Source organism: Sceloporus undulatus, chromosome 3, assembly GCF_019175285.1.
Source record: "Sceloporus undulatus isolate JIND9_A2432 ecotype Alabama chromosome 3, SceUnd_v1.1, whole genome shotgun sequence".
NCBI classification, from domain to species: domain Eukaryota; kingdom Metazoa; phylum Chordata; class Lepidosauria; order Squamata; family Phrynosomatidae; genus Sceloporus; species Sceloporus undulatus.
In genome coordinates this window covers 41,825,034-41,897,122 of record NC_056524.1, presented here as the reverse complement: position 1 = coordinate 41,897,122, position 72,089 = coordinate 41,825,034, and the positions used below count along the sequence as shown (strand labels likewise).

Sequence of the window (72,089 nt, the reverse complement as noted above, 5' to 3'; positions counted from 1 at the left end):
TTTTATTGTAAAGGTAAAGAGGCCAGAGGGAACTGGAAAAATTGAAAGAATCTGATGTAAAAGAGAGAGTTTCAGGATGTGCTAAAGAAAATTACATTTCTCAAATTGGAAATGTCAAGGTTTGTTTTGTTTTGTTTTTAATTTCTCTTTTCTCTGGAAACATTTGTATGGTCTTCTTCAGGGGCTGTTAAAAGGAGTGGGGACAATAAACAAACAACAGCAGCAGTAGATTGCAGAATTATATATGTATATCTTGTATCATGTTTATATAAAATGAATCAATTCAGAAACAGCATTTCAAACTCAATAAAATTGTATTCATATACTTATCAAACTATTCAATTTTTTTTAATTGCTTCTAAAGCTTATATCTGGCATTTTTCAGTGTGTAAGAACAGAATTACAAAGCTGTGCATACTGCAGTTCAAGTGAAAAACTCTTGTAGTTGCATCATTATTCAATAGGAGTTACCATGGTTTTTAAAGCCTGCAGTTTTGCTTTATTTTTACTATCAGTCAGTCAGGAGGAGTAAGTGAATGACTGTGAGTGTATAAGTGTTAACTTGTAAAAATAATATGTGTGGTGCAGTGGGTGGAGGGACAGGAATAGAGGCAACATCAAATGACCTCAGGATCCCAGATCACAAGTGAAACCAAGGAACTTATCACACACACATTTAACCCGACTGCACCTTAATGGGATGCAGCTGGTACATGGGATGCAGGTGGGAATTACCACATTTAATTCACCACCGGTTCCACTGGTCAAGTGCAGCCCAGCTCCCAAGCGCACTCCAAAAGCTAGGAAGGAACTTTCTGACTTGGAAACATGGCTTCTGAAATGTGCCTGGGACCTGAGATACAGACAGGCTTCACTCACTTGGCAGAATCGGTGCATACTGTTAGGATGCAGTCAGGTTAAATGTGCATGTGATAAGCTCCCAAATTAGAAGGAGCAGACAATATTCCAGAATTCAAAATGATCTTAACAGATGAGAAAGCAACTAACAGAATGGATTTCAACAATAAAAAATAAAATAAATAATAAAACTTTTATTTATATCCTGCTTTTTGTTAAAACAATCAAAGCAGTGTACAATGTTAAAATAATACATCACTATATACATAATATCCCCCCTTAAAAAGATTAAACAGTTTAAGATTAAAATTAAAAAACATTTAGAAACAAAGAGCAATATACAATAACAAGGAGAAATGTAAGACACCCCACATGGGCAATAAAAATGAAATGCACAGATACAGGATGGGTGACCCCTGGATTGACAGTAGTACATGCAAAAGTGATCTAGGAATCTTAGTGGAACACAAGCTGAACACCAGTCAGCAGTGTGATATAGCAGCTAGAAAAGCTAATGAGATTCTATGCTGCATCAATAGGCTCAATAGTGTCTAGACTGTGCCACTTTATTATGATTTGGTCAGACTTCACCAGGAATTTTCTGGTCTATGACTGTAATAAAGATAAACTGAACTGAACAACTAGAATATGGGGTCCAGTTCTGGAAACCACAATTCAAGAATGATGTTGATAAGCTGGAGCATGTCCAAAGCAGGGCAATCACCATGCGCTCTGAGGAATGGCTTAGGGAGCTGGTTATGTTTAGCTTGTAGAAGAGATGTTTAAGAGGTGACATGATAGCCATGTTTAAATATTTGAAAGGGCGTCATATGGAAGAAGAAGCAAGCTTGTTTTCTGCTGCTCCAGACACTAGTACATAGAGCAGTGGATTCACATTACAAGAAAGGAGATTCCACCTAAACTTTAGGAAGATGTTCCTGACAGTAAGAGCTGTTCAGCAGTGGAATACTCTGCCTCAGAGAGCGGTGGAGCCTCCTTCTCTGGAGGTTTTTAAAGGGCCATGCTGTCCAACCCCCTGCTTTGCAGGAATACACAATCAAAGCATTCCTAACAGATGGCCATCCAGCCTCTGATTAAAAACTTCCAACGAAGAAGATTCCACCACACTCTGAGACAGCATTCCAAATATTATTTAAACTGTTGTTGCAAACCCCCACTACTTTCATAGATATGATGAACTGACTTCCTTGCTGAAACCCTTTATTTTGGCCACCAGTTTCTTCTGTACTAATATGGTGAACTCTGATCCCCTCTTCCATTTTTGGATGGGATCTAAAGTAGACTATGGCTAGGGAGAAGCCAGGCCATTTGGCCCATGTGGACAATCCCCAAGTTACGAAAGTAAAATAACATCCAATAACAACAAATCTACATGATACTTTTATTAGACCAACCAAAATGCACAATATACATGTTGCAAGCTTTGGAAGTGTAGTCCAAAAAATAATTTTCCCAATCATTATTCATTTCCAATATGCATTGGTATTATCACCCTTATCTTGCAGTGTGGCTTAAATATGATTATTGAAATGTTATCTGAAATGCTTTGCACATTGCTATGTATTTGACAAATGCTCTGTTTTTATTATTTTATTGCTTTCCACTTTAATATTTCTCCAAATAACACGTAATCAAGGTATGCCAGTGTAGTATAGTAGGTTGAGTATTGGACTAGGATTCCAGAACACCAGGGTCTGACTCCTCAATCAGCCACAGAAACCCATCGGTTAAACTTGGCCAAGTTGCACTCCTTTGGCTTCAGAAGAAAAAACATGGCAAACCTCTTTTGCATACATCTTGCCAAGAAAACCCCATGGATAAGGTTGCTATAAATCAGAGCTGACTTGAAGGTATGTGTCAACAGCATAATACATAATCAAATATTTTAAAACTGTATTTTAAATATTCTGGAATCCACCCTTTGACAATACCACCCTTAGTTGGGTTGCCATAATTGTCCACTTTTACCAGGGACAAAATGTGGAACAAATTCGAGACCAAACTGTAGGACAACTGCAGGACAAAACTCAGCCCAAAATGTAGGACATTGAAGAAAAATGGTGGAACTTAAATGTCCTACTTTTTCATTTACTATTTTGTAAACATAATTTTTAGATAATTAATAAGCCTAGGAGAAGCCTATAATTATATACTGGTCCTATAATTATATACTGGCCTGCATCTTTCTGTGTCATAGAGTGAGCATCTTAGCTAGTACAGCCACCAAGCTTTTATCCCAGGACGACTACATGCCCTGGCTGGTTTTTCTGCTTGCGTATTCCAAACCTCCTGATCCCTGCCTCTATTTACTTGTATCAGATCCAAGAAGTGCAGCATAATTTTTCAGAAATAAAAGCTGGCACTATGGACTTCTTGAAGCACATGATTTAACTGGACAGAATGGGAGTGCAATAATGGTTTTGTTGTTGTTGTTATTTTTTTCTTTTTTTTTTTTTTTCCTCCCCCCCCCCCCCCCTTTTTAAAAACTTTCCTTATGCTAAATCTGCATAATTTTCCTGGAAAGGATATTCACTCTTCTACTTCCATGCTGAATTACAAAGATAGTGCAAGGGAACACTGGTAAAAACAGCTGGCTTATGTATTTTGATGACATTGGCTAGCAGAGGGGTAGTTAGAGAGGCCTGAGTGTTGAGAGAGCATTAATTAAATTTTATTTATTGCTGTTGGGTTCTTTTATTGCGATATTTTAAAAGCAGTTGATGCACTATGATGGATAACCATTTTGCTACTACTCTGGTAATTGCCTGCTTGCTCAGCCTTATCTCCACCATCTTCTTGACAGCCTCAATTGGCACAGACGTCTGGTTTGAGTACTGCAACCCATCATCCCCTGAAAATATCAGTAAGGTCACTTGCAATGAAGTCTTTGGTGAAAATACAGGTGAAGACTCTTATACGGAAGCTCTTTTTCAATGGAATGGCACCATTGGACTGTGGCAAAGATGTATCACTATACCTGAAAACTCCTACTGGTGCAACTCAACAGGTAAGCTACTTCTAAAGAGTTTATTTAAATATATTTCCCTGTGTACTGTACTCTGTTAGGCTATTTCTGACCTTTCTGTGATCAATTTCCTTCTTTTTGTTTAAACACAAAAGCAGCTGGGGAGAGGGGATTGGAAACTTTTTAACTTAACATTATTTCCAGCTCAGTTCTTCTCCATCAGTTGCACTGGAAAGAAAATACAGGAACTTATATTGTTCCTCCTTCCCCCTGCCTCTCCAGTGGGGATTCCAATACTTTTTTAAACAATAAAAACATTGGGATATTCATGTTTGAATGTGCAGCATGATATCTAATTTGGTTCTGGGAGGTCAGCTGAAGCCAAAGCACTGGCGAATAAAACAAGCAGATGAATTATTCCCATACCCACAGTCATAATAGGCCAGACAATAACACCCATGTTTTTAAATCAGGGGTGAATATTGTGCAGCCTGGATCTAAATACTCAAAGGAACTAGATACCATCTGATCTTGGAAGTTAAACAGGGTCAGGCCTGGCTGAACTTGAATGGGGGGCTGCCAAGGATTACCAAGTGCTGCAGGTTATCAGTGTTGCCAGTTTCTGGGGAATTCCCCGGAATCCAGGGAATTTAATTAATTTCTTTCTGGGGATTTTGACTGAATAATAATAATAAATAATGGATAATTCCAGGGATTTTGGTAAAACATTCTGTGGAATATCTTCGAGACTTGGCAACACTGCAGGTTATATTTCAGAGAAAGAAAATAGCAACCGCTGAAAGTATTATGAGATTCATGGGAATTGGCATAAATTGACAAGTGACTTGTAGGCAAATACACAGAGTACTTTCCATGGACCTTAAGTAGCCCTAGTGCTCTTTTGTAGTCTGAGAGGCCCCCAGGGTTCCCCATGTTGACTTTTTCCCCCAGAAAGAAAAGAAAGTAACAAAAAGGTAATGAAAACTGCAGAAAGTAACACACTGAGGTTTTTTTAAACAAAAACAACAGCAACATTGTAATGCATAGCAACAATGAACTCTAACAGGTATTGAGAAGGAATTATTTGTGAAAAGTAACTGTACAAGCTGCTTTCGCAAGCACCCTTCACTACTAGCAATCTTTTTTTGTAAAATTATAAATCCAAATTCATCTTGAACTTATATGCATTCAAGCTATTCCTAAAGCAAGAGAATACATTAATTTTAAAGAGATGTGAATGTCAACCACTCTAGAAACGCTTTTGGGACTGAAGTCTATGACAGAAATGTTCCAGATCAATAGTTTTGCAGCAGCTTAAAGGGTATAAACATGAAGCAATACATTTCATTCTCAATGGACTATAAAGGCTCTTTTCTGTGCAGATGGGGATAGAGGTCCATACATAAATCCTAGTTAATTTGTATGCACATGCCTCTGTGTGAAGACCAACAATAAAGCAAATTAAGCCCTAATAAATGTTATTTTGCTTTTCTGCTCTCGAGGTGAGATGGTCACAAAGTGTATCAGTTTTTCTCTTTCGGATCAATTTATGGAAAAATATAAAGAACCTGGAAATCTAAAAGTGGCAGTGATCTGAAACGGACCTGTAAGTATTTTCATTTGGTGGTGTGGTATTTTGTTTAGTGAATCTAAAATAGTGATGGCTGTTACGCTATACTCACTTACCTGCAAATAAGTTTAGTTGAACACAGTGGGACTTACTTTTGGAATAGAAATGCATGTTTTTGTTGTTAGAAATGGAAACAAGCCATTTTTACAACAGAACACATATACCAAAAGTGGTTGAATGGCTAACTTACCAAAGATTATCAAGCCGGCGTCTGTATTTGTATGGGCCCCTTGAGCTTCCTATTTCTACCTAAAGCATAAATGGGCAAAGTGCAGATCAGTGGTTACATGTGGCCCTTGAAGCCCCCAAAGAATGACCCCCCAAACCCCCAAAACTCCCAGACACCAAGCCTACCCTCAAATCTCAAAAACATGCATCCCCTACTGCTTAAAGCATCCCCCAAAATCCAAAACGGTGAGAGAGAGAAAAGAAAATCAGTCAAAACTGAAGCCAAAAGTAACAAGGCATCATTTCTGGTTATGCTGATTTCACCAATATGGGTTAACAGGTAAAAATTGACCCCTGGTCTCTCTGCAGTTGCTCATTCCTAACTTCATTATTTGTTACACTACTGAGTGCCTTTAAGTCATTTCTGACTTATGGCAAACTTATCACAGGGTTTTCTGGAACTGAGAGTGTTTCCTTAAGTCCAAGTGGTAAATCCCATTGGGTTTCCTTAAGTCCAAGTGGTAAATTAAACCTTGGTCCAACACCCATACCACTACACCACACAGGCTCAGTATAGTTTTTTATTTAGGAATTACATTCTACAAAAATTTGTGTTATTTTATTTAATAGTATCCTTCTAGATACAAGGACTCCCTGAAACAACATCTCAGGCTCGGCCAAATTGATCACCAACAATGGTCCACCCTGGCCTTGCATTGGGAGGCATGGAGATGCACTATTCACAATGCTGCGGCCTTTTTTGAAAGCTCATGCCGAACGAGTCTTGAAGAGAAATCACATCGCAGAAAGAACCACAACCCGGAAACATCACCCAAGGAGACTTTCTGCTATGCTTTCTGCAACCGGACTTGTTTGTGTCAGATTGGCCTTTTTAGTGCTTGTAGAAACCGTGGGATGTGTCCTTCCTGAATCTTCGTTTGCATAGAAAAGCCGGAGAGAGATCTTCTAGAATGCGTGACACAAACATAGATTTTTTGAGTTCTGACACAAATAAAAGCTAGAATTGGAACTGAGCCCCTTTCCATTGTCCCATAGGCAGTTTGTTTTACCAGTAATTTAAACAATGAAGTTGCAAGCTGGAATGACCTAATTTTGTTCATGTGTATATTTCCATTAGATCTGTGGCGCCTGCAGTTCCTTCTGCTATTTATCAGCCTTGGATTCATGTGTTTTGGAGCTGTTATTGGTGTCTGTATTTGTGCCTGTTGTAAGCTCTACCCTACTATTACCACAGGAGTCCTCCATGTCCTTGCAGGTGAGTGATCTTAGCAAACATCCAGCTGCTCTGTGTAGAAACATTGATATCTCAGTCATATGAGTTAAGAATTCAGTTCTGTGACCTGTTGTTGTTGTTGTTGTTGTGTGCCTTCAAGTCATTTCCAACTTATGGTGACCCTAAGGTAAATCTATCATGGGGTTTTCTTGGCAAGAGTTGTTCAGAGGCGGTTTACCATTACTTTCCCTGAGGCTGAGAAATTGTGATTCTCCCAAGGTCATCCAATGGGTTTTATGAATCCTGGTCACCAGTCATAGTCCAACACTCAAACCACTATGCCATGCTGACTTGACCATAATATTATGTTTCTCCAGGTCTGTGTACACTGGGTGCAGTTAGCTGCTATGGAGCTGGAATCGAGTTGCTCCACAAGAAGCTCCAGAACACTTCTGTGCAAGGGCAATTTGGCTGGTCCTTCTGTCTGGCTTGTGTCTCAGCACCTTTGCAGTTTATGGCAGCTGCCCTTTTCATTTGGGCTGCACATGCCAACAGGAGAGAATTCATACTCTTGAAAACATACCATGTGGCATAATGGAACTATCTCTTCCCAAGTCTTTTGCTGAGATTTAAAAAAAAATTCTATTAGCCTCTTTATTTTTCATGTTTATCATTTATTTCTTCTTTGCCAGTTCCATAGAATGCATGCTGTCAGCATAATTCCCTGGGAGTGAGATGAAACCATGAATTGGCCCATATTGGATCCCCTTATCTAACAGCTGGGCTGCAAGGATTGTCAGGTGGCAGGCAGTCAATTACCACTCAGTCTTTGTCTTATATTACATCAAAGACCTATTTAAGTTGCAGGTATGCAAAGGCTCTCAATGACTGGCAAAATATGCTGGCATGAGGGCACAGTGGGGGCATGGTGACTGCCTACCCCCCCACACCAGCGTCATGTTGGTGTCACACCAACCAACCAACCACACAGCAGACATCGTCACGCCACGTCTTTGGCACAGCGTGTAGACACACTGTGCCAAAGAGCTGTAGAAAAGTCGCAGCGGTGACTGGCACCATTTCCACGGTGCATAAAGAAGCCACTTTTCATGGCTTCTTTTTGTGCTGCGGACCTGCCAGTTTGGCATGGTGTGCAGTTGCTGCATTCTTAACTCAGTGCTTCCAGGGGCAGCGCAGCGGCACCTCTTAATGGCGATCTGCCAAGCCCCAAAGTTAACAAAGTAAATGTGTACCTGGGCATGACTTATTTAATGGAAATTTTGGTACCAGATTTAGGAAGAATAAGAACAGGAAGGTGCTTGGAGATCTCCCCCTAACCTCTCTTATGGAGATTTTCCTCTTTGGAGGAGCAAATAAACCTGTCAGCTTACCTATAGAAATAGTTCTGGCCCAATGTACACAATTCCATACATGCTAAAGAAAACATGCAATGACAATGAAAAGGAGCAAAAACATACAATTGCTATACAGTAGGTGAAAACATGCTGTACAGTTGTGAAATGGTATGTATTCTTGGATTTTTTGTTCACTTCTAAAGATCAGGTCTCTCGCCCACTATCACTCCTGTCAATGAAGGGATTATGCAGATTTTGATCTTGATTGATCTATCCTGATTAAGTGACCTGGTTTATCCCATGCTGAGCCATCAGGATCTCCAAATATGGTCATAGACATTTACTGTATGGGAGCAGGCTCTTGGCTTCATGCTTCAAACATCCCTTTTGATATCACCTTGGTATTGAAAAAGAGGAGGGGTGGAGAGGGCCAGTGTGGCACAGTGGTTTGAGTGATGGACTATGACTCTGGAGACCAGGGTTCGATTTCTAGCTCAGCCATAAAACCCACTGGGTGACCTTAGGCAAGTCACATGCTCTCAGCCTCAAGGGAAGTCAATGCCAAATCCCCCTCTGAAGAAACTTCCCAATAAAAGTCTATGATAGGTTCGCCTTAGGGTTGCCACAAGTTGTAAATGACTTGAAAGCACACAACAAGAACAAGCAGAAGACCAGACCTGGGGGAGCAGACAGCTCTATCATGCAGTCTCAAGCAACAATCGCACCAGCATTTTCCAATCAGTGTTTATGAGGCAGGATTATATTACATAAGCAGTTATCTCTTCCTTTCACAATGTCATGCCCAGCCTGGAAGATGGCTTGGAGGACTCAGAGGATGAGCTAGAGCCTCTGGGATCTGAACCTATAATGGAGGAGCCAGAGCCCCAGGGGCTTGAACCTGTAATGGAGGAGCCAGAGGCTGGCCCTAGTTCTGCTGGAGCAGAGTCTATGGCCCCTCCAGAGGTTCAGCAGTCAAGTTTGCCTGGTGCCGAGGCTGTGGACATGGAGGAGGATCTGGGCAGCGTGCCTACCTTCAATGAGCGTCGAGCAGAAAGAGAGGGCCTTCGAAGATCTCGGAGACTTTATCAGAAGCGTCTTCGTAATCAGGCACAGCTGAAGGCCAGCTCCTTGCCTTCTTAAGCACCTGGAGCATGTGTGGTTCTTTGCCAGTGGATATCTGACTCTTTTAGAGGAAAGACTCTGTCTCTGGCTCCTTGTCTTGACTACCCGGAAACTTGACCTTGGACTGCTTTATCTACCTGCCTATCTGTTACCCTGAACCTCGGACCGTCTGACAATTCTTCTGGTAAACCCTTTTGGCAAAGCTACTGCAACTCTCCAGGACTGTGTAGCTTACATTGACTTTGCGGTGCTGGGAGGGGGTTGTTTGTTTGATAACTAGCTGCTTTATCAGCCCTTTGGCTGCTTTCCCGGACACACCTCTCTGTTCTGCAGCAGATTATGAAAGAGCTATGAAAGTAGATGTATTGCTGTTGTTTGTCATCTAAGTTTGTTTCACTGAGTCTTTTAGTTTTCTTTTTTTCTGAATAACCTTATTTTAATCTTCTGCTAGCTGCTGTTCTTGTTAATTAGTCTATTTATAGGATCACTGTATGTTTTAGCTAATAAAACGTGCTCTCCTATCCTTCCCCCAATGGTATTAGTTATTGCTGTTGTTACTTAGATGGAAGCCAAGCAGTCTGAGTCACCATAGAAATCTAGAATATTATATGGCAGTGCTTCTTAGTGCATAGTCTGATGTGTTGTTTTTCAATGTGCCAGGGACTGGCACTAAACTTGTGCCCAGTGAGTACTATTGTTTTTCTCTTTCCCATAGCCTTCCCAGGGACTTGGAAGCTAAGCAGGGTCAGTCCTGGTTAGTACTTGGATGGGAAATCAACAAATACTTTGTGCTGTAGGCTATATTCCAGAGGAAGGACCTGGCAAAACCATGTCTGAGTATTCCTTGCCTTACAAACCCCATGAAATTAATGGGATTGTTATAGGTCAACAGGTGATTTACAGGTCCCAAACACTGTGCAGAAATAATCCAGTTTGAGACCGCTTGAACTGCTCTGCCTCAGTGCTAGGGAATGGTACATAATTGTGGCACCAGAGGTCTCTGACAGATGTCTCAGAAAACTACAGTTCCCAGAATTCCCTAGCATTGCACCAGGGCCGTTAAAATGGTCCTAGATTGTATTATTTCTGCAGTGTGTTTTGGATAATAAACACATAAACCAGGTTATTACAGCACCAGTCTGCTCTAACACCTTAAGATGAAGAACCATGCATTCTTGCTCAGGATAGAGGCAGAAAATCCTAGCATCCAGGGGATAGTTGCATAGGGCAGGAACAATTGGCAGCTGCCACGCTACTCCCCTCCCAAAGAGAGCTCACCGTGCAATTGAAAGAGATATGATGAGGAAATATGGGTCACCAAATGACTTAAGCAGAAGCAGAGGGATTGTCAAGGGGATTTCTTGAACTGATCTGTTCATAATAAATAAAACATGTTTCACCGCCTCCACCACCTCACTTCCTTGTGCTATGTCAATGAATTTTATTGTCTGATTTGCTGATGGAGAGCAAAAAAATTATTGTCTTCAAATATGCTGTCATTATCGTGGTCATGATCTTAATTAAACTTAAACGGATTTAGCTAACTAATGCTCTTGGGGGGGGGGCAGTGCTAGAAGAAAAGCAGCTTGAAATTAGTTGCCAAGGTTGAGCAGTCAACGGTAGCTTTTAAGGTTTTTTTTTTAAAGCAGTAAACTTTGCAGGTGCCTAACACTAAAGCCTCTGGAATTACCAGGGCTGCTTGAAGGACCTTTTTGAAATCTACCCTGTTGTCAAATTTGATTTGAATGTGAGAAAAATCATTTTTACAAAAAAGGTTATACTGTGGACCCTTGTTATACGCTGGGGTTTGGTTCCAAGATCTCCCATGTATAACAAAATCCGTGTATGCTCAAGTCCCATTACATATAATGACATAGCAAAATGGTGTCCCTTATAAAAAATGGAAAATCAAGGTAAATTTATACTTTTTTGGAACATTTTCAAACCGTGTATGCTTGAATCCGTGTATAAAAAAATCCGTGTATAAGAAGGGCCGACTGTAGCAATTTTTGTTTTCATAATGCAAATTGATGAAAAAGGGCCATCTATCCAGATTCCTGAATATCAATTCAATTTTAGACCAGTACAGATTGGGTGCAGATTAATAGAAACCACACATTGCCAGACAGTGGTGTCATAAGGGAGGTGCGGGGAGTGGAAATCACACTGGGTGACATCTCAGATGAGGGTGAATACCTGGTCGGGTGGTTGCTCCCATCTATCTCAAGACCCCTTGGCCACCACATCCTCTGCCAGCCAGGATGCCTCTAATGTCCATTGTCTGCAGCCATTGGGGGGGATGAGATGCTGCAACCTCCTGGAAGCTCCTTCTGGGTGTGGTGGGGCTGTTGGCCAAGCAGCAAAAAGGCTGCTGAGTAGAAGTAGCAGACAGCCACCCAACCAGTTGCCACTGGTGGGAGGGGGGACTTTTGGGGTCTAGCAAGTTTGCTGGCCAGAGGGGAAAGTGACTTGCCTCCCTTTCCCACTCACCCAGCAGCTCTGCCAGGCTCAGAGAAAGCTGCCACGTGGTATCAGCAGCCCACGTCTACCATGGCAGAGGCAATCAAACTGGCAGAGGTGAGCAGCTGGCATATATGCCAGACAACCTGGGGGTGCCAGCATGAGTGGCGCCAATCCTAAAGATGCACAGAAAATCTGAACCACCAAATCTGGCTTCCAAAAAAAAAAAAAAAAAAAAAATAAGGAGATCCATGCATAGCCCTATTTAGAATTCTCAGTAAGGATGCTGCAATCTCTGCAGACCAATAGGTAGGTTTTCCATATAGCAAGGGGAGTTTGTGTTACCATCTAGAGCATCCTGTTGACTGAACAGAGAAGACCATTACCTGTGCCTGATAGCCTTTCTTAACTAACTACCATTTCCAAAATGAGAGAGGAAGGAGGAAAAAGAGTTGTGTCTGTGGGCCAAAACACACTGCAGAAATAATCAAGCCTGAAACCGCTTTAACTCCCTTGGCTCAACGCTAGAGAATTCTGGGAACTGTAATTTTCTGAGAGGTCAGGTGCCACAATAAACTACAATTCCCAGGATTCCCTCCCATAAGGTTGTGAGTTCAATACCAGCAAAAGGGCTTAAGCTCAACTCAGGCTTACATCCTTCCGAAGTCACTAAAATGATTACCCAGATTGTTGGGGGCAATTAGCTTACAGTTGTAAACCGCTTAGACACTGTTATTTCAGTATGAAGCGGTATATAAACGAAGCTGGTTTTTTGTTTGTTTTCCCTAGCACTGAGCCAGGGCAGTTATAGAAGTCTGAAACTGGATTATTTCTGCAGTGTGTTTTGGACCTATGATATAAATGGCAGCAGGGATACCCAGGACATCCCTATGGTCACCTTTCACATGCAGCTGGCTTGACAACAATAGCACTAACATCTGCGAAAACAAACTAGTCTACAAAAGTTTATGCTGAAACTTCTTTTGGTTAGTCCCAACGATGCCCCAAAATCCCTTTGCATACTTGGGGTGGGATGGGGTGGGAGGAAACTACTTGAAAATGATTGCTTGTTGGATAAAAAATATTCAAAGAACAGCACTCAGAAGAACTGCATTCCAATCTGAGCACTGGTGAAAACAGAGACTTTAGATGGAGAAGAGGCATCTGAATGAATTACTCTACATTTACTGTACAAGCAAAAAGATTCACAGAGGCTTTCAGTTTGTGTCGGTTTAATACCAGGTGTTATTGTTCTGATTTGTTCAGTTAATCATGATGGAGTAATAATTATAAAAACAAAGTGACTTATGCTTTTTTAACATACCCACCTTCCATCCATTAGTTGAAGAAATAATGTGATCATAGAATTTACTCCATAGTGCAAAACTGGCATGTTTCATGTATCAGTGCATGTACCAGGCAAATACAGCTTTGACTGACATTCTAGAATGAATAATTTGAAATGTTTTATATAATGATTGAGGTTACATGGGGCAAGAATGGGCATCTGGTTCAACAAAAGGAGACACCATAGAAATGTATTATAAACCAGAGGACTGCATTATTTATACATACTTTGCATGAATATAGGAAGACATCCTTGTACATCAGCTCAGTGGTTAGAACCCTGTTATGTACATGTATGTCCTTTTATAATTTTTGCATCAGGAATTTCCTAGCTAGGCAAGCCTAATGCAAAGGCAGTTACATGTTCTTTTGGCCAATGTCACTTGGGAGAGTACAGCGAAGCTGGGCAGCATCTGTAAGAAAAGAGCAGCTATCTCTCTCCCTTGATTTCTAGAGTATTCACTGGAGATCTGCTGTGTGTTCTTCATTTTCTTATAGTCAAAGAAAAGAAACCTCTACAAGAGTTATTATTACTTAAGGTGAGGACGAGCAACCTACTATCTCTTACTTTTTGATCTGATACAGAGAGCTTGATGTTCAAAAGACACAAGTAAAACATTATACCAGATGCCCCAAAATAGCTCTTGGTTGCAGCTTGAGTCAGTGCCTGCAACCTATCTATGTCTAAGTAAAGTGTAACTCCCATACCAAAAGCTTATGCTCCGAGTCTCCTTAAGACACTATACCTGTTAGTGATACCACACATTAATACTTCTTGTCTTCTGTATCATGAAAGACTGTTTTTTGGAGACTGGAGGTGCCTAGTATTTATCTTGATTTTACTCATATGTTGTTTCTGAATATATGGTTTGAGAAACCACTAGAAGACATCTGCAGGCTTTGTAGATTTGCTGCAAACACCAGGGTCAGGGAAGTGGTTAAGACAGCAGAATTTGAAATGATCTTGTCGAAGAAACATTTCCATGAAACAGGTGCATCAAACATTTTTTTTCTTAGTATAATCACCAATATACCCCTGTTAATGCAATATTTGATTGGTTTTGGTATCACATTTTAATAAGTGTTTCATGTTCAACTCCTTTCTATAAGAAATGCAACTGCCAAGTACAAGTTCAATACAGCATGGACCCATACATTCACTATCAGACGCATTATTGACCCCAAATAACTATCTCTGATTGACAATACTCATCCTCATGATAATTAAAGATCCAAGTGTTATAGGTGTGGTGAAATGTCACTCTGATAGTTGTTAGTAGTGTAGTTCAGATATTTGGAGCATATGCTTGGCTGAGAAGCCAATGACATAAAGCTTTCATGTGTGGGATTATGACTAATGAGTTTATCCCTCAGCAGTTTAAACTGGCTCCAGCCTTCTGGGCTGGAGCCGAAATGTGGTATGGATTATCACACTCTAAATTGCTACCGAACCACTGGCTTTCTGACATCTAAAAAGTGCCGGCGGAGCATTGCTGGGACCCAGACTAATGGAGGCTGGTGAATTGGTGGTGATTTAGTGTGCAATAATCCCCACCTCCATCCCATATCCCAGCTTCATCCCGGGAGGCTGGATCTGGTTTAAAATGCTGCGTGATAAACTCCTAAAATTAAGGAGCTGCTGTTGCAATAGTAATCCTGCTCAATACGCAAGGAACTGCATGTTCAGACATTTGGTCTATGTTCATAGCTATGAAATTAATACTTTGTTGTTGTCAACTGCCCTCAAGTCAGCCCTGACTCATGGTGACCCTATGGATGAGACATCTCCAAGACTCCCTATTCTCCATTGCTCAGCTTAGCTCCAGCAAATTCAAACCCATGACCTCCCTGACTGAGTCTGGCCATCTCTTTCTACTTTTCTTCATCTTTCTTAGCATTATTGTCTTTTCTAATGAGTTGTGTCTTATCATGATGTGGCCAAAGTACAACAGTCTCAATTTGATAATCTTGAATTTACACTAAACCTGTAATTAATTGAATGAATGTTTTCCCAGTATTTTCATCTTTATAAAAATGGGGTTGGAAGGATTGTTGTTGTTAACTTTATTTATATCCCATCTTTTCCTCCCATGCCAGGATTGAAGGTAGTGTACCAATTAAAATAAATCCAGTTAACCATGTCTCCCTTCCTTCCCCAGTGAAATGGCTCCAAAAGTTCCAGAAACGTCTCAGAAGGGAAGCAAGGAAAGATTGTTGTGCACAATCTCCAGTCTTTTATTTGTATCTTTATTGCTCTCAGGTGGAAAAAGTTGCTTCCTTGGGTTAAGCAGTGAGACTAGAAGATAACTTTAGAGCTGTTGAGTGTGAGCTGTGCTGTTGGTTTTCCCCACTCCCTCTAGAAAAGCAAGATAAAAAATTCATATGTCTAGTTTCTCGTAGACTGGTTTGAAAATTCTCTCTCTCTCTCTCTCATTTATTTTATTAATTTATTTTATTTCTATGCCACCTTTTTCCCCTAAAGAGACCCAAGGCAGTTCACAATATAAAATAAGATGCAGATGAGGGGAATTAAGATCCTTCTTCCTTTCCTACTTTCATAAGGAGACAGTGCTGGCAAAGAGATAGCGAGGCACTGACAAGCATGGAAATGCATATGTTATAGTATTCATGGAGAAACAGAATCAAATACAGGGCCCAGAATACAGAGACTATAATGAAGTAGGTAATATGAGTTCTTGTGAAAAGAAAAATAGTATGCCATGTTATTAAACTTCTGTAACATTGTGACTTCCAGATATGATGACTATTCTGTCTATGTATGATGAGAATTATATTCCAAGGCATCTGGAGGACACTCAGTTGAAAAGGCTGTTTTTTAATGTAGACATGTTGATACAGAGAAGGCTTTTGCCTCTTATCTTTGACATTTCCTTTCTTTCAGATATCAGGAGGCAAAAAGATAATACTCCGTGGTCATGCCTGCACTGAGGGAAAACCAGGTTTACCATCAGGGCTTTCAGATCCGCAGGGAGGACAACCTGTCTGCACAACTGGCACCTGCAACAGGCTGATACTGGCAGCACTGTTTGCACATTTCCCCTTCCCATCCTGGTCCTGATCCTGTTAAAACGCATTATGCATCAAAGGAATCCCACAAACCTGAAAGTGACAGTGCTGTGACACGAATTGGAATTTTCAGACATAATGAAGTCAGTAGCTCACCGGGCCCAGGATGCCTCCTCCTGACCTATTGTACCCCCCACCAATGGTCCTCCTGCATTCTTGCACTGGTGCACAAGGGGGATTCAGCCTGATTCAGAGCAAATAGGGACTCTTTTTACTCTGGCAAATCACCCTGAAATGTGGATTGGCCCTGTGTTTCAGTCGTTTTGGCCCCATGAATCATCTAAACAGTTCAATGTAGGAATGAGGTGGGAACATACCTTTTCCTCCGTGCGATAGCTGACACAGCTATCGACAACTTGGCTTACACACTAGGCTTTCTAAAAGCTTTTTGGGGGGGAAATTAAAACTTGGATGTTCTGTTTTGATGACAGTATGCAGTTATGACTGCAATACTATTTTCAGTATGCAATTGGACTATTCTGAGAGAAGTTTGGTTGTGTGTGTATCTTTCTTCTTAGGCTCTGGACTAACCATTCATTAGGTAGGTGAGAGAAGCCAAGGAAACAACATGGAATATGGAAGGAAGAAGAAAATGGAAAAGGTTGCAAAGGATGGAAAAACTAGAAGCAATGTGGGAAAATGTTAGCAACTGTCTAGCTATGATGATGCATTTATTTTCTTCCATCTAAATGGAAACAGTAGAAAATAGTTACTGCATGTAAGCTGGTGTTGGTTTCTGGCATGCCATTCATAACATTTGATCCTTTTTTCTTAACTTTTAAAAAAAGGCCAAGAAAATTAACAGCATCCCATAAAATAATGAACTCATAACACAAAGAGGATCACTGAAATGTTTGCGTGTGCACATATATGAGCACTCCCTCATGTCTTGCAAAGCATTATGTGTGACCCTCAAGGCTACAAAACTTGTGCATTTCTTGCATACAAGTCTGAATGCTAATAGGTGTATTTAGGAACTGTTTTCAATAATCTACTGCCCTTCCCTCAGGGACTATAGAGTCTATAAAAAGGATAGCATCACCTAGCAGTGTTTACAAATTGATTTACTGGTATGGAGCTGTGGGGAGGAATCATCAATCAGTGACAAAGACTTGGGAGACTTGTGGTCTGGGGTAGGGAGCTCATTCCATCACTGCAAGATGACATCCCTCCCCAGCTCAGACCACAGATGTTGGTAGATTAAATATATTCTTTTCAACAACATCTGAGTCCATATACCACTCTCTGGTATAAAGGATTCCAGGTAGCAGATGATACGTCTGAAACCCTGGCTTGCTACTGCCTCTCAGAGTAGATAGTCATGACCTGGATGGACCAGTAGTCTCACCTAGTACAAAGTAGCTTCTAAAGTTTCTTATGTACATGAGTGATATTTGCAAGGCCAATGAGAGGAGGCAAACTGGACAAATTATCAGGGTCTGGCAGTCTGGAAGGGGGTTCAAGGACCAATTATATTTCATATGTTTTTGTTTTGAGGAATATTCCAAATCTCTTATTTTTTGATCTGAGAGCAGGAAGAGCAGGTTCCAGCTGCACAACTGGCCAACCTGAGCATTTGGTGCATGGCAAAATAGCCTCCAATTGAAAACCTGCAGGGGTGAGGGCCCCTCTGTTGCAGTTGGCACCCACTCTTCCTTGTCTTAGCTCTGCAGGCCCTGCTGATTGACATGAGTATCATTTGAGGCAAGTCTGCATAAAACTCACCTGATGTTTTGTGAGATTTCTCAGCTCCTGTGAAGGCTCTAATATCATGAGACACTTTAACTCTCATGAGTCACTTTTGTCTTTCCCCCATGTTTTGAGGTGGTCTTTATGTAAGCCAGTGTGATGTAGTAGTTTGAGCACTAGACAACACTGGAGACCAGGATTTGAATCCCTGCTCAACCATGGAAACCCACTGCTGGGTTACCTTGGGCAAGTCATATTCTCTCAGCCTCAGAACAAATCTTGCCAAGAAGACTCCTCGATAAGTTTGCCTTAGGGTTACCATAAGTCAGATACATATTTCTGACTTACCCATAACTTGGATCAGTCCTTGAACAGAATGGATATTTCAGTCAAGGAATTAGAAGAAGACTGGAACAGGGCAGGGCATCTATGAAGGAACTAGACAAGATCCTGAAATGCAAAGATATAAAACTGAAGTCTAAAGTTGGCATCATTCAAGACATAGTATTCTTCATCAGCATGTACAGGTGTGAGAGCTGGAAAGTGAAGAAAGCTGATGGAAAATCAACTCATTTGAAATATGGTGCTGGAGAAGAGTGCCGAGGATACTGTTGAAAGCCAAAAAGATCAACAAATAGGTCCTAGAACAGGTCAAGTCTGAGCATTCCCTGGCAGCCAAAATGACTAATTTGGGGCTGTTGTACTTTGGCCACATCATGAGAAAACATGACTCACTAGAATAGACAATAATGCTAGAAAAGGTGGAGGGCACTAGAAAGAGATGAGCATTGCATACCAGATGGATAAACTCAATAAAAGAGGCCACAACCCAGAACCTGCAGGACCAGAACAGAGTGGATGAGGACAAAGTAGCTTCTAAAGTTCCATATGTACATGGCTGATATTTGCAGGGCCAATGGGGGGAGGAAAACTGTATGATTATTAGAATTTGGAAGTCGCACAAACCTCGAAAACATGATTTATGTCTTGTTTTACCGATAGCCATTTTTCCTGGAAAACATCGGCAGTATACAATATGTTGCTTCTGCCTTCTCTCCTGCCCTGTTTCTCCTGCTGCTCTCCATCCACCTCCTTCCTGGGACTAGTGAGAAAAATGAGACAGGGAGAAGTGAAGAGAGGGGAAAGAAGTAGTGCCTATTGAGTTTTTTGGTGTTATATGTCTTCAAGTCCACTCTGACTTGTGACCCTATCATAGTGGTTTCTTTGTGAGATTTATTCAGAGGAAGTTTGTCATTGCCTTCATTTAAGGCTGAAAGAGTGTGACTTGCCCTAGGACATGCTTTAGTCTTCTCCTCATCAAGCCAAATATGCCCAGTTCCTTCAACCTTTCCTCACATGTTTTGTTCTCCAGTCTTTCTTATCATCCTTGCTGCCCTTCTCCGAATCTGCTCCAACTTGTCTATATCCTTCTTAAAACAAAGTGCCCATATTTAAAGCCTGGAAGCCAAGAGGAAGCCTGACCAGAGCAGAATACAGTGGGACTATTCCCTCAATTTAGAAACCATGGCCCTAAACAGACTGGCACTTTGTGCTGGCCTGGGTCCGAAAGTAGGGCTAGGTAATAATAAATAAATAAATCGTTTATTTATAGCCTGCCTTTCCTTGAGATCAAGGCGGGTTACAGCATCATGGCAACAACAAACGACAAACAAAAACAATACAATATTAAACATTAAAACCAAAGAATTAAAAACACAGATTAAAAACCGTACAAAAACTAGCCAAAGTGCAAGTGCAAGACGAGGGGGGGGAAGAAGCGTTACAACATCTGGGGGAAAGCTTGTTCGAAGAGAAAGGTTTTGAGTCTCTTCCTAAATTGGTCAAGGGAGGGGGTCGAGCGGAGCTCTTCGGGAAGCGAGTTCCATAACTGTCCACATGTGCCCAGCCTACTTTCGCCGCCCGTGCACCATGTTGGCCCACAAATGGCACTGAGTGCAAGGGGCATCATCATGGCATGCAAGCACCATAATGGTACCCCTTCCAAGAAGCTGCTTTTGGCAGCTTCTTTTTGCTCCCGAGAGGGAGCGGATCATTGCTTTGACATCTGGTCACTGCAGCAACAATCATGGGCAAAAACTGACGGTTGCAGGTTGCCCATCTGTCAAGCCCTTGTGTTTCTATTCATGAAGACCAAAACAGCATTCCCCTTTTTTGCTGCAGCATCATATTGCTATCTCATGTTCCATTTATGATCAACAATAAGCCCAAATCCTTTTTTCATGTACTACTGCTGAGCCATGTTTTCCCCATTTGGTTTTTGTGGCTTAAATGTGGAATTTTGCATTTAACACTATTGAGTTTTCTTATGAAAAAACAACCTCCAACTACACAGGGTACGTTCTGTCCCTAACTGTGTCCTAATCCCATTGCCTCATGCTGTCAGTTTTTAATATATAGTTTTTGCTTGGAAGGACTCAGGGACACCTTTCTGCTTTAGGGAATTAGGTAGAAATTGTGGCTAACATTATTTTTATTGGCTGCCAATGTGGGTCCATAAAAGAAAGAAGATGCCCATAATCATAACATTACTTGGCGCACACCTCTCCCGAAGGGAAAAAAAATACTGTGGCAAAGGAACAGATGTGGGAAGGCAACTAATCATCCCAAATTGATCATTTCTGTTTAGAGTGGAGGGAGGAGGATTCAGGATGAAAAGTCACCAAAGAAGACCTTTTCACTCAGAGAAAAAAGTACAACCTGTGTATTGTGTAGCTTTATTAAAGGAACTGACAATATTCATACACAATCACCCCAAGATCAAGGTGAAATGTCCATCTAGATAGCCCTATTGATTTCGTGACATCTACAACAAGCCAGCTCTGACCATACCCTCCAATGTTTCATAGATGAAAATGGTGACGTGTGTCCAAGCAACATCAGAGTGTGGCTAAAACAGGAGAAGTTATAAATGAGGGAGAACACACAAGCTAAGAGAGACGCCAGATTGTTTCTGCCTGAACAGACTGGGAAAGGTAAGACTATGCCACCTCCTCTCCCTCCCTACACACAGACACACACAGACACACGGTGAAAGGCAAGAGTTTAATCTGCCCTGGAAGCACTGATCCCCTTCTATTCTTTCAGCCAGCCAGCCAACCAGCCATGATGGTATGAGCACAAATAGTTATGCTTGCTGGAATTTTATAAGTTCCTTGGCATTGTTTTCCTTTGCTTTGTGCTTTATACCCTTTATTACATGCCCCTAAATTTTACCCTCGACTTAGCCATGGTTCATATAAAAATTCATAATTTTGGTCCCAAAATCTGCCCTCAGTTTATATATGAGGTTGACAACTATATGTGGTATGTCACAACTATTACCATTATATTCAGTAATATACAGGAATTACGATTAATGAATAACATCAGTACACTGTTGTTATTACTAACTTTAAAGCCCTTCATGGATTGGCCCCCACCTACTTGTCAGCACTTGTTTCCCCCTATCTTCCTGTTTGCTCTCTGTGCTCTAGTGATTCGGTGCAGCTGATTCAGCCAAGGATTTCGTCTGCCTCTACTTGGATACACCTCTTCTCCCATGCTGCCCCCTATTTTTGGAATCGCCTTCCCATGAACTTGCGGACCACCACATCTCTAGATTACTTTAAGTCTAAACTAAAGACTATTCTATTCAGGGAAGCCTTCCAACTTTCATCTTGATTTTATGTTCATATTATTTGTATTAATTTACATTTTATAGTATTGTTTTAACCTTGTTATAGTAATATTTTAATAATTTTATAATCCTGCTTGTCGTTTTAGATTGTGTGCCGTAGGCAGGCTTTGTTTTTATTTTTGGATTGTTGTTTTCCTCCTTTGTAAAGCGCTATGTAAAGCCTATGGTGCTATATAAATAATAATAATAATAATAATAATAATAATAATAAAACATTACTAAGGATTCTGTACGGTGGAGTATGGGAGGAGGTCAATGCAGGGGGGGTGACACCATGAGTTATTGCACTGGGTGACACCAAGCCTACTGACTCCACTGCCTTTTATACCACTATGGTTTCTATCATGCTAGAGTACAATTCATCCTCTTGTGTTTCCAAGGCTGTCTTTGAACTTACTATCAGTCCATTCCCATGGAGAACAGAGGGCAGAGAATGCATACAGGTGTTGCTAGGAAACCACCTACTTTTTCTTGGTAGCTTCAAAGCATTTCAAAGCAAAGAAAGAGGAAGATCCCTATGGTAAGTACCCTTAACCCAGGGCATGCCTGTTTGCCTCTTCCTCACTTTCTTCTATCTGCCTATCAACTTGCTGCTCCATCTGCTCTACTCAAAAAATCACACTCTTAGTCCCTTCAGCTCAATCTACACCTTCTTAAATATAATTCTGCCCACTTGATTTCCTTTACTGTTCTCTTTTTACCCCAACTATTTTCTTACTACATCCAACTCCTTCAAGACAGCGGATGCATCTACACTGTAGAATTAATGTAGTTTGACACCACTTTAACTGCCATGACTCAATGCTATGAAATTAATAGATTTGTTGTTTTGTGAGATCTTTAATTTTCTCTGTCAGAGACTCTGCTGCCACGATAAACTAGAATTCCCAGAATTCCATAGGATGGAACCATGACAATTAAAGTGTTATCACATTGCATTAATTCTGCAGTGTGACAGCAGCCAGGTGTGGGACTTTTACCTTCCCATGGTTTTGGGCTCTCGTTTCCACAATCCATTACTATTGACCTTACTGATTTGTGCTGATGGGAACTGTAGGTACAATCCCCTGAAGGTGTAAAGATTTCCTGTACTTATTTTAAACTTTTTGATTACCTTTTGCTCTTGTTGCCCAATCTTTTCCCTTAAGCTCAGCTAGCCTTAATTATTAACATTTCTTTATAATTTCTATTGCTCTTGATTTTGGATGATACACAGATAGATATTAATTCAATGATACAGCCATGTTAGTCTGTGGGACCATTCTTACTTATTGGAAAATCCGTTTCCTGAACTGATTCCAGAAACCATTTCTGAAAAAACATTGTTTCCACTATGTTTGTGCTGGTATCAGGAATCAGCCCAGGAATCGGAAAGTGGCAGGGGACAGCTTATTGGCACGGCCATTTCTGGCCTCTCTAGGCCCCAAAATCCCGGGCCCAGCCTCCTTACCGGCTTCTTTGGCCACTCACAGGCTTCCGTGCACCTTTTTTTAAATTTCCCGCGGCCGGGGAGGCCGGAAGAAGGTCACTGAGAAGCTGGAGGAAAGCTGGGAAGGAAGTCACAAGGCTTCTGACTTCTCTGTGACCTCCTTCCGGCCTGCCCGGCTGCGGGAAATTTAAAAAAAGGCACAAAGAAGCCAGTCAGCAGCCAAAGAAGGCGGTAAGGAGGGAGCAACCTTGTTTTCTGCTGCTCCAGGGAACAGGACCCGGAACAATGGATGCAAGCTACAGGAAAAGAGATTCCACCTCAACATTAGGAGGAACTTCCTTACAGTAAGGGCTGTTCGACAGTGGAACACACTCCTTCCTCAGAGTGTAGTGGAGTCTCCTTCCTTGGAGGTCTTTAAGCAGAGGCTAGATGGCCATCTATTGGGGATGCTTTGATTGGATTTCCTGCATGGCAGGGGGTTGGACTGGATGGCCTGTGCAGTCTCTTCCAACTCTATGATTCTATGATTCTAAGGAGGTTGGGTTGGGAATTTGGGGGCCTGGAGAGGCCAGTGATGGGACAGGACAGGCTGCCCACCCAGTGGGAATCTGGGTGGATTTGAATCTGATTTGAATCCGCCTGGTTCCCACTTGGACTGAATCGATATATTTGAAAATAAATCAATTCAGCCCCAAAACACTGCAAAAACCCAGCATCTTTTTGACACGGGCAAAAAAAGGACAGAAATCATGCCCCCCCCCCCTTCTGAATCGATTTCTAAAATCAGATTCAGTAGGAACCATGCCCCTTTAACCCGGATTCCAATCCCGATTTAAACGCAGTGGGAACAAGGCTGTAATCAGTATGCAGAGAGATCTTGTAGCACCCTTGAGACTATCTGTGGTAAGTCTGAGAATGTATTTCCTGTGCATATAGGGATCAGACTGTATTCTGCCTGTGGAATTGACATCCAACAGTATTTGGGGAGCAACAAATTCCCCACCACTATGCTGGCCACTAACAACAGTGAGGAGCAGGAATGCACTATGGGTCTGTACAGTTTCTGACGCTATATATAAGCAGTCTTCAGACTCTGATTCTTGCATTTTTAACACAGTAAAAATAAAAATTATATCCTATTACTATGGTATAATCAGAAGCTGAAAAAGTTATCTTTTTGGTGTATGGACGTCAGAATCCCCAAAGCAATATCCATACCAGTGAATGGATTCTGGGTATTATAGTCCAAAAGAAAATAAAATTCTCCTAGTGTTATATTAGTACATCCAGACAGCTACCAGTTTCTTGTTCTATTTGCACAATATCTGTCATGAATTAGAGTACTCACTCCAATCACTTGTATGCTCCACAAGATGGGAAAAATGTAATCTTACTATAATTGAGGTGTGTTCTGACAAAACCTATAATTAAAGTGTCCACAGGAGGTAACTACTGTACAACTAAAGCAGGCTCTGGCTCATGAAGGGTCATATAGTAGTATTTTAAGATGCCAAATTACATTTTGACTTTTTTCACATGTGGCAATGAAAGCCCTATTTATTTATTTAATCTGTGCCCTGCCGTTCTTCCCCAAAAATATAATTACACAATTTGTGCCGTATGTGAATTTTGCTAAAGCAAGACAGCGGGCAGCAAGATGCCAATTTTAAAACTGTATATTGTAGCTGATATAAGCATTCCATCAGCATTACAAAAACATTTTATAAAGTAAAGATTCTAATGGATGAATAAGTCTTAAAGAAATGATTTAGAGATAACAAACATATGATAAATGGACCCAACTGTTAGATGGAGGTGCATATTGATCTCTTTGCTGCAAGTGGTACTAGAACGGCACACTTTGAAAGTACGGTAGATTAAATAACGCCATCTAGTCGAATAGCCACCTTTCAACTGAACAGTCAGGTATTTCTGGAGTTGTATAAGCTGTGTGTGAAAGTAATGACCAATTCCTTTTTCTTTTCTCTCTCTCTTCCATATTTAACAGACTCCCACTGTCTCTGACCTTAAATGTTGGCATGAGCTCCCATGGTTAACAGTCATATCTACCTGTTCTACTGGAAGATTTGTTTTCTGTAGCTGGAAATTCCATTTAGTACTTCACATCCAAATAGACTTTACAGCCTATAAATACTGCTTTCTCATCTGATTAATGTGAAAAATCCCAATCTAGCAAAACAAGCCACAGATAGGTCCAACTTTACTGGATTGAGACTTGTCTTTTAAATCCATCTTTATGATTATTGATACAAAATTGGTAATTACAGGTTTTCTCTAAACTGGTGACTTCCAGATGTGTTAGCTAAGGTTAATGGCCAGACTGACTGAGGGCAATGGGAATTATAGTCCATCATCTGGCAGGCACTAGATCAGGGAAAGCTGACTTAATGTTTAACAAGGTCAAGACCAAAAAAGAGAGCAGTGAGCATTTACTAAACTGTTTGGATCACTTACATAACTTTAAGAAGTTTGCTAAACTCAGGTATTTGGAGGAAGGAGGTGCTTTTCTGAGTTTAGTTGTTTGACTTTTTTAACTTAATTTTTCCCCCCAGTCCTATAAACTCAAATCTCAGTTGTAGTTGTTAGGCTGCAACAGAGAGAGCAGTGAAACAACCCTGGAGGGGTCAATTGGGGGCTTTAAGCAAACAGCTTAAGAAAGGAACTCTGGCTTAGTGGCTGTAGTATCTAAACCTGTCAGAGAGATCTTTTCAGTCTAATTCCTTTCTAACAGCCCCTCCCAAAAAGGAAAAACGTGCACATAGAAGCACTGAGCCTTATTGGCAGGAGCAGCCTCAGAGAACTGGGCCTTCCCTCTGTTTCTGAACAGTGGGCACTTGGCAGCACAGAAGGAAGTGTCTCACCTTTAACTATATACTCATATATTTAGCTCTGAGAGTAGACTGTAGAGGAGCAGCCTGGTAAGACTGTTTATACACACCCACTCCTTGGCTTAGTTTGACAGAACTACAGGAAGAACCTAGACAGTCAGGCTATGAGTGTGCCAGAGACAGGGTGGGGGTCGTACTGAATTGACCTCCAAATGGAAGCCCAACTGGCAACGCTGCTGCTGTTTCAGGCAGGTGAGTAAAAATTAGATATCTGAAATGATGTAGTAACTGACTTCATCAAAATACCTTCCCCTTTGCACTCTTCTCCTATTTTCTCCCACCTAATGCAGTGGATCCATAACTGATCCTTACAAAATTTTGTTCAGCAAAAGCAAACCACACTTGGACAGGTGAGTAAGCTTATGTCTTTCACATTATTATCATATAACTTTAAGCATCTAGCTACTGATTATTATTTTTTTGCATGTTAACTGTGTAGTGTGTGAGCATGTACAGAAAACCAGACATGTTCCATTGTGTTTGAAAGATGCATAAGCACAACATATATCTTAAAACTTTCAAAGTGGCATGTGACGTAACCTTATTTTAGTTTAGTGGCATTTGTAAAGGACCCGGCAATGGAGTTCACACCATTCCTAGACTCTTAAATTGCCTTCAGTAAAATTAGGTCAGTGGAATGGCTTAGCCTTGGGTACTCTGGCATTTTGACAGAATGCAGTTCTCATATTTGAATGATTGCTTTTGTTCTATTTCTAAATATTGGTTTTTCTGTTTCTGTCCTTTAAACAGTGATGTTTTGAGTGGATACTCAAAACTCATCTGTACCAGCAAGGACAGAAAATATACGCATAAGCACATAACAGTTGCCTTCTCTACAGATTCTAGGCGTGGTAGTCCAAAAAAGGAACTTTCCCCATTTCTGCTTCTAATAAGGAAGTTGGTTTTCATAGCAGAAGCTGGCACATAGCAGATCTTTTTCAAATGAAGTTGTTATTGCAAAGCATTTAACCTATTTTAGGGCTCTTGCGTTATTTACTGGGGCTTAATGTCTGCCCAGATAGATGCCACAACACCAGAAAACTTGAGGTTATAAGTGCCCATGTCACACACTCTAATTGCATGGCGCATTTTTGTTATGTCACAATTTTTAGCAATCTGCCTAGCTAGTAGAAGACACAGGGCCTTCTGTACTTTCTTAAGTTTAGTAAAATTTTCTCAGTCACAGCGTCTTGGCTGTTCAACCTAGAATGAATAATTCAATGGGACGGTTATTTGGAGAAAGGTCTGCCCTTTCTATAGCAACAAATTTATTTTGTGACTACTTGCCAAGAAAACTCTGTGATAAGTCCACCTCATGGTCCAGAAATGACTTGAAGGCACACAGTGTGCGCACGTGCGCGCGCGCACACACACACAGAGTATACTTTTATACTGTTATGGTAGGAATGAGCTGGGGATGGGTTGGGTTGAAATTTCATAGCTTTCCCTCCTGGAAATTCTTCCAGTACTGAGATATGTGGCATATAATTTATAATCTTACAAATGTATTTTGGTGTGTGCATTGTTAAAACTTTGCTTACTGTACATCATCTCGAAGGTTAATACTGTTTGTTCTTGTATGCAGTGTCCTTCAGCAAGGGTTTTCTAGTTTTTGCTTTTCTTCCTTAACTTTGGACCACAAATCTGGAGCCCTTTCTCAATTACTTTTATTATTACTGAAGCATATACTTTTTGTGTTAGGGTGTTGAAATGTCTGACCCTGACAGTCTGATATACCTGCCGGTTAAGGTGCAGACATTACTGTTACTGCTCTTTATTTTTAACAATATTGCTATTTGTTATGTCTCATTAGTTTTGTTTTTTTTTAAATCAGTTTGAACACTGTGTTGTACAGAGGAACTGTTACTTTTTCAGAAATGGTTATCTGATTCCCAAGGAATTTCCCGAAAACAACAGCAAGCCTGTATTAAAACAGTGATCTTCAGTTGCAACTTTCCTTTTTGTTTTGAACCCCCTGCCCCTATTAAAGCGATTGTCACTTTTTCCAGCTTTCCAAGGAGACACACTTTTGTCTGTCAAGCCTGTTTGTTGAGTTTTGTCTTGAGCAAAATGCTTTAACTATATGCCTTTGGGCTACAAAGATTTACGTCCTGTCGCAGTTGAGGAATGCCTTTTTTTCTGATTAGCAAGAACCAAATACATGCCTCTAAATCAAAGGAAAAACTGTAAGTAAATTGAATTAAAATATTTTAGGAAGTGGAGATTATAATAGCAATGATTTTAATATAATTAATAATATTTTAGGTATGTTTCTGATCCTGAATCCCAAGAAATGTAAGAAATCAGAAACCCTTCACTAGTTATTCTCGTGTTTTGAAATGCTTTTACATGATCTTAAAGTACAGATTTTTTAACTTTTTCATCTGTAGGATTTTTTTAGATATGACTTGCTCTGATTTATGACGTGAGCTTCCTTCAATCCCATGTCAGGAAAGAAGCAGAATATAAAATGTAAAAATATAAATATAAATAAAAAATGAAATAACAATAAATTACCATTTTCAGGCAAAATTCAAAGTCCTGATGATGAACTGTAAATCCATGTATGGCTTGGGTTCAGGCTATCTGCAAGACTGTATTGCACCATGTAAGCCAGTTCAGGGCTCTGAGAAAAGACTTTCTCTCAGGTGCATCATGAAAGAGGAATCCTTGATCACAGCTCCCACACTATGGAACAACTTTCCATGGGATGCTAGGTTGGCCACCCCTCTGCTTTCCTCCAGGATGGCAAAAATCTTTAAAAATTGCAAAATAGTTCTACAGATAACTACACTGCACTGTAGATTTGAGGGTGTGTCGAAGAGACTATTCTTGACCCACATAAAAGGTCTTTATTTTCCCCTTATTTTAAAAGACTTAGATGAATCCATTCTTGGATCCCTCCCTTTTTAGTGGTGCAAGTTATAAGGATAAGCAGAACTGTTAAGTCTTTATCCTTGGGTTCTAAGAACATTTTCACAGAAGGTTATGAAGCAATTCTTGGCCAGAATGCTTGTTTGCATTAGAAAAGCATCTCCATATTTTCTTTATTCTTAGCAATGTGTGGTTAGCTGTATTAACATAAAAGAGTTTTGGGGGTTTGGTTTGATACTAATGATCAGATGTGACTATTTGAACTTCAAATAAGAGTTCAGTCAGCCACAGGCCATCTTTCTTTTTGTCTGCTTTAAGCATATTGACTGGAAAGCTTAAGAGCTGGTGAGAAAAATCAAAATCATACACACAGATATTTCAGGCAGATGCAATAATAATGAGTAGCACCATATTTTTATGTTTGAGTAGCCCTGTTGTTTAAAAAACACATAGTTGTACCAGGAAGTTATAGTCAGAAACACATTAAGCCATGGTTTCAGATTTGTTTGTTTGAAGTTATAGTTCACATTAACCATGATGTATTGATTCAGCCAATAAGTTGTGTTTTAGCAAGAATAAAAGTGATAGCTTTTGAATTGCTATTCAAGTTTGTTCAAGAAGAAAAAAGGACTGGATAGGAGGATACATGAACCTAAGAATTTTTCTTGGACTGAATGTGGCTTCTGAGTGTGCCATAATATATGAATCAGTTTGGAACTGAAACTGGAAAGTGCAAAAAAATAAATAAAAGTTTAAGCAAGGATTTTGTTGTAACAGCTTTATTTAAAATGCAGTAAAATCATGTCCCTGTCTTTACAGTTTGGAATGGTGTTCTTGGAAAGACCCATTCTTTACACAAAAGAGGACTCCTTGAATTGTCTGGAGCCTTACAGTGTGGCACGAACCAGTTTCCTTTGATGTATCTAGGTTATGGATGCTACTGTGGCTTGGGAGGAAGAGGATGGCCCAAGGATGAAACAGACTGGTAAGAACAGTTGTATTATGAAGTGTCATATCTCTATTTACTTCTCCAACTGGATTCCCACTTTATTTTAAAACTTTTAAATGATGTCAGGATTACTGTATATGATCATGTATAAGTTGATAAATTGATCCCAAAAGCCTGTGTCAACATATCCACAGGTCAATGTAAGTACAGTCCGCCCTTGCCATATGCAGGGAATCCGTTCTGGACCACCACCACCCCATATAAGGCAAATTTTGCATATGCTCGAGTCCCATTTAATTGAATGGCAGCATGCCATTTTTGTCACTCGCCTCTCACTGCGTAAGCTGGAATCCATATAAGGCAAGAGTGCGTATGCGGAGGGTGGACTGTACTGTAGTTTAAATCTTATCAGAAAAAGGACCCATTCCCTTCTCTGACTAGAGAGGTGGAAAATGAGAGCTTAGTTCTTCCCAGGAGCACCTAAAAGAAGCACACACACCCTCTACTTTCTCCACCATGGTACCACTTCTGACTTTTTTCAATGTCTAGGTGGGAAAATGGCAGCAGTGGCAGCTCTTTGGCACTCCCCCTCAAAGTAGTGCCAAGTGGAATCAGGCTTTGAAGGCTATGACTAAGACATTTGTCTATTTCAGCCTTTCTGGATTAAAATTAGGGAAAGTTACCACTTTAACTTTAAAGGCTGTAACCACTGCTAATGCAGTGGCCATTTTTTTTTATTTTTTTTATTTTTTTTTTTGCTTTGCCTTTATATCCTTTTGACATGTGCACCTTTTCTTAGTCCCACTCATGCCTGGTAGCCTCCTACACAAACTGCACAGTTGCCATTTACTATAGTTTCTTCCTCATCCATCAAGCCATTAGGGTGAGCACAAACAATTATGCCTGCCAGAATTTTGTATGTTCTTTGGCATTGTATTCCTTAGCTTCATCCTTTATATCTGGGTATGTTTAGCCTGGAGAAGAGATGGTTAAGAGGTGATATGATAGCCCTGTTTAAGTATTTGAAGGGGTGTCATATTGAGGATGAAGCAAGCTTGTTTTCTATTGCTGCAGAGAATAGGACCCGGAACAATGGATGGAAGCTCCAGGAAAAGAGATTCCGTCTCAACGTTAGGAGGAACTTCCTGACAGTAAGAGCCGTTCCACAGTGGAACACACTTGCTCAGAGTGTGGCGGAGTCTCCTTCTTTGGAGGTTTTTAAACAGAGGCTGGATGGCCATTTGTCGGGGATGCTTTGGTTTTCCCTTGAAGTCTCTTCCAACTCTATGGAGCTTATTGTACGGGGCTGCAGGAACGGAGCCAGCACAGAACGAAAGGGGGTGTGATGGGAACGGAACGGGGAAAGGACGCATTTTACTGTACGGTGGAATGCCGCTGACTCCACCAGACATCCACGTTCCGTTCCATTCCCCATCCATCCCAGAGGAGGTGATTTTCAAGAACTGTTCAGAACAGTTCTTGAAAATCGCCTCCTCTGGGACAGATGGGGAATGGAACAGGGACTTCTGGCAGTGTTGGTGGTGTTCTGGTGTGCAGTAAAATGCGTCCTTTCCCCATTCCATTCCCATCATGCCCCCTTTCATTCCATGCTAGCTGCGTTCCTGCAGCCCTATGCGATAAGCTCCTGTGATTCTATGAACCTTTGTTACATGCCTCTAAATTTTACCCTTGACCTATTCATGGGTAATATCAAAATCCACAATTCTGGACCCAAAAGTTGCCTTCAGTTTATACATGAGACTAATTTATAGTTGAATATGTCCGGTAATTTGTGCAGAAGAGCAGCTGCAAGAGAATACATTATAGAAACCCAAACCAATCAAGAGCTTGGCAAATGTACTTTTCTGGACTAGAGCAATGCCCCAGCTCAGGATTCTGAGACTTGTAGTTAAAAAAAAAAAGAACATCACCAAACTTTAAAACCAGCAGCAAGTCCACAGTGGTGAGGAGTGAAAATGGTAGGCAATGTGATCAGATTAGAAACACCTGATCTTTTTTATGTTGGATGACATTACCATGTTGCTAAATTGAGAGAATACAGTAGGAGAAGAGGCATATTATTGTGTGGCCTTGTTTAACTTTGATTTGCAACTACTTGAATTTCATTAGGGATTAATTTCATTCCATTTAATTCTTGCTTCACTAACTTCACCATCTGTAGTAGTGGGTGTGTATTTGCATCTTTCAAACCCTTGTGGCTATGCATAGCTAATTATTATTTTTTTCCAGAGAACTTATTATGTGCTTTTAAAACCCACAAAAGCTTCCTGGTGCCAATAAAAGCATTTAACAGAGTGCTGGCATATCCTGGGTAGAATTTAAAATTTCAGCTAAATTTATTTAATTTTAAATTTTAATATGTTTAATGTTTCAACTAAATTTATTTCTGCATTGCCTATAGCTTTATTTTGAATATGTCCTTAAGCAGTCCTCACAAAGTATAACACATGCAAATCAATTTCTCTTGCTGAAAGGTGCTGCCATACCCATGACTGCTGTTATGGCTTTGCACAGCAACAAGGCTGTAATCCCATACTACGCAGATATAAATGGACCTGTAAGGACAATACCGTGGTATGTGGTAAGGGAACAACTTTAATTTCATTGCATTTAATCACTTTTTATGGGCGGGGACAGTTCAGAGATTGGGGGCATAAATATGTGCAAATGCTTTGAATGGGGTGTATTTGACTTAATTCTCAGAGAGGCACTGTGTGTCTTTGGAGATTCAGGAGAATGCTTTGCAGTGGTCTAAGCAGATGATGTTGCTGTTTAAGTCATTAAAATAATTTAAATAAGTACTACTAAACAAAAAATTCAAGGACTGTGAAGTATTCCAAGATCTACATTCATAACTGCTGTTCAGGTCTAGTTTATGAAGAACCAAATCTAGAACTTGGGTTGGAACTGCTCCATATCCTGATTTGGTAGAACTACAAGAAAAACATGACACAAACCTTTAAAATATAAACATTTATACAAATAAATGTGCAGAGTTCTTTTTTAAAGTCAGTGCTTTTCAAGAATATTTGTTGTGGTTACTTTTTCCTACTTCCTGATAATTAGGATTATAGTTATTTCTTTTAATTTGAAAGATAAAGGTGGAGGGATTATTCCTCCCTTACCTGCTCTGTCTCCACCTTCTTCTAAATGGCTTTTTTCATTCTGTACAATGAATTTGACTTGTACAGACCAAGAGGAAACATTTGCTTGAACATAGGAGTTTCCACAGTAGCAAACAACAGTTCATATAGACTATGATGGTGTTTCACTTATGCTGATACATAAATAAAGCTTGAACTTTAAGAACTGTTTCTTGTATTTCAGACCAGTCATGACAGATGCAACCAACCATGGTCATTCTGAATAACAAATGGCCGGAATAAATACACATTGTTTGCTTAGCTATTTCTTATTTTTATTATATTATTTTATTAAAATGTTTATATCCCACCCTTTGGCCAAAGATCTCAGGTTAGCTACTTTAATGTTCTATTCCCCTTTAACTATTCACCCTGTCTTCCTCTTTTTCAGATTCAACCCTAGACAGATGCCAAAAAATAATCTGCCAGTGTGACAAGGAAGCAGCCAAATGCTGGAGGTCTGCACGCTTTAACCAGCACTATACCTTTTGGCCAAATATTTTGTGTGGCCACGTTTATCCTGTCTGTGGCTATAGGAGTAAAAGGCACTGAGAGTGTTTTTTAAATGAAACATTTTATTTTTCTCTTAACTTTAAGCTTTCTAATAATTTGGACAAGAATCAGCTAGTTAAATGAAGATAGTCTCTTCCAAACTATGTATGTTATCTTCTCAACTCTTAAAATCAAAGATCAAATCATGATCTTCTCTCTGTTGATTTACAAAATGTGTAGTACACAAAAAAAATTTTTTTTAATGGTGGTACACATAGCTTACATAACTGAGGTGCATTTAGTTGGTCAGAGGCAAAGCATTTGTTTGGGATGTGCAGAGAACACCACACACACAGAAATACATTATGAAAACATGTAAAATTACAATTCTTTCTCATGGCACTCACATCTTGCTTGCATGGATGAGGAGTATGAGGTGCAGCTTTACAACAAGAACTACTGAATTGATCTGTGGCATGTGGCTAGATATTGTGGCTGGTTGTGAATTCACTTCCCCAAAGAGAGCAGTCTTATAGACCTTGGGACAGCATACAGTACTAGGAACCGTAGGATTGAGTGGACATCTTCCTCAGAACCCTTGCCTGGCATGAGAGCAATTTCTGTAATAGCTTCCTCAATGAAGTCAGAGGCTTGGAGTAAAGAGCATAGAATTTGGATAAGTTTATATGTTCAAAATCTCTATATGGGATGGCCCTCTCAATTTAATTTTTTTTTAAATTCCATTTCTATTCTGCCTTTTAAAAAAAACACTCAAGGTGGCTAACAAGTAACAACATAATTAGTTTTTTGTGGGTTTTTCGGGCTATGTGGCCATGTTCTAGAAGATTTTCTTCCTGACGTTTCGCCCACATGTGTTGCTGGCATCTTCAGAGAATGCTCTGAAAAAGCATTCTCTGAAGATGCCAGCCACAGATGCTGGCATAATTAATATAATTATATAATTAATATAATATAAACAACATAATTAATATAATCAAAGACAATCTAGATGCTAAATGGCCATAGCGAAAAGCTGAAGGCTCCAAAGTATGTGTGGCTGGCATGTTATTTAGGTATAGTTCATAACTGCTTTCCATAGTTCCTTTCAGTCCACCTTAGTCTGGCAAATAACAAGCACTGGTGCCATTGCCGTGTGAGCTTGGCGATACCTAGGACTGGCACTCAGCAAAGTAACAGTTTGGGTTGCTATGAAAGAGCAAGAATTTGTTTACTGTTGTGTTTTTAGTTGGGGCAAAGCTTGATAGTACTCTCACACATGTGTAATAAAACCCACATCACAAATTCAGTCAGAAATGCAATCTCTGGAGACTGTGATGTGAAAATATGGTGGGTGGGATCTTTCCCCTATTTTCCACATTTATTCTCTTTTCCTAAGCTATTCACTTCTCACAGTGTTCCAGATGAATGTTTCGAAGGCATATAGTACAAATACAATTGGATTTATCTTCTACAGTCTGTTATATGTAATATTTATATATACCATGGGTATTATACCAGAGGCTTAAACTGTGCTTATTTTGTGACTAGGGCTGCTGCCACTCTGCAGAATTAATGCAGTTTGACACCACTTTAACTGTCATGCCTCCATCCTTTGGCATCCTGGGGTTTGTGCTTTCTGCTTTGTTGTGGCATCAGAGCTCTCTGACAGGGCGAAATATCTCACAAACCTACAAATCCCAGAATTCTATAGCATTGAGCCATAGCAGTTAAAGCAGTGTCGAACTGCATTAATTCTGCAATGTAGATACAGCCTAAGTGTAATCTCCTTAAAATAATCCGAGGCACTTGGTCTAAAGGATGATTAAACAAACATTTTTATTACACCTTTAGAAATAAAACATAGAAAATGCTTGAACAATGGATACTTTGGGTTACATTCAGACAACTGTACAGTTCATGGCACACGTGGTGTTTTCTTCAATCATGTTCCCAAATTATGCTGAGGAGGAAGAGAAAGAAGAATGTAAATAAACAGTGAAGTGAGGGCGGGATTATTATAACTAAATATTTTACAAATATATTTTCATAAGTACATGTACTGTTGGCATAGTATTTCTACAACCTCAGCTAGCGCAGTAAATGTGCTTCAGCTATGTAAACACCTCCCAAATTCTTTGGCTCCACTACAGATTGGTGATGCCAAACTTTGGGTTGGACTGTTCATATTTTCTATATTTACATTGGCCTTGTTCTATTCTGTACCTAGAAGGAGACCTTTTATGATCTTTTAATCTGCCCTTTTTAAAAGAATTGAGTGAAGACTGTTGCAGTAATGTAAATAAACCATTTTAACAGGTGCCATACAGTTCCATCTCATTGTTCTGTGAATGCTTTTCTTGGATTCCTAGATAAAGAATGATGTCTTCAATGATAGCCATTATAGGCCCAGTACAAACAGGCCCTGAATGACGCCCTCATCACGTGCCAGGGTTTCCTCGGGACGGAGAGTCCACATGCCCCACAACCCTAGCACATGACTAGGGCACCATCGCTGCATAGCACTGTATAGACGGCACGCGTAGTGATGAAATCGCTGCTGCGCTGCATCCAAATGGAGCAGTGCAGCAGCGATGTGTTTGTGACATTGCAGGCTGCTTGCGGCAGCGTAAAAAGGAGACACTTTTTAGTGCTCCTTTTTTGCGGTGCAGCAGCACCACACAATTTGGTTGCTGCAGCACTGCTGCACAGCAATGAAAGGTGGCCCCAGCCTGGCCTTTGGGGTCCATTTGTACCACGCCAATAATTAGATAGTTCAATATTATTTAGCTCAGAGGAAATGGGAGAAACCATAGCTGAGACACAGCATATATCCTTTGCATGCAGAATATCCTAATTTCAGTACTTGGGCTCTATACTTTAAAAAACTAATGATAATCAGAGAGTAGGTAGTATGAAAGAACGTGTACATGGTAGTTAAAGCGGTGTAAAACTAGATTATTTCTGCAGTACGGATGCAGCCAAAGATTCTGATCTGGTATAAGGCAACTTTCTGTCAATAGTAGTTGGTGGCTTCCATGTTAGCAGATGGTAAATCCACTCTGAGCTTTAATGTGAACGGCAAATGAGCTGTCCTCAAAATATGTTGAGGATTTTGCATAATTATTTTCAAATTTAGATTAAATTTGGAATGGATTCATTCCTCACTGCCATGGAAGCCACCAGGTACCATTGCATGCTCTATTTGAACTAATAGAGCAGAAATTTTGCATGCATAAATCTGTACAATTGCTTTATGGAAAAGAACAATGTATTAAGGGACATTTTAGCTGGGGAAAACATCTTCAGAAAATAATGCACAAAAGATTTCCATTAGTTATGGGGTGTTTTGGGAATTGTCTCTCTCTTCAATCTTTTTAGTCATGGTGCTTTGGGAATAGACTATAATTTAAACAGGAAACTAAAACTAGGTGGGCCACAAATCTGCTTGTCAGGTCTCACCAACCTCTGCAGAATGTTAAGAAATGACCATGTTTCACTATTGCCTCTGTACCTTGGTGGGTTGCTTTAGCACATGGAACACACTTCCTTAAATGAGGAGTTAAAACTATGACCAGAACAATCAAGCCTCCAATACTAGCTGCCAGCACTCCAATGATTGTTCCAATGGAGTCTTCTATTCCAAACAGTCCTATGGAGAAATTCAGAATCATCAGAAATCTACCACATTCAATCTGAGTACATAAGTGAGACACAGCAACAAAAACTTTCAGTGCAACATGGCCAACAATGTTGAAAAGACAAATGTTAGCCTCAAAGACAGAAGCTCCTACTGTCATTTGGATCTTAAGTGCTGGGCACAATTTATCTCATTATTGGTGTGTGTGTGTGTGTGTCATAAAGCTTACTTAACCAGCAGACTTAGCCAGAATAGCCAGTGGGAGGGATGTTGGGAATTCCAGCAATCCCTACAAGACCACATGATGTTCAGATTTACTCATTCCTCCACAATTAAATACTTTGTATGCAAGCCAGTAGTGCGTAAGACTTCTGTTTGCTGTTGCATGCTTTCTTGGCCTGGAGGAGATCTGAAGATGTAATTTACAAAGCTCTATTGCTGACATGCAATATAACAATGAAATAGAATAGCTCCTCAGTTTGCAATTAACCTGCAAGATTGCTCATATACTGCACTTTCAGTCCAATTGGAAACAATGAAAGCAATAGATTACATGTGGTTACTGCATACAATTCCCTCGATTGCCATCTAACCTGCAATTTGAAATTAATAACATGGCAGCGACCTTGGGCAAATCACACACTCAGCCTCAGAAGAAAGCAAAGGCAAGCACCTTCTGAGCAAATCCTGCCAAAACAACCCATGATATGCTCACCTTTATGTTTCCATAAGTGGGAAATGACTTGAACAAGAACAGAGTTGTTGACCATTATTCAGAGCCTGACCTACACAATTTTGTGTGTTACAGACAGCAGAGCAGTTTTATGTCCTTTATCCACAGATTCAAGCATCCACGGCTTGAAATATTCTCAAAAAATATAAATTCCAAAAAAGCAAACTTTGATTTCACCATTTTATATAAGGGATACAATTTGGCTATGCCACTGTATTTAATGGGACTTGAATATCCATGGATTTTGGGATCCACAAGGGTCCCCAGCAGATACCAAGGGCCCATTGTATATTTACTGGACAACAAACTATGGGGCTCGACAGACGGCCAGAAAAGGGCAGTGAGATGCCGTCCCTTTTTACCCCTGACGGAGGTCACAGCAACCAAACGGTGTGGCCTCCGAGAGCCTTAAAAAGAACCTGCTCCTGGCGGGTTCTTTTTAGGGCATGCACGTGGCACCATTGGCATGCTCGCACACGCTGATGACATCCACACAGTGCAGTGCTGTTTGGGCACTACACCATGCAGACAATATCGTTGCATGCCCATCTGAACAGGGGCACACCAAGATGGTGTCGGTGGCACGTGGTAGGGCTCGGGAGCATGCAGACGCTCCGCTCTCCTGAGTCCTAAAATCGGCCCCAGTCTGTACCGGGCCTACATTTTGTTTTGTTTTGCTTTGGAATCTTCATTGATAATGTTACTTTAAAAATAGTTATGTACTTATTAAGAAATAAGAAAGTGAAATAACTCTTCTTATTGTCATCTGAGGAGAAACACTGTTGCCCAATTAATGTTGGAATTTTCTTCATTGATTTATATAGGCAATTCTCACATCCCTGTTGTCCCTACAGCCTCTTTAAAAGGTTTTTTTTTCTTACTAGGGACCAAGATAATTTCCCCCTAAGACCTCCCCAAATGACCTGATTTTTAGCCAAAAACTGATTTAAAAGCACACCAGGGGGGGTGTTGAAGCATGATTTCAAGCAAAGCAGGGTTCTTTTGGGCGGCTGCTCCTGGAGCTCTCTGAGAGTGTCAATTGGGAGTTTTCCCTCCAGGGAAGATTTATTTACTCCCTCACATTGGAGTATTAGTGTAAACTAGAGGCCATAAGAAATAAACTGAGTTCTTCTTCCTCTTCTTCCCCCACTAAAATATAAGAAGTATAGCCCACAGAGTTTTTTGTGGGTTTTTGGGGTTATGTGAACATGTCTGTGAAGAGCTGGCCTGCCCTTGCTTATTGATCTAGTACTATTCTTAAGTTCTCAAGAGGAAGGACACAAGAGCTAGAAGAGGCATCAGTAGTTGGCTTTTGCCTGAGCTTCCTGAGAAGGACAAGATTCCTACCCTCTGCTCCTCTCTTCCTCCCACTCCCTCAGTTGAATGAGTACAAACTACTCCTGCACTCTGAACTTTGTTAGCAGCAACTGAAGTAAGCTGAGGATAAAGAGGGAAGAGGGAGGAACAGAGAGAAACTGGAACAGTTAAAAAAAACTTGAATGAATTGGGACTTTCCTTGCCAAATTGAGACAGTTGAAGGATATGTGCATAGATTTAAGATTGCAAGCTTTACTTGGTGTAGCAGGTAAATGAATTATTTTCTATCAAGGATATAAAGGTAAAAGGTTAAGATAGTCTCTTGACATGAATGTCTAGTTATAACTGACTGTAGGAGGCAGTGCTCATCTCGGGTTATATACACCATTTCAATAAATCAATTGCAACTGAAAAGTTAAATATCAAGTTATATAAAATGTTTTCTTCAAAAATTGTGTTGATCCTGCCTTGTGCTCAATTTTTGGCTTTAAAAGAAATAGAAATAGGTTTGCTTGACTCAAAATTACCTCTACACCTTTAGCACTTCTTAGGAAGTTTCTTCCTTAAGGGCTTTGCTGAACTGGGGGGAAATTTTAGCCGAGGTGTATGTGCCTGGCAACCACCAGATGTCACCAAAGTTTAAAGTAGCAGCATTGCACTGATTTTACTCTACACTTCATTCATTCAGTGTTTAGGCTTAGCAGAAGTATGTGACAATATGATGGAAGAAGAACCTAAAAAAATTTGTCTTATAATAGTGTATTCCTCATGGTAGCAATAGCGTAAATGCCGTAATGCTATGCATCTGTACCTGGGAATGAGCCACACTGTAGCACTGGGAATTTTCAATGAATATGCATAGATCATGTTACAGATTGAATTAAAGTCAATTGGTTCTTAGCTTTGTGCTAGACTATTTTCAGATCAACATTTCTTAGGCAATGAAAAATATCTCCTTAGAAAAATGATAAACTTAGGCTATGACAATTAGTATTTTGGTATTCATTGAAAAGTGAACTTTCAGGACTTACAAGAAATACAACAGCACATCAATCTTTAATACTAATAGAATATCAAAATCAGGATTGTCCATGCCACGGTATTTTCAATTTCTATGAATGAATGTGAAACCTGGCCAGTGAAGAGAGCTGATAGGAAGAGAATCACCTCATAAGAAATGTGATGCTGGAAGAGAGTTATGTGGATACCATGGACTGCCAAAAGGACAATAAATAGGTCTGAGAGCAGATCACACTTGAACTCCTCCTAGTAGCTGAGATAAATAAACTTGAGATGGTCATTCTTGGGGTATGACTCATTAGAAAAAATGTAAAGCTGAAAGTTGTAGGACAAGAAGAAAAGTGCACACAGGTAGAGAGATTCAGTCATGGAGGCCATGGCTCTGACTTGCCATGGCCTGAGAAGGACATCTGAAAACAAGTCTCTCATTCATAGGTTCACCATAAATTGAAGTCAGTCTTAACAGCAATTATCAACAACAGCAAGGTAACTGTGTTCCTCAAGCAGCAAAATGTCTTGGTCCAGCTCTGCAATCATAGCAACTGAATTTAGTAGAAGTTTATTTTTATCTTCAATTTCTGCAAGTCATTTGAAATGACTAATGTTCCAACAAAACAATCACCTTTGTCACAAAAATTTTGCTTCAGAATCATATTAGAAATGGAACCAATATAGGAAGAGATCAGATAAATAAAACTAAAGAACAATGCACAAATATTATCATCTGAATGAAGAAAGAGTACTGAAAGCTAGAAGACAACTGAATTATTAAGCCACAGACAGATCCTTTCGTTGTCATTTGTATACTATGTTCTTAACTCTTAAACCAGCATCCAAAGCTACACATTTTGAAAGGATATATGCGCTTTGGAGCAAGTTCCCACATGCATGTGTAATTTTACATAACTAATAAAAAATAATTGGTGTTTCTATATTGTATTATGAGACAATAAATATGGTCAAGAGTACGTAATGAAGATTGAGTGACATGTTGAATGTTGGATGAAGAGAATTTGAATTTGGATGACGGTTGGGATAGAGTGGGAAGTGCTCTTGTAATGATTTAAATGTGAGGATAAGAGTGTCAAATAGGATTAAATTCTGGATAAAGATAGTGAAGAGAGGGAAGGGGAAAGACTAGGGACGCTATTACACGGAGGAGGCAAGCGTCGTGAAAATGTGATTAAAACATGGCATCTTTGGGTAATAACAGTAGTTTCCGTTATTACCGAAAGATGCGTCCATTACAGTTTACGCACAAGACACAAATAGGGTGTGATAATCTTCCCCCCAATTGCACTACTACCATGTTTTAATCACGTTTTCATGATGCTTGCCTGCCTCCCATGTGATAGAGTCCAATATGAAAGGAGATTGTATAGGTTAAGTTGAGATTTGTTAGTGATGTATTAAAATAAGGTAAAACTGCAATAATAAGTGTTTATGTGCTAGAGAATAAAGAGTGAAGTAACATCTTAGGTTGTACTTATTAAAATTATTTTTTGTTATTATTCATCATAACCATACTTATCATCTGGTCACTAGAGCTGGTGTTAGGGCTAAAGAACCCCCCCCCCAAAAAAAACCACACACTCTTACATCAAACTTACAGGAAAGAGATTCAGTGGAGACCCTGGCTGATAGTACATCCTAAGAAGACTGATAAGGACTTGAGTTGAGATTGTCATAGGTACTGGTTAGTTGTGTGATCATGGTGGGATCATCACACTGTGCATCATTTGTGGACTGTGGCCTCAGCACTCAAAATAATGATTGTATCATCACAGACTAATAATCTGTGGGACAGAAGTTTCGTATCACTTCCACATCATCTCCAGCACAGTACTTTTAAAGAGATGTGATTCACATCTTGGACTGAATGTCAAGTGATGACAAACCCAGTGGTATTCATATGTGGTGTGACCCTGCTTGGAATCAATCTGTGTTTGAAGGGCTGTATTTAACAAATATGGCAGGCAGGTAAATGCCCAATTTACTGGAAAAATCAGAAACATGTAATTGGCCTGAGGGGTTTTGTACACTTTAATTATACAGTCCCAAGCACTTCAGAATAGACTGAGCAACGCATAAAACACAGAAGTGTCTAAATAGCACAGATCTATACCACAAACTTAGACAATTTAATGATCATACTTTTCCCATGGAGATTGGAAGGAACTATGGTTCTGTGAGTGGAAATAAAGACATCTGATCAAGATTATTAGCAGCCTTACCAATTTCTTATTTCGCAGGAAAACAGTGTTCACTGATGGAAGCATCCATATGATATATTTAAAAAGTTGTGTGTGTGTGTGTGTGTGTGTGTGTGTGGAGAGAGAGAGAGAGAGAGAGAGAGAGAGAGAGAGTTGGCCAGCTGGCCAGTGTAATGGTTTCTGCATTGGACTATGACTCTGAAGACCAGGGACTGAATTCTCAGCTTGGCCATGTAAACCCACTGGGTGACCATGAACAAGTCACACTTTCTCAGTCACAGAAGATGGCAGTGGTAAACCCCCTCTGAAGAAACGTGCCAAGAAAACTCCATGATGGGGTTGCCTTAGGACTGCCATAAGTTGCAGATGACTTTAAAGCACACAACAATATTTATTAAGACTTGTGCATCAGTTGGCTTTTTTTTCTGAACAATATTAGGTACTGTTTTCTCAGTTAATGATCAGTTGTGGGCCAAATGGCTTTCTCTCCTTTCCCTTTTATTCTTGCAGAAACTGGTATAGAAAAGAAGCAAGCAAGCAAGTAAACAAACAATATTACCCATTGCTCTCTGGATCCTGAGCTTTGTGCCATCACCGGTCACTTCTTTCCCAGTAGAAAGAATCACCTGGCAGAAATAAGTGCCATGATCACTGGTGGTGACATTTATTATAGTCAAAGTTGCATCACCTTTAGATAAATTCCCTGTCATGAAGACTCGTGTGTTATTTGCCATGACAGTGACATTATTCTCCATGATGTCCCACTGCCCCTTTTCATCCTCCTTGTACCACTTCACCGTTACATTTTTCAAAGATGGGCTATGGGAACTGTGGAAGTGGCATCCAAGGACCACTGTTTCACCCTCTTTAGCTTTTTCTTTGCCTGGGCTCTGAGATACAAAAGTATACCATGGCTCTGGAGTCATTCTCTTTATACGAAGCACTACAGTGTGGGTAGTGACAGATGGAATACTTGAAACAGCTGTGTTCTTCTGTGTTGCATTTCCAGCACCAGCATAAATCACTGGAAAGGAAGAAAGAGAAGTGAATATTTTTGCAGTTTGCAAAAGATAACAATTCCTGTGGGAATGGTGAGATTTTTGTGAATGGTGAAAGTGATGACAGAACTTCCATTGATCTGCTTTTCACCCTATCTAATGTGAGGCCCAGCAGGATTTCTTTTCCCCCAAATGTCCCCCAAATTGGGATGCAAGGTGGCTTACAAAATAGAATCACAATAAAACACATAAGATTGGAAACACACAAAAAAGTTGAGATTAAAACAATATTAAACTAACAACAAAGTTAAAACAATTTAAAATATTACTTTAAAAGTATTTGTCATGGCCAGCCACAAGGAGGAATCAGAGGACGACGAAGAGGACTCGGCTCCTCAGGTACAGGAGGAACCTGAGGCTGTGCCAGGCCCCAGTTCTGCCCTGCCAGGTCAGCTCTGCTCTGCCAGCCCTAGTGGATTTGGCTCAGCCAGACCCTAGTTCTGTGGGATCTCCTCCAGTGGAGCCTGGGGCTCAGCAGTCCAGCTTTGCCCCAATAGAAGTGCCAGACTTGGGAGACATAGAGGAGCAGAGCACTGAGGTTCCTACCTTCAACCAGAGGAGATCAGAAAGGGTGTGCCTTCAGCATTCCAAGAGGCTTGCTGAGAAACACTCATTAGCCACTCAGCAGCTGTGATAAGGGAGCTAGATATAACACACCTGGCAGACGTTGAGCTCTCTTTACAGAGTCTATTTGTTCTCATTAGTGGACACTACTGGATCTGACTCCTGGCTTCCTAGACCTTTGACTGCCTTTGAATCCTTGACCTCGGACCAGACACTTTGACCAACTCTCTGGCACTCTTGACCTCGGACTGGGCTGGTAGTATTGCTCTCTGTAATCCTGAACTTTGAACTGGCTAGTGTCTTATTCTATTTGGATGTCGTTTGGCATTGTTGTTTGAGGAACTGCTTCTTGGCAGCTCGGCATGGTTTCCTTTTGCCGAGCAGGCTCTTATCAGCCGTGTGAGTGTGTGTTGGCAGCATTCCCGGACACTAATCATAAAACCAGTACCATTAAAATCCTCTTTAAAAAAGAAAAAAACACCAATCAGTTTCAAAAAACTTGCTGAGATAAAAAGGTCTTCATCTTTTGCTGAAGAGACAGCAAAGAAAGAGCCATCCTAGCCTCTACAGGAAGGAGTTCCAGAGTCTGGGAACATCTAAGGAGAAGGCCATCTCCAAAATATGCCTGTGAAGATGGTGGAATTGAGAGAGATCCCTCTCCCAATAATAATAATAATAATAATAATAATAATAATAATAATAATAAACATTTATTTATAGAGCATCTCAGCTCAGGCATGCTCGTCATTCAAATGGTCTTGACCTTAGCTGTATAGGGCTTAATGGGTGAAATGTAGTGAAATGTGGGCTTGACAAAGTAACTGTTACATGGATTTGTAATTGGTTGACTGGCCGAACACAAAGGTTGCTCAACAATGGCTCCTTTTCATCCTGGAGAGAAGTGACCAGTGGAGTCCCACAGCACTCTGTCCTGGGCCCAGTGCTAGTCAACATCTTTATCAGTGGATGACAGAATTGGGGGCATACTTATCAAATCTGCAGATGACACCACACTAGGAGAAGTAGCTAATACCCCAGAGAACAGGATCAAAATTCAAAATGACCTTAATAGATTAGAAAGCTGGGCCAAAGGTAACAAAATGAATTTCAACATGGAGAAATGTAAGGTACTGCACTTAGGGCAGAGAAATGAAATGCACAGATATAGGATGGGTGACACCTGGCTGAATGAGACTACATGTGAAAGGGATCTTGACAACAAGTTGAACATGAGTCAATGGTGCGATGCGGCAGCTAACATGGCCAATGCGATTTTAGGCTGCATCAATAGAAGCATAGTGACTAGATCAAGAGAAGTAATAGTGCCACTCTATTCTACTTTGGTCAAGCCACACCTGGAATACTGTGTCCAGTTCTGGGCACCACAATTTAAACAGGATGTGGAGAAACTGGAGCATGTCCAAAGGAGGGTGACTAAAATGGTGAAGGGTCTGGGAACCATGCCTATGAGGAATGACTTAGGGAACTGGGGATGTTTAGCCTGGAGAAGGTTAAGAGGTGATATGATAGCCCTGTTTAAATACAGTATTTGAAGGGATGTCATATTGAGGCGAGAACAAGCTTGTTTTCTGCTGCTCCAGAGACTAGGACCCGGAACAATGGATGCAAGCAACAGGAAAAGGGATTCCACCTCAACATTAGGAGGAACTTCCTGACAGTAAGGGCTGTTCAACAGTGGAACACACTACACTCTCTTGGAGTGTGGTGGAGTCTCCTTCCCTGGAGGTCTTTAAACAGAATCTGGATGGCCATCTGTCAGGGAATGCTTTGAGGGAGGGTTCCTGCATGTAGAATGGGGTTGGACTGGAAGGCCCTTGTGGTCTCTTCCAACTCTATGATTCTATGATTCTAGGTCATAACCAGCACTGAGGATTGTGCCCAAAAATAGACAACCAGCCAGTGGAGCTGTTGTAACATACATAACAATTAAGGAGCTTATTGCATTAACTTCAAAACTAGCTCCAGTGTCCTAGGCTGGAGCCAGGCCGCAGGATGGAGGCAGGGGTTATCACATGTTAAATTGCCACCTAATCACCACCCGCCATCAGCCCGGGTCCAAGCCAGGTCCCAGCCACACTCTGCCAACACCTTTTCAAACTCAGAAGCTGGATCCAATTTAAAAGTTAATGCAATAAGCTCCTAAATTTGCACATAGGTGGTTGTGATAATTCCATGCTTTTAAAAGAGTCTTCTAAAGTATATATGGTATGCAGAAATCCCTTGAGGCTGTTCTCTGTAGAGAATGCAAATGAAAATGGAAGGCTATTGTCTAATCTGCATCATAGAAGTAATACAGTTTGACATGGATTTACTGCCATGGCTCAATGCTATGGGATTCTAGGATTTGCTAGAGAGTTCTGGCACCCCACCAAACTACACATCCCAGGATTCCATAGCATTGGGGCATGACAGTTCAAACAGAGTCAAACTGCATTATTTCTGCAGTGCAGACTGGACCTATGTGATAGAAGAGATCTACAATCAGATCTTGCAGTTTAAGATAAAATTAAAACAGTTATGGGTGGGAATCATATCTGATTGGAGCAGCAACTTTGGGGATTTTGAGGCTCTCCAGACCACCCCAAAAGGATGGGCTGAAGGCACCCAGTTTTCCTCCAAAGGTAAGCCGCAGCAGCCAAACGGCATCCCTCTGGACCAAAAAGAAGACGGAAAAACCTGGTTCTTCTTGGCATGTGTGGACACCGTCATCAGTGTGCCACTGGCGCACTGTGACACATCCATGATGGAAGCACAGTGCCCAGAGGTGCGGACATGTCACCATGCTTGCATCATGCATGTGCGCCCTGTAAGGACAGCGCTGCATAAAGATGGTGCTGTCCATCCATGCTAGGGTTCTGGCGCTCTGGTGCTGCACGCTCCAGAACCCTAGAATTGGCCCCAGGCCGCTGCAAACCGGCGGTCTGTACTGGGCCTTCGTTGAGGGCGGGAATGAAACTCTCTGTCACACCTTAGTTTTTTGTGGGGTTTTTGGCTATGTGGCCATGTTCTAGAAGAGCTTTTTTTCCTGATGTTTCTATAGCATCTGTGGCTAGTATCTTCAGTGAATGCTGGCATGGACATAAGTGGAGTATATATATACATCGTGTGACCCTCTCTTCCACACCATTTTCTTGATCTGTCATCCTCTCTGAGATCATCAACCTTGCCATAGGTGAGGGGAGAATACAGTAGAACTAACTGCAGGCGGGTGGTCTTCAAAAAAGAATAGGAATGATGTATTTTTCATGTAGACAGGAACTTCTGTCTAGACATCCAGCTCTGTCCCTTTCACTATTTCATCTTCACAAATGGCTGAAGAAATAAAGGACTTTTGACAGGTGGCAAGTTGAAAGGAAGGCACAGACAAAAAAATTTAGCAATGATATCTGAGTCCTATACAGTTTCACTAATGAGGCACTTGATTATCTTTTCAACAAGGTTTAGTTAATAACAGAAGGACCATACTCAAGGATTTCTGTACATTAAATACATTAAAGTAAGAACTATTGAAATGGACACTACACCAGCCAAAGTGTTAATCTGATTGGTAAAACAATGTAAATCCAGGCAACAGCTGAATTTTCCTTATTTTGGAAAGCATATTAATATCTAGAAATAAGAGGATTGTGTATTCCACTGAATGGGAGAAAAAAAACCCACAGGGCAAGTGTTACTGGAGGTGCTGCTATTTATAGGTTTAGTTCTCATTAAAAAAATAAACAAAATAAATTCAAACCATGTTTTGTTATTCTGGACTATTTGGCAACACTTGCCAGCAACAGCTGCAACTTTTTATTCTCACCCTCCAATTAAAAAAAAATCCAAGATATATCAGATCAAAAAGCAAAAAGAATTCAGAGGGCACATGTTGTCTATTATTGTGGTTCATGCCGAGTATTTTGGCCATTCCCCAGTGATATGTACTGTGAGGCAGGCTGCAGTGTTTGCATGCCAGATGATTCTGAGATGGATGGTGGATTCTTTTATTCTCTTGTCCTGTCTGTCTGTCTGTCTGTCTGTCTGTCTATCTATCTATCTATCTATCTATCTATCTATCTATCTATCTATCTCTAATAACACCATGATTCTAAGAAAAATAACAACAAAAAATTCAGAAAGATAGTAATACAGCCCAACTTGAAAAAACCACACCTCCTGTAAAAAACAAATAACCATTCCAATGAAATCCAAGAAACTGCTATGTCCAGCGACAAACAGCCTCCCTAAAGACAGAAAACAGACCACTCACAGGAACAAGCGGACACAGAAGAGACAACAACTGCCAATAGCCAGAAGAAATGAAGAAGCTATAGTGTGAGAGCTCACAACTTTTTAATCTAGACCAGAAATAAGAGGATATTTTTTCCCACTGAATATCTCAATGAGGAAAAGTTGCAGTACAAGGAATGGAATAACAGTGACTTTAGACTACCAAACTATATTGTTATAGTGCTATTATTCCACTTTAACTAGTATGGCTGCCTCCTGTAGAATCCTGGGAATTGCACTTTAGGAAGGGACATTTAGAATGGATCCACAGCAATTTTTGACACCAGCAACAAAATGGCACTAAACAAACAAACAAAATACACTGCTGATCTGAAGACCATTTTGATTCAGCTAGAATGGCAGGACTGTGATATAAGTTCATTTGTGGTACTTGGGAAAAAAACCTCCTCGGACTTTGAATTATTTCATTTTAAGTACTGTAAATACTCATGGATAAGTCTAGAAATTTTAGTCAGAAAATTGACACAAAAAAACCTGGATCGACTTATCCACGGATCAGTGTAAATATTGTACTTTAACTCTTAAATGAACCATCCCCTAGTAAAAAAGCAAGGTTATAATCTGTCCTGGAAGCACTGACTCTGCTCTGTTCTCTTATCCATCCTGCCTTTAGTGTGAGCACAAAACAGTTATGCCTGCTGCAATTTTGGAAGTTCTTTGGCATTGTTTTCTTTTCCTTCATCCTTTAGATCCTTTGTTACACACCCCAAAGTTTTACCCTCGACTAGGCTTGCCATATCCCGCCTGTGGGCGGGACTTTCCTGGTTTTGGGTGGGGCCACATGGTCCCGCCCTGGTTTGGCCCCACCCCCAGGATTTCACCCGCCCCCGGGCTGAGGGGAGGATTCCCTCCCCGCTTGTGCCCCGCCCCCGTCGCCACAGCAGCGAGGGCGGGGCCAGGGTCGGGAGGGAAAGCCTCCCTGAGAGGAGGATTCCCTCCCCGCCTTAGCCCCGCCCCCATCACCGCAGCAGTGAGGCTCCTATTCAAATGTAGGACACAAAAAATGTGTCCTACATTTGAAAATTTTGTCCTACATTTGTCCCGGTTTGGAGGTCCTGACCTATGGCAACCCTACCCTCGACTTATCCACTGGTCATATCAAAAGCCATAGTTTTGGCCCTAAAACCTACCCTCGACTTATATATGAGGTTGACTTATAGTCAAGTATATACCGTATGTATCTTTTGACAGTGTTTGGATCTTGGGGTTCCATTACAATACCAGGTCTCAAGGTTGCTTCCCGCAGCAGAGAATAAAACTAATGTTTAAGCCTCATTTCCCTAGACCTTGTTTCTTAAATTGTAGACAATCCCACTCATGTATTCAAACATTGTATCAGGAAGATAGGGATTACATGGTCTGTCCCTTTCATTTGCCACAATTGTGTGAGAAAGGGCTTCATATCCATGTATACCTAATATATGGAGCTCCTCTGTGTGAGAATAAATACTGATCGGCTCAGAAACTCTACTGAAGACATGCTTAAGTACATGAATCCAAGCTTTTCTCATTCAGAGATGAATGGTTTAGCTGTAGGCACAAAGGTAATGGGGGCAAGGCTAGCTTGCATGCCCCCCACATGAAATGTACAAAGGAATCTACAAAGGGATATTATCTGAATCCACCCCCTAATATTAAAATATGATGTGACTCATACTGTGATCAAGATACATAAAGATCCAATCCCAGTTTCACTCTGTGTAATAGCTCCTTCATATATCCATGCACAATTTTTTTTTACTGCATTTTATTGTAGCTTTTCAAAGACAGCAAATATCTAAGCAAATCTATTTCAACACTGTGACCTTTTTAAAGACACGTGTTTACAAAATCCTTTGCCCTGAAGCAGATAATTGACATGCAGCCATCTTTGGTAGCCAGCAAAACAGGTGCAGTCACAAGAGAGGATGTTCTGAACAATGTGGAAAGGAGGAATTAAAGTCTCAGTAACACAACAGGGACCTTTCCCCCTTTGGCAATGGTATCCTTTGAATCATTGTTATATGCCTAGAGTGAATGCTTCTCCATAGTCATTGCATAATTGTTATCCTTATGATGTACTTTCCATAAATGTGTTGCTCATTTTTTTTAAAGAAAGACACTCCTTCAAATTATCACTTGGTATGTTCCTCCAGTTTAGGTGGATGACATCATTTATTTCCTTCAATTTCCCCAGTGTATCTGATATGTTGCAAATATTGCCATGTTGCATATAGTGAAGTGAGGCATGACTATGCAGTTCCCGATTACCATTGTTTAATTCACCAAACTATTTAGGGCTTTATAAGTCATAATCAACAATTTGAATAGAGCAGACTGTCCAACAAAGGATTTGGATTTCCCCTGTGGCCAAAGCTTATAAATAAATGGTGCTGTTATGTTCTGGACTTTTCCAAAAGGTAGTGTACTGAAATTGTTCACCTTACAGTTGTTCACACAGGATGTCATCACTGCATGGATGGCTGTACAATTGTGGATCAGTCCCAGGGGCAGAGCTTAGAAAAGTTTCTTATTAGATCACTATTTCCAGAATCCCTCCCATGTGAGCTTTAGTCCAAAAAAGTAACTTTTCGAAGCTCTTTCTTAGATATATGTGCCACCCAAGGATCTGGAAACAGTTCTGCTATTGTTGTACATTTAGAGTCTTCCGTTTCCTCTCTCTTAGATTTTTCAGCCTTATTGTTGTGATCCTATCTGTTATTCTCATATAAAATGTAATTTCTACATATATGGTGTTATTTTTCTCTGATTACAAGAAGATGTTGCTTATGACTTTCTTATATCATAATCAGCCTCAGTTCTGATTTGTCACAGTGAAATATTACCCCTTGTCATCTGAAATGTGATTTGTGTGTGTGTATTTAACTTCAGAAGATGCAGAGGGTTCGCATCTGTCACTCCACACCAACTCATCCCCTTGGGTCTTAATTGTAAAGGTCACAATACAGGACTTGCTTTTCATATTGCAGAAGGGTACTCGTTCACAGAATATCTATTGTCCTTACCTTTTAGACCAGAGTTCAAATCCCGCTGGGTGATTCTGGGCAAGTCACGCTCTCGCAGTCTCAGAGCATGGCAATGGCAAAACTTATCTGAAGAAACTTGCCAAGAAAACCCCATTATCTTAAAGTTTCCATAATGGAAATGGTATGTAGGCACACAACAACAATAGAAACAACCACTGCTAGTAGATCCTATATCACAAGAGAAAATGTAAATCTTCTCATTCTAGTCAAGGTACATGTTATCCAAGGCTAGCCATGTTATTCTCTCACAAGCCCCTTTCCCTTGGAATAAAAATTAAGGAGAATAAATTAATAAGTGATCTTTTGCTCTCTTTTTCTGAAGCCAAATTGAGGTGTCTTGAGATTGTCACCTCACCTGAGGTTATGATCAGCCCTATGAGAGCATCATGCAACTGTGAATACATTTGATCTTGTCTAATTTTGGGAGTTAAACAGTGTTGACCTGCTTAGTACTTGGACGAGAGACCACCTGGAAACATCAGGTATCTCCATATAGTCTTGGAAAGAATCCTTCCTGGAAACCTAGAAAGTGGCTACTATACACATGGAGCATTGGTCTGACTCAGTATAAGACAGATTACTGTGCTCCTATAAGATACAAAGGAAGATAGAGTTCCTGTGTTCCTACTTTTCAAGTGGCTAAGGGCTGGGATTTAAATGTTGTGCATTTTAAATTTAAAGGCTTGTATTTTGAACATGTTACATTTTAATTCATAACTATTTTAATTTTTTTAATTGTTTTTTAAATTTTATACTTATACTTTTTAATTTTGTATTGTTTTTAAATTTGCTGTTAGCCACTATGAGTCCCTATGTTGGGAGAAAGATGGGATATAAGAAAATAATAATAATAATAATAATAATAATAATAATAATAATAATAATGTTTCTTTCCTGTTGTACAGAGTAAGGCCCTTATCACACGAGGGTTTTTGCAACTCCAATCCGAAGCCATTCCGGGGCCAACCATGAGAATTCACGTTACAATCTAATAGATTATCACACGTGATTGCTTTCTATGGGGAGTCATTCCAAGACCGATCCTAAGTCAATACAAGGTCACTCCTGGTGTAGGTGAATTCGGTGAACTAGCAAAGTCACAAATCCTGTTTCAAGGTCAATTCGAATCCAATTAGAATTGGTCTTGGTGTGGAATGCAACTTTGCTTTGGTCCTGGGCAAACAGAGGAAGCAGGGAGGGATGTCAGCAAAAGAGGGGGGAAATAGAGGAAGCAGGGAGGGATGACAGCATTCAGAGCCCCACTGAACATGTGCAAGGGTGTCAATTCAAATCATTGAATCCATCTGGTGTGGTAATTTATTTTGCACTTGCTCCACTTTGGCTCAGGAATGACCACAATTTCGTTCTTCACGTGTGATAATTAATCACGTGAATTGCCTTGAATTTACTCTGCTTCCCCTTCCCTTTGGAATGGCTTTGGATTGGAGTTTCAATTTCACGTTTGATAAACTCCTAAGAAATGTTAGTACAGTAGATACAGCTTTTCCAAGCTGAACTGTCAAAAATCCCTTCATCTTCATAGGAATAGTGCTGGTTAGCCTTGGGTTGACAATCTACAAATCAATGAACAATACTAGCATAGTGTGTCCTTTTTAACCAATATAATTGTGTGGCAAATGATGACACAACATACTTTTGTGGTTTTTCTATATATTGATGGGAGGTTGTGGTGTGAAACAGGTAAAATGGTATCTATAACCATTTTGTCACAGCTGGTGAATCATACCAACAAACAACATTTTAAAAACAAACACCTAATGATACAAGAACTGTGGACAAATTTGCCCAGTTAAGTCATTTCTGTCTCTAAGTGAAAACACAACACTAATGTATAGTAGTCTCTTGTTTATAAGCTGCCTTGAGTCCCTATACTGGGAGGAAGGTGGGATATAAATAAACATAATGATAATAATAATCACCATCATTATCATATAAGAGACAAATTAAGTGAAGATGTTTAAAACGGCACAAAAGCATATTCCCTGTCTTGAGAATATTTGTTCATGAAAACCTGCCTTTTACACACATACACACAAACCACCCCCTCAAACCCAAACTCCAGAAGATATATAGGACTGGAGACATGTGAGGTGGAAAAAATTTAGTCTCTACCATAATGATTCCACAGAAAAACAAGATTTATAAGCCTACAAAATAACTTGCAGAATAATCAAGGCAGAGTCCATAACATTGCTCCATGTATGAAGCCATATCTTATCCATCACTGGAGCTTATTTACTTTCCGGCAATTAAGTATATATAGGATTATATCTTCTTTAGGCACAAGCAACAACTAGGAGGCAAAACACTGGAATTCTGGTGACTATCATGTCAAAATAAAGGAAAAGAATATTGATTATTCTGGTTACTTACCCAACCAGACAGAGATCAAAAGAGGGGACACCTCCCAGCCACAGAATTGCAAAGTCTGCTGCTTCATAGCTGAGTATGTCTACTCTCTCCTTTTCCCTTTTGCTCCTAACATATGGGCAAACAACAGAGAGGTGTCTCTGTGTGTTTGTGTTGTGACAGAACAGGAGCTCACATGCTGCCCAGTAAATGTCGCACTTACTTAGATTACCACAGCATTGACTTCACAGCTCACTGTCTGCTGCCTAGGGGGTTGCCACTTTTGGACTTTGACATTCCTCCAGAAAGAATTATCCCAGTGAGGGAAGCTGAAGCTTGCACAGAGGGACCATGAAAGAAGTCAAGGGGGCTTAGAATGGCACATTCTTTTAATAATTATTTCAACTGAACCCAGAATTTGCAGCCAATTACCAGATATTCAGATTATCATTGGCCTTCCTCCCTTACATCAGTTATGAAAGAAGACTGTACAAGACATAACAGCTTGAGTTCCCACTTATGTAGTGAAAATTGTGACCAATCTGCTCCTAAAATGACACCATGCATGTGGCACATGTCATTAACATCATCTCGACTGGACATAATCTGTTGTTATTGAATTGTATGATTTTCTGGAATTCTCAAAGCTCTTTAATTTGGACGAAAGATGAGATATACATATTTTGAAGTGCTTTAAATAATTATACACTACCTGTTTTGAATGCTTTTTTTTCATTCCCAGCAAGCAGATGATTGATTGATTCTCCCTTATCAAGAGAACTTTGGGTTTGTCCCACTGGAGCTTTTAAAATAGTCCTGGTAAATTTATGTGTTGACAAGGAATAGGAATAAATCAAGGATCATTGCCTTTGGGAAGAGTCAGAAATCAATCTTGGCCTACTCTGGAACATGTTTTCAAAGCCAGTACTCCAACAGTCCTTTTTGTTCACCACCAGGGTAGATGAAATCAGGGCAGGATTTTGGGGAATATGTCCAGAGCCCTACTCAGGAGAATGAGCAGAAAGACACAGAAAGGCACAGCTTGGGAGCTTACATTTTTAGGTAAGTTGAATACTGTCACATTACCATTGACATGGGTTAGACCCATAAGACTACTAACTCCACTGTCTAAAATTGCCACTTTTCTCTGTGTAGATGCCAGGAAAAGCCCCACTGTGGGGCCTGGGTGTCTGGAAAAGCCCCTCTCTGGGATTTGGGTGCCCAAAAATACTTCTGCACAGCCCAAACAGTGCCCACGGGGGCCAGGGAGCCGACCTGGTGTCACCCTCCCTTTATGGGTGACAACCTCCTTCTCAGGTGACACCCTGTGTGGTCCGCACCCCCCTCCCCCCAGTGATGCTACTGGTTTGAGTGCTGAACTATGACTTTGGAGACCAGGATTCGATTCCCACCTTGGCCATGAAACTCATTAGGTGACCTTGGGCAAATCACATGCTCTCAGCCTCAAGGGAATGGCTAACCTCTTCTGAACAAATGTTGCCAAGAAAACCTCATGATAGGTTTGCCTTAGGGTCGACATAAGTCGGAAACGACTTGAAGGCCCACAATAACAGTTCATGCACTCCTGAGGGAGTCCCAAGGACATAAAAATGGCACCTGTTTCAACTGCAGTTGCCCACCCCTTCCCTAGATGAAGACTCTTTCATGGAAAGGTGTGTATATCAATGATTGTTATAAAAACAGATGTTTGGGGATGAATGTGTGATGCTTTCCAGCAACAGTGGCCACTAGATGGAACTGCTGCTCACCTCATCCTGATTGTTATAATGATGCAGCAGTCAGTTATGACTTTCTCTAGTGTTCAAAGGAAACTGGGGAATACACCATTTGGTTCCCCCCCCCACACACACACACACTTTTTTTGATGCTCAGGTCTTTAGATCACTTTGAATTGCTTTGGATGGTGCCTATCTCTGAGTCAATTTAACTTGATCTGTTGTTGTGTGCCTTCAAGTCATTTCCAACTTATGGCCACCCTATCCTGGGGTTTTCTTGACAAGATTTATCCAGAGGTTTTCCCTTGCCTTCCCCTGAAGCTGAGAGAGCGTGACTTGCCAAAGATCACCCAGCAGGAATCGAATCCTGGGCACCAAGTGGATATATATAATTGCTATGGGGACGCCTCTTGATTCATCATTAAACTAATAATCAGACCTATAGTTAATAATCACAATAATAATAATAATAATAAAGACTATTTATGATATATTTGTGTTTGTTGTTGTTGCGTGTCTTCAAGTTATTTCCAACTTGTGGCAACCATAAGTAAACCTATCATAGGATTTTATGGGCAAGATTTGTTCAGAGGTTTTCACCTACCTTCCCCTGAGGCTGAGAGATTGTGACTTGCCCAGGGTCCATGACCAAGCTGGGAATCGAATTCTGGTCTCCAGAGTCACAGTCCAACACTCAAACCACCATGACAAGCTGGCTCTCAACTTTTTCTGGATCTGGATCTGTTAAACCTGCTCCAAATCAGCCTGATTTGCTTTGTTATTTATGATTCAGTCAAATCCATTGTGCAGCGCTACTGGAAACACAATGAGTAGTGGCTAACACATTGGAGAGAAGGAACAGAATTCAAAAGGTAGAAGAAATCATAAGTTAGTTAGAGGTTTGTTTCATTATTGTTGTAGTGGTATTTTTCGGGGGATGACGACATACAACTGTCCAAAAATTATGATGGCACTTAAAATGACAGCTCTTTGTTTCAAAGATGCTGGAAACATTCCTTTTTCTTTTAACATTTGTTTTCTCCTTTCAGATAAATGGCAGTTATTTAGGTTATAGATTTGTATTTGCATATTGTTAGCAGTGAAGTCACAGTTGCCAGCTCTTGTGACTCGAGAGGCTTCATGTAACACACTGTTTGTTAAAGCTGTGTGAATCTCAGCTTGTGGATAAAAATATTCTAGCCCTAACAACTGCATAGCAGTGAGGATGAGATGGGAGAAAAACTCTGAAATGAGAACAAAAACATCATCTACAAGGGCTCAAACATCCCAAATATCATGTAAAAAAGAACTGCTTAGTTATTTTGAAATTCTTGCAATCCAATCTTATGCATATTTACTCAGATGTAAACACTACTCAGGGTGCATATACATTGGAGAATGGCATTTTAAGTGCTGTAGCTCCATTTTTTGGAATCCTGGGATTTGTAGTTTTACAGGGCCTTTTCTGCCAAAGAGGGCAGAGCAAGTGTGACATAGTGGCTTGAGTGTTGGACTTTGACTCTGGCGACCAGGGTTCAATTCCTGCTTGAGCATAAAAACCCATTTGGTGACCTTGGGCAAGTCACATTCTCTCGGCCTCAAAGGATGACAATGGCAAACCCCCTCAGAAGAAACATACCAAGAAAAGCCTATGATAGGTTCATCTTAGGGTTGCCATAAATCAAAAATGAGACTGGTATAGATAAGAGACCCTACCTTGGGCCAAGGGAACAGATAGTGTTTGGACACAATGGATCAAAAGCAGTTCCTTTAGAGTTGCTAAACTATTGGATAGAATAATAACCACACATCTTGTCTAATATCTCTGCTGCTATGGGGGTCCTGATAGCTTGGCTTCTATATGGTCTAGAGATTTATGTATGTATGTATTTATTTATTTATTTTAATGAAAACTGGAAATCTCAGCCAACTAATGGAGCAAATGGTCCCCAAATGGCATGATTAGTTTCTGGATGAAATCCAACCAATAAGGAAACACCCAGGCTACTTGTCCTGGGTGATTTCAACATCCCCTTCGTGGCCAACTATATTCCATCCGGTGCAGCTCGGGAATTCATGGATACCATGGCGGCCATGGGCCTGTCCCAATTGGTCTCGGGTCCAACGCATTTTGCGGGTAATACACTTGATTTGGTCTTTTGTACGGATGCGGAAAATCCGTGGGCGGAAATAACTAATATTTCCGCCCTGTCATGGATGGATCACTTCCTGATGGAGGCAAATATCAAGGCCTCTACCCAGATCCCCCCCCGGGGGTGGTGGACCTATTAGAATGGTCCACCCTCGAAGGCTAATGGAACCCAAAAGGTTCCAGTAAGCCTTAGAGGGACACATGGTTGGAAATGACGGTGACTCTGTTGATGCCCTGACTGGTATCTGGGATACCGGTCTCTCTAGGGCTATACACAGTATCGCTCCCAAGCGCCCTCTCAGGCCTGCTTCCAAAAGAAAGCCCTGGTATACGGAAGATCTCCGGGTGAGGAAGCGGGTGCTGCGACGGCTAGAGCACCGCTGGCGGAAACACCTACGCTTAGCCAACAAGGCTGGAGGACTATGGAGAGGCGATACGAGCGGCTAAGAACTCGTTCTATGCTGCTCGTGTTGCGTCCGCGGAGTCGCGTCCAGCAGAGTTGTTCAGGGTAGTTAGGGAGCTAACTCAGCTCCCTCCTGCCCCGAACCAGATCCTTGAACCTTCTAAGGCCTGCTGTGACCAATTTAACAACTTCTTCGCAGATAAAACCTCTTGGATAATCGAAGGTCTTAACACCGGCATTAGGGCAGAACCCAGAGTACAGGCGTCCAGAGCCTCCGTGGACTCCATTAAACTGGATCAGTTTGAGTCGGTCAGTACCGATGATGTGGACAAGATCCTTAGAAGCGTTCGGAAGACAACCTGCTCTCTCGATCCCTGTCCCTCATGGCTAGCAGCTCAGGGGGGACCGGTGGTAACTTCATTGTTACACCGGATTATAAATACATCTTTGAGGGACGGGCAATTTCCATCCAGCTTAAAATTGGCCATAGTAAAACCGCTCCTAAAAAAGCCCTCCCTCGACCCCCTGATGCATAATAATTATCGGCCAGTTTCGCTACTGCCATTCTTGGGGAAGGTGATCGAGAAGGTGGTTGCAATCCAGCTTCAATCGATCTTGGATGAAACGGATTATCTGGACCCATTTCAAACCGGCTTTCGGGCAGGCTACGGGGTTGAGACGGCCATGGTCGCCTTGGTCGATGATCTCCGTCTGGGCATCCACAGGGGAAGCGTGTCCCTGTTCGTGCTCTTGGACATCTCAGCGGCTTTCGATACCATAGACCATGGTATCCTTCTGGGGTGCCTGGCAGAGGTGGGAATCGGGGGCACTGCGCTCCAGTGGTTCCGATCCTACCTCTCTGAGAGGTTCCAGATGGTGCAGCTGGGAGACGTGTGCTCCGATAAGAGGGCCCTTACATCTGGAGTCCCTCAAGGAGCCATTCTGTCTCCCATGCTTTTCAACATTTACATGAAACCGCTGGGAGAGATCATCCAGAGACATGGGGCGCGGGGTTATCAGTATGCTGATGACACCCAAATAGTTTTCTCTATGTCTCCGACTGATGCAGTGACTGGGGATGGCATCTCTCCTCTCGTGGCCTGTCTGGAGTCGGTAATGGGCTGGATGAGGGAAAACCGACTCAGTCTGAATCCAGAGAAAACGGAGGTACTCGTGATAGGTTCCCCCGGCCCAGGGATGGCCGTGGTTCCACCTGTCCTGAACGGGATCATGCTTCCTGTGAAGGACTCGGTACGCAGTCTGGGGGTGCTCCTTGATTCGTCGCTCCACCTTACATCTCAGGTGGATGCGACGGTCAGGAGCACCTGTTATCAGCTTCGGCTGATACGCCAGCTGCGTCCCTACCTGGACCAGAGGGACCTTGAAACGGTAGTACATGCTCTGGTAACCTCTCGTTTGGACTTCTGCAATGCGCTCTACATGGGGCAACCCTTGTACCATACCCGAAAGCTACAACGAGTGCAGAATATGGCAGCCAGGTTGGTTACTGGCATACCCAGAGCCAGCCACATAACACCAGTGCTTAAAGATCTGCACTGGCTGCCTATTCGCTTCCGGGCGCAATACAAGGTGTTGGTTATCACCTATAAAACCCTAAATGGCTTGGGCCCAGGATACCTTGAGGACCGCCTCTCCCCATACAATCCGCCCTGCACTCTCAGAACATCTGGGCAGCACCTACTGAGGGTCCCAGGAGCCAGACTAGCCTCCACCTCTAGGAGGACTTTCACCATCTCGGCCCCGACCCTCTGGAATTCCCTGCCCAATGAGCTCCGCTCGGCCACCTCCCTGGCCCAATTCAAAAAGGGGCTGAAGACCTTCCTGTTTAAATCAGCATTCCCTGATACAGGCCCCAATTAGCTTCCCCCCCCCCTCCATGTCAGCAGTGGCAAGCTGGCTAGAATGTTTTTAATGTACTTGTTTTATTGTATTTGTTATGTATGTATTTTATAATGTTGTACACCGCCCTGGTTATTTAGAAGGGCGGTATAAAAATAAAATTATTGTTATTATTATTATTATGGGAAAATCTTACAACAGGGTGACTAGAGGTCCTCACCGCAAAGGGGAGAAGGCACCACAAAATGTAGGGCATTCGAGAAAAATGCAGGGCATTGCCAAATAAAAGCACAAAGCATGAATATAAAGACATTTTGAAATCCCTCCTGGACAGAAGCTTTATATAGAGGACATGTCCTGGAAAAGGAGGACATCTGATCACCCTGTTTAGGGCAAAGCTTGGAAATGTTACTTTTTAAAAATGACTGGAACATTATGAATCGTTGGAAGTTTAAACAAAACACATCACTTAAAACTGTCAAATATTCCAACTAAGTTAGCAATACGATAAACATTGGTGGAAATGCTGAAGTGCTTTCCAAAATCCAGTTTATTATTTGAATCTAAGACTTCTCCATGATAAAAAGCTGTCCCAGATATTTTTTCCCTCCTGTAGGTGGCTCCCAATGTAAGTGTATAAAACCGAAGGCTCAAGAGCTACTTGTAATACCATATGCAGCTGAATGTTTATCATGTATTCAAAATGTCCAAATTATTTTATCCAGTTTGTCTTTTATTTCATTTCAGTGTTATACGCCATCTTGAAAGGTATATTACATAGATGGGCTGTACATGATTTCTAATTAATTAATTGCTGTGATGTTCTTAATGAGAACAAGATTTTCATGTGTCCTTTATTTATAAAATGAATACCTTGTCTTTCAGTAAAATAGTCCCCAAATATTGTACCCGAAATCATGTACACGTACACACTCATGACTTGGATCTACATGGAATAAATCTCACCAAAAGGTACCTTTGTTGTTTATATACCCAAGAGCTACATTTTTACACATAAACCATTTTATGCAAACTTTTTTTTTTAAAAAAATGGCAAGCCAATTTGCGCAAAAAGCTTAACTTTTCTATGTATCTCAATCAAATGGAAGAATCATTTTTAGTGATGAAGAAAATGGAGTATACAGGTTGCTGACATCCCTAACCAGGCACTTTCCTATTGTATCAGAATGCATCACCCATCATTCCTAACCAGGCTGGCAGCTGGGGCTCATGTGTGCTGTAGTCATACACACCTGAAAAGTGCTGGGTAATTGTGGGATTGTGTGAAAGCTGTAGGGGAGAATGTGGGGAAAGGAGAGAAAACCACACTAAGAATATCCAGCATCTTTTTGCAACACAGTTTTGCAATGGTCTACTCTTGTATTCAATGGGGTTTATTCCCAGGTAAATTTACAGCCTTAACGTGTGCAGAAATAGCACATGTGCACATGCACACCTGGTTCTTTGTACTTGTGAGCTGGAAAAAGAAAGGTTTTATTACCCATTGGACTCAAGAGGACTCACCTCTGTATAGACCAATGTAAATCTGTTGCAAAACATGCTGGATATTTTTAGTGCCATTCTCTCTCTGTTCCCCATATTTTCCTCTATGGCTTTCACTCAGTCCCATAACAACCCAATGCTTTTCAGACAGGTATGATCCCAACACACATAAGCCCCAGCTGCCAGCCTGCTTAGGACCGATGGGTGATGTATTCCAATACATTTGAGCGGTGCCAGGTATGAAATGACAGCAGTCTTAAAACTCTTGTTTTCTTATCGCTAACAATGAATCTTCCATTTGATTGAGATATATAGTAAATTTAAGTTTTCTGCACAAATTGGTTGGCCTTTTTGGGGTGTGGGGATTATGTACATGTTGCAAGCTTTTGAAGTTCCACTGGCTTCTTCATCAAGCAAAAGGGTTCAAAATCATAGAGGAGGGGAAAAAATGATGATGTTAGTCATGGGCCTGCTTGCAAGCTTTCAAAGCTCCACTGGCTTCTTCAGCACGCAAAGGGGTTCAAAATCATACCGGGGGGGGGATGGTATTAGTGATAGATTTGCTTTGCAGGCCTATGGCTAACATCATCGCTTCTCCCCCACCCCCTGGTAAGATTTTGAGCCCCTTTGCCTGATGAAGAAGCCAGTGGAGTTTGGAAAGCTTGCAACAAACATCTTGTGCACTTTTGGTTGCCCCATCAAGGAGCCCAGGAGTTGACAAGGAACAAACAGCCAGGCAATGGCCTGCATCAGCAATAGAGAAAGCGAGATCAGCCCGATTCCTCCTCCTCCTCCTCTTTCTTTCCTGAGGCTTCTCCTGCTGGCCCTTTAAATTGCAGGCCAGCCTTTGGGTGCTCAGTTTTCCAGACCAGCCTTTTGCAAGCTGCCTTTGTCTTCTTCTTCTTGTCCTCCTCCTCTCTCCATCATGGTAAGTAATGAGATCTTTCATTCTTTCATTACCCTCCTTCTTTAGTGTTTTTCTTTGCAGGTCTTTTTTTCTTTTGGAAAAAAAGGTGTGCCGAGCTGGGAGGAGAGAGATCTTGGTGGGAAAAGTGGAGACTTTGCAACTTCTTGGCAAAGTTTCCAGCAACAGAGTTTGCATCTGCACTGCAGAAATAATCCGGGTTGACACCGCTTTAACTGCCATGGCCCAAGGCTGTGTAATTCTGGCAAGGTGTCCAGTAACTTCTTTGCCTTCCACTCCTGATGACCCACCTTTGGGATTTTTAACCCAACAAATCAGAAGGTTGTGAAAAAAAACTCAAAGGGGGGGGGGGAGAAGTCAGGTTGTCTTCCATAACAGAGGCAGGTGTTTCACCTGTTGAATTTCTACCTGTCATTCCCAGGTGTTGATGGGGAGGTGATCCTCATTGCTGGCTGTTTCTGTTGTGTGCCTTCAAGCCCTTTCCACCAGAGGAAACAAAATGGGTTTTTATATTTCCTCTTGTGATATATAGAGGGCCCACTATTTATTATTATTATTATTATTATTATTATTATTATTATTATTATTATTATTATTTAACCCGCCTTGAATCCCACTGTGGGAGAAAGGTGGGAAATAAATCCTTGAAATAAAATAAAAACAAATATGATGATATTTATTTGTATCCTTTCCCCCCAGCACTGGGACTCAGAGTGGCTTGCGATTGAAAAGAACCATACAATGAAAAACATACAAAAGTGATGCATGAAAATAGAATTCAATTATTATAATATTACTGTAATGTTATTACAATGTTATTATCTGCTAGCAATGGTTGTTCTATTGTTGCTTTTATGTGCCTTCATATTCTTTCTAACAGTACGTTTAAAACTAATCCATGAAAATAGAATCAAATTATTATAGTATTATTGTAATATTATTACAATGTTATTATCCACTAGCAATGGTTGTTCCTGTTATTATGTGCCTTCATGTCCTTTTCAACAGTACAATTAAAAACATACAAAGGTGATGCATTAAAATAGAATTAAGTGATTATAATATTCGTAATATTATTACAATATTATTATCTACTAGCAATGGTTGTGTCTGTTATTGTTGTGGACTTTCATGTCCTCTCCAACAGTACAATGAAAAACATACAAAAGGGATGCATGTATTATAATAGCATTAAATGATTACTATATTATTGTAATATTATTAGCAATGGTTGTTTCTGTTGTTGTGTGCCTTTGTATCCTTCTCAGTTTATGGAATACCTAAGGTGACCCTCAATCCTGGGCTTGTCTTGGCAAGTTTTTTCAGGGGGGGGTTGTCATTGCCTTCCTCTGAGGCTGAGACTGTGTGACTTGCCTAGGGTCACCCAGTGGGTTTCTATGGAAACCCAGGAATTGAACCCTGGTCTTCGAGAGTCATAGTCCAACACGCTTAAACTACCACACCAATTGCTATTCTCTCTCCCCCCCCCCCCCCCCGGTAATCTTGGAGTGGGCAGTTGTAGCATTTTCTGCTCCTGGGACTTTCCACACTGACTGCCAACATCACCTGAAATGTGAAAAACTTAATTTGCATTCATCTTCTACATTAGCTATTCCATCTTCATAATGAATCTTCTGTGCTTAGCTTCCAGTACTAGCAGTACCTGGTGTTACTATTACTGTATATACGCATGTATAAGTCTATAAATTTTAGTTAAAAATTGACCCCCAAAACCTGGATCGACTTATCCACAGGTCAATCTAAGTACTGTACTGTACTTTAGCCCTTATATATCTAAAAAAGGAGTCATCCACTTTCTCTGAACAGAGTGGTAAAAGACAAGAGCTTAGTCCATCCTGGGAGCACCAAAAAGAAGCATGGGTCCCCTCTCTAATCTATCCAGCCTTTAGCATGAGTACAAACAGTTATGCCTGCCAGAATTTTGTTCTTTGGCATCATTTTCCTTTGTGTCATTCTTTACATCCTTTGTTACATGCACCTAAGTTTTACCCTTGACTTATCGATGGGTCATTTCAAAATCCATAATTTTGGCCCCAGAACCTGCCCTCAATTTATATATGAGGTAGATTTCTAATCAAGTATATATGGTAATTATTTCAAACTGTTCTTACCCTGCCATATATAAAGTCTAACCTATTTCTAACTTATATAAAAGGACTAATACTTATCATAATCATATATTATAAAAATAGACAACTGTCTATTAATCCAGAAATCCAATTGTATAACCCTATTGATTTCCTTTTCCTTTCCTTTTCTTTTGAGATGCGTAAGGAAAAGGGCATTCCATAGAGCAGTGAAAACAATCCTCCAGTTTAGGGCATTTTGATGCAATAGATTCTGTGACCTAGTAGGTGAGAGACCTAGCGTGGTGTAGGGGTTTGAGCCTTGGACTATGACTCTAAGGCCAGGGTTTGAATCCCCACTCAGCCATGGAAGCCCATTGGGTGAGATTAGGCAAGCCACATGGTCTCAGCCTTGGCGGAAAGCAATGGCAAACCTCTGAACAAACCTTGCCAAGAAAATCTCTTAGGGTTATCATAGGTCAGAGACGACTTGAAGACACACAATAACAAGAAACCTAGTGAACAGAATAATAGTCGGAAGGGGCCCTCTGGGCCATCTTAGTCAAACCCCTCTCCTCAATGCAGGATTGCCAGCTAAAACTTCCCAGAAGTTGTTGTCTAACCTCTTTTTGAAGATATCTAGAGGAGACCTCACCATCTCTCTGGGCAATTGGTTCCATTGTCAAACCGCTCTTACTGCCAAGAAGTTCCTTCTAATATTCAATCAAAATTTACCTTCTTGTGGCTTATAACCATTAGTCCTAGCAAATAACAAGCCTGTTCCCTCCTCTTTCTAGAAGTCCCTGAGGTATTTGAAGAATGTGATCATGTCACTCCTCTATCTTCTCTTCACTAAGCTGAACATGGCCCACTTCTTGAACCATGTGTTCTTCAAGCTTCATGTGTTCCCATTCTCTCAGCCTCAGAGGAGGGCAATGGCAATCCCCCTCTGAAGAAACGAAACCCTATTATAGGTTCATCTTTTTTGTGGTTAACCATCCATGAGTCAATCTAGACCCATAGTGATGCTGTGGATGAAACATCCCCAAGACTCCTTGTCTTTCACTGCTCTGCCTTAGGGTCATCATAAGTCAAAAATGAGAACAATAACCTATTTCTCTTTAGTACAGTAAAACCATAGCTAAGCTTTCTTCACTTTGATTCCATGGGATATAGAGCTGCCATTTATGTTTAAGAGCTCTTAGTACTGGGGTTCCCTAAACTAGATGCTTTCTCTCTTGTCTCCTGGAAAAGAAGAGAAATTCCAATTTCCTTTGTCACACAACCCTTTCAGTAATTTTCCTCTAAAGTTCTTTTGCTTCATTCTTAAAGTTCTGCAATATATATTGGCTAACATTCAGACATAAGCACTATGCAGTATAGGTCCAACTCTTGTACAGTTCTGCAGCATTTATAACAATAGGCATGCTACCAATGAGTTCAAGGAAATGTTGTTTCCACAGATGTAGTATTAGTGTAGTCTTGGGGGCCTTTCATGTTACACAATTGTAGCATTTTTATTTCACTTCAACTGCCATATACAACATCCTATGGAATTCTGAGAAGTGTGGTTTCCAGAGGAGTATTCAGAATGCACTGCTGGAGAGTTCTAGTACTTCACCAAACTACCAGTCCCAGGAATCCATAGGACATTGCCATAGCTGTTAAAGTGGAATCATAATGTTACTAGACAAGTATGTCTAGTAAGAAAGATGCTCTAGTCAAATTATCAGGACTTTTAACAGAATGTAGAAGAAGAGTACACAAGAAATGGAAAAACAAAGTGTGCATTGCATATGTTATGCAATGGACTGATCATGGGAAAGAGTCTGAAATGGCTATGAACCTAATTAAAATAAAAGGAGATTGGAAATGTTCCTTCCTTGTTCCTCATGGCTTATCCAGGGACTTAGCGGTTTAACTAGAAATGCTGCAAAGCACTTGCCAGTCATAGCCAAGAACACTCGACCTCATTGTTAAGCTACTTGATCTTTTCCTCCTTGTTCACAGGCACTTCACGAAGTGGATCATGCCTTCCTCAGCCAGTTACTGGAGGACTCTGAGGAGCATCTTAATGTATGCACAGAGAAGATGCCATCCCCTCCTCCGTATAACTGGAGTAGTGACTGGAGCTTTTGGGTAATTTCATGCATGTTTTTCTCTCACCTCTCTTTTACACAAATGATTTCGCTGAGGGATTATGGGAATTGCCATCCAAAACAAAAAACAACTTTTCCTAACTCTGATATGTTTCAGTCCAAGGACATCCCTGTTCTTCATCTATGTAATTAAGTCAGTTCCTTTTTGTAACTTGGGCAATTTGTAATTGGTGTGTGTGTGTGGAGTGACAAGGGAGTGACTTCCCTGATGTATGTCAGTCTTCATCATGGGTCATTGACAGGACTGATATTCTGGAGAGCCATGAGGTTTCAGAGCTTATCCTATTCAGTTAATCTGCTTTAACATTCTACCATTGCTCTTACTTACATATTAAGCTGAAATCCTGAGAGAATTTACTACAGAGTAAGTTCTTTGAAACTTAGGCATGGTACAGACCACCCCAAAAAGGTGGCCTTCTGGTGCCTTTTTTTCTGCTGTAGGGAAACCGCAGCCACCAAACTGCATGGCTTCCCACTGGCGGAATAAGAACCCTCAAAAAGCGGGTTCTTTTTATGTTGTGGCGACGGTGTAATAAGTGCACCACTAGTGCATTCGTTATGTAAGGGCTGTGCGGCACCATGCAGCACTTACGTAACAATGGCAGCGCCCATGTATACAGGGCACTGGCATTGTTATGCCCTCATCATGTGCTAGGGTTGAGAGGCGTGTGGGCATACCGCCCTGAGGCAACCCTAGCACGTGATGAAGGCGTCATGAAAGGCCTGTCTGTTCCAGGCCTTACTTTTGAGCAGGCACATTTAGGTTTGGGTTGTTAGCATTCCTGTGGTTTAGACAGGACTAACATCTGAGACTGTCTTTAAATAGCTGTGACTAAGGACTTTATTGCACCACTTCTGATTTGGAAAAAATGGCTGCTAAAGCGACTTACAGGGCCCAAATTCAACACTGGAGGCAATGGAAAGCCATTTTGAGGAGAAAGTCCATGCAATAAAATCAGCCTAACTTCCAAATTTGGCTCAAATTCAGAAGAATATGTCGGGAACTGGAGGCAGTGCAATTAAGTTCTAAGGTGCCAGAACTCCTAATTTGGGGAGTGATCTTTCAGATTACAATGAGACCTACCACATAATAGAAAATATCTAGCCACATGGCTTTAATGTAGAACTGAAATGAATGTAATCTCTGAATCCCTATCGTCCAAGCCTCCCTCTTTTACTACTAAATATTTGTTCTGCATTGGCATTTGACATCTAGTGAATACTGACTAGTCTTTGACCATTGGTACTCAGTACCCGATAGCTCACTTGACATGCCATGGTGTTCAGTTTTTGTTTTTTGTTTTGGTCACAATTATATCCCACTTTCCTAGGTCAACAATAATACCCTTAACTGGCTTTCAGAGTAAGGGGTGCGGAGATACCCCAGAATAGGTGAGACCTACAGTACAAAGGTGCAATGTAGAATGGACCTGTTCAGGATCCAGAGAGCCAGACGTTCCTTTTCCCATGATACTCCATCCGCCCTTTAATCCCAGTGTTACAGCTCTTCTCCCCACCAAGGACCCTTTCACCCTAAACAGTTATAGTACTGTTGTAGTGTAGTGAGGGATGAAGGCAAACCTTTTACTGTATTCCTAGGGACACCATGTGGATATATATGCTTGCTATGGAGATGCCTTTTGATGCATTGTTAAACTAATAATCAGACCCATAGATGATGATGATTGATGATGATAAAGACTATTTATGATATGTTTGTTGTTGTTGTTGTTGTTGTTGTTGTTGTGTATCTTCAAGTAGTTTCCAACTTGTGGCAACCGTAAGCGAATCTATCATAGGGTTTTCTTGACAGGATTGTTCAGAGGAGGTTTCCATTGCCTTCCCCTGAGGCTGAGAGCATGTGACTTGGCCAAGGTCACCCAGTGGGTTTCATGGCCGATTTGGGAATTGAACCTGGTTTCGAGAGTCATAATCCAACACTCAAAACATTGTGCTACACTGGCTTGTTATAGTTCTATTATTCCACTTTTAACTGCCATGGTTGCATCCCATGGAAGCATGGAGTTTGTAATTTTTTGTAAGGCAGTAGAGCTTTTTGGGCAGTAATTCTAAATCCCTTCCCCCTAAACTGCATATTCCAGGTTTCCATAGAATGGAACCATGGTAGTTAAAATTGAATCATAATGCTATAATTATGTCTTGTGAATGGATCCCAACAGACATTCAACATTCTGCAATCACTAGGTATGCCCAGTCCTCACTGTGCTGCTGGGGTGGGATTCCCCTCTCTTAGGGTCTTTTCCCCTTTTAAATGTTTTGTCTTGTAAACTTTTGGGACTGAACAGCTTGCCCAGAGGGGAGTGTGTGTGTTTTTGGCTACATTTAACCTCAAATTATACAAAGTGATTGTCCATGCATTAAGAAGTAAAATATTTTTCTCGCTCTAGAAATAACAATTTCAAATTGGTACTACAGTTTGAGATAATGGTAATGTTAGATTTCTAAATCCAGTGTATGGTGTAAGCTGATCTAAGTGCAACAGTAATGTGCAGTTCTTCAAAGTACACTTGTCTACTCTGCCACTGTGCTTCAGTATTCATTTAGTGGCCTGATCAAGATGCACAGGGATTGTGTCTAGCTAGACTCACTCACATTTAGAGCAGACCTGCTGAAATGAATGAGATTTACATTGTTCAGTCACAAATTTAACTCTCACAAATTCAAACAGATCTACTCTAAATCAGACTGAGTTTTAGTTCAACCCCAAACCATGAAGAATGAAGGCCAGGAACTGTGTGGATGGTTTTACAGTGATATTAGGAGATAGAGTTGCCAGATCTCAGATCTTCAATAGCCAGTTTAGCTAACAGTGCAGCAAATTACTACTCTTTGCAAGCTTTAATTAATATATTGCTGCAATTTGCAAATAAGCTCCAGAGGGTGTTTATATATATATTTCCTCCATCCATCCCAGTCACTGTGGTGCCAGAACTCACTCTCCACTCTGCTTTGCAACCACCTTCTGGCTAGAAGCAAGTAGCTAGAAGCAAACTAGATTAAATGCTTCATATCTCATTGAGAATAATTAATCTCCACATTTTACCTTGATCTAGGAAGAGCCCCTTTAGCTAATATATCTGCCTGAATTTCCAAACAGGAAAATAAATGAGGGGGATTCGAATTAGGACCACAGCAAGGGACAAAGGTCCCACTCTTTATTGGTCCTAATCCAGATCAGTCCCCTTATGCCTGTTATTTAAACTTGGTGGGGGGATTCATACAACTTCTAACTGCAAGAGTGGTATCATGATATCTAGTTTGTTGTAAGAGTGATGACATCCAGTCAGTTTATGCTTGCAAGCTGGCTATTTTCTTTCTCTATTTGAAACAAGTCTCTGTGTAAGGAGCAAAACGCTGGCATCTGATAACTCAAGCAATAGTACTGCTCAGCTGCTGCAGGCTCAGAAGCGTTGTCTGAGCCATTCTTAGTTACATTTTTGAATTATTAATCCTACTCTGGGCATGAGAAATCTGAGTAAGACGTTAAATGACTTGTCTGAGTCAATGTAGTATATCAGCTGCAAGTCTGAGATCTTTAGTCGCATGCTTGTTTCTCACCATCATGCAACTGTCTCTCAACTAGAATGAGATGATGAGTAGCAGTGAATCCACTATTACATGTAAAGACCTGCCTCTGTCTAAATCCATTCTAGAATTTATCAAACCAGGCTGTTCATGTGTGCTTCTGTAGATTTCCAGTGGCACTTCAATGTTATAAATGTTAAGCAAGAAATTAGACTGCAGACCTAGTCTTGCTAGGGAATAGGAGTAGGTAACCTAGTGCCCTAAGGTGTTTTGAACAATAGCTCCCATCAGTCCCAGTCAACATGACTAGTGGTCAGGGATGATGGGATTTGGAGTCCAGCACACCTGGAGGACACACCAGCTGAGGAAGGCTGTTTTAGGGAATAAGTGCCAGTGGACATTATGGGAGGGATGTATAAGTAAATATAAATAGAATTGTTGTTAGTGTGATTTCAGAACTCCCAAAATTTACCTGTTTGGACTACAAATCTCAGAATTCTCCAGCCAGCAAAGTCAGTGGCTTTGTTGGCTGTGGGAGTCTGGTAATCCAAAAAATATACTGTTCCACTATATACTGGAGAACCACACTATTCCCATTCTAATGCAATTAGAATATACAATTCTAAATATGCTGCGACAGTATATAATGCAATTGCTTTGGTCTCATGGATATAAAGAGAACATATCAACTGGCTCCTTAAAAACAAAGGCATAAGTAGTAAATATGCAGATTTAAAACAAGAAATGGGGATTTTAAGATTAATTTCTGCATGTTTTGCAATCATGGTTCTTGTTGGCAAATGCCAACAAGAGACTAGGGAGAAGGGAAATGTTGTTTTCAGCTAACCTGTATAATGATAATGGGAGGCAGAATGTAGGTTGTTAATTAAGGTCTAGTTGCTGGGCCAAATAGAGCTGTGAAGATTTCCGTAAAGCTGTAATTGACTCTCTAGAGAATTGTTTTATTGTGACTAAGCCCAGTCAGAAGAGAATCTGCTTTGCTCTTGATTTTCTCAGGGCTATGTGTTTTAGCCCATATATGAGAAATTGAAAAGGAAAATAAACAAGCTTCTAAATTCACAAACATTATATAACAGACTGTGGCGGGTTACAGACCGCCGCTTTGTGGCAGTCTGCCACCGCCGCCGTTTTCTCCGTGCGGGAGCCGCAGCAGCCACACCGCACGGCTCCCGCACGGATCGAAAAAGAAGCTCCAAAATGGAGCTTCTTTAAGCGGCGCCTCTATGACGTCGCGAGGCGCCAGGGGCAGACTCGCGACATCATAGACGCTGCGACACGTGCGGATGCACAGCATCCGATACGTAAATATGACGGCCGCCGTGTGGAACGGCCGCCACCATATTGTATGTACAGAATACGTACTAGGGTTAGGGGGGTGCGGAAGCACCGCCCCTTCCTAACCCTAGTACATATTCATTACGTACTAAATGGCGGTGTGTAACCCGCCTGTGCCAAACACAAAGAAATTATGACCAGCAGATGCGCATTGCAGCATCAGATAGTCCCAATGTGTAAACTATATTCTGAAAAAGAGCCCAGTGACAACACAATATGGAGAAATAGATTTCCCCCCATTGTCAAGGGTCTCAGATAGGCTAGATTTTATCACTTTATCTGCCCACTTTATAAGTAGAACATATACAGAAAGCAGGATTAGACTCAGAGGAAATAGGCATTCAAATCACAGGAAGGAACAACACAAGATTGCAATCTAATTTAAGATATGCAAATGATACTGTATTACTTGCAGAAAATACCTGAGATTTAGAATGACTATTGGTAAAAATTAAGAAAAAAGTGTGCAGTACTGTGGCAAAGTAAAGAAATTGAAATGCAACAACTCCAATGGATGTAATTACAACATACACAAACCAGACAGTCCAACAAGGAGGCATGGGTGAAGGGGGCATGTGAAGGGGGGGGGGCTCCATGATTGTGCTTTGCCAATGTATCACTCGCACACAGAAGTACCAATGCCCTTTATGGGTGGCACATTAC

At 40.9% G+C, this 72,089-nt stretch overlaps 3 protein-coding genes across 4 annotated transcripts; 2 read left to right on the top strand and 1 right to left on the bottom strand.

Annotated features, from left to right (window-relative positions):
• Positions 1–3,606: 3,606 nt before the first annotated feature.
• Positions 3,607–7,471, top strand: LOC121925036 (claudin domain-containing protein 1-like). The gene is given in 5 exon segments (XM_042456742.1): positions 3,607–3,886; positions 5,347–5,418; positions 5,421–5,450; positions 6,781–6,918; positions 7,254–7,471. Coding segments are annotated over 5 exon segments (738 nt in total).
• A 13,389-nt stretch (positions 7,472–20,860) lies between these two features.
• Positions 20,861–34,229, top strand: LOC121925038 (phospholipase A2-like). Of its 2 annotated transcripts, XM_042456744.1 has the most exons (6): positions 20,861–20,929; positions 22,014–22,153; positions 25,071–26,163; positions 29,665–29,830; positions 32,290–32,396; positions 33,350–34,229. In XM_042456744.1, the coding sequence occupies exons 3-6, from the start codon at positions 26,124–26,126 to the stop codon at positions 33,508–33,510; spliced, it is 474 nt and encodes a 157-aa protein (XP_042312678.1). In that variant the 5' UTR covers positions 20,861–20,929; positions 22,014–22,153; positions 25,071–26,123; the 3' UTR covers positions 33,511–34,229. The 2 variants fall into 2 exon arrangements, with proteins under 2 accessions (XP_042312678.1, XP_042312679.1); XM_042456745.1 differs by lacking the exons at positions 20,861–20,929; positions 22,014–22,153; positions 25,071–26,163 and adding an exon at positions 27,882–28,157.
• A 1,044-nt stretch (positions 34,230–35,273) lies between these two features.
• On the bottom strand, positions 35,274–53,864 carry LOC121925037. Its single transcript, XM_042456743.1, has 4 exons — positions 53,724–53,864; positions 42,930–43,394; positions 36,962–37,099; positions 35,274–35,410 (listed from the first exon to the last, which is right to left on the bottom strand). Exons 1-4 carry the CDS (start codon positions 53,788–53,790, stop codon positions 35,406–35,408), a joined length of 675 nt encoding a protein of 224 aa, XP_042312677.1. The 5' UTR covers positions 53,791–53,864; the 3' UTR covers positions 35,274–35,405.
• Positions 53,865–72,089: the final 18,225 nt, after the last annotated feature.

Coding starts and splice junctions, on each gene's coding strand:
- LOC121925037 (XM_042456743.1), bottom strand. CDS start 53,790: ATGAAGCAGCAGACTTTGCAATTCTGTGGCTGGGAGGTGTCCCCTCTT. Junction 43,395..53,723: donor TTTGATCTCTGTCTGGTTGG/GTAAGTAACCAG, acceptor CTTCCTTTCCAG/TGATTTATGCTGGTGCTGGA. Junction 37,100..42,929: donor CAGGATCCAGAGAGCAATGG/GTAATATTGTTT, acceptor ATTTCTCCATAG/GACTGTTTGGAATAGAAGAC.
- LOC121925038 (XM_042456744.1), top strand. CDS start 26,124: ATGGAAGCCCAACTGGCAACGCTGCTGCTGTTTCAGGCAG. Junction 26,164..29,664: donor GCTGCTGCTGTTTCAGGCAG/GTGAGTAAAAAT, acceptor CTGTCTTTACAG/TTTGGAATGGTGTTCTTGGA. Junction 29,831..32,289: donor CCCAAGGATGAAACAGACTG/GTAAGAACAGTT, acceptor TCTTGCTGAAAG/GTGCTGCCATACCCATGACT.